The sequence below is a fragment of the Palaemon carinicauda genome, chromosome 7 (assembly GCF_036898095.1).
Source record: "Palaemon carinicauda isolate YSFRI2023 chromosome 7, ASM3689809v2, whole genome shotgun sequence".
Taxonomy (NCBI): Eukaryota; Metazoa; Arthropoda; class Malacostraca; order Decapoda; family Palaemonidae; genus Palaemon; species Palaemon carinicauda.
In genome coordinates, this window is record NC_090731.1 from 162,096,905 (window position 1) to 162,168,993 (window position 72,089).

Here is a 72,089-nt window from a genome sequence, read left to right on the forward strand (position 1 = left end):
CTATCAGAAATACAATGAACTATAAGAATTCTATCTATCTATCTATATACCAAGGCACTTCCCCCAATTTTGGGGGGTAGCCGACACCAACAATGAAACAAAACAAAAAGGGGACCTCTACTCTCTATGTTCCTTCAGCCTAATAAGGGACCCAACCGAGTTCAGCTGGTACTGCTAGGGTGCCACAGCCCAACCTCCCACATTTCCACCACAGATGAAGCTTCATAATGCTGACTCCCCTACTGCTGCTACCTCCGCGGTCATCTAAGGCCCCGGAGGAAGCAGCAGGGCCTACTGGAACTGCGTCACAATCGCTCGCCATTCATTCCTATTTCTAGCACGCTCTCTTGCCTCTCTCACATCTATCCTCCTATCACCCAGAGCTTTCTTCACACCATCCATCCACCCAAACCTTGGCCTTCCTCTTGTACTTCTCCCATCAACTCTTGCATTCATCACCTTCTTTAGCAGACAACCATTTTCCATTCTCTCAACATGGCCAAACCACCTCAACACATTCATATCCACTCTAGCCGCTAACTCATTTCTTACACCCGTTCTCTCCCTCACCACTTCGTTCCTAACCCTATCTACTCGAGATACACCAGCCATACTCCTCAGACACTTCATCTCAAACACATTCAATTTCTGTCTCTCCATCACTTTCATTCCCCACGACTCCGATCCATACATCACAGTTGGTACAATCACTTTCTCATATAGAACTCTCTTTACATTCATGCCCAACCCTCTATTTTTTACTACTCCCTTAACTGCCCCCAACACTTTGCAACCTTCATTCACTCTCTGACGTACATCTGCTTCCACTCCACCATTTGCTGCAACAATAGACCCCAAGTACTTAAACTGATCCACCTCCTCAAGTAACTCTCCATTCAACATGACATTCAACCTTGCACCACCTTCCCTTCTCGTACATCTCATAACCTTACTCTTACCCACATTAACTCTCAACTTCCTTCTCTCACACACCCTTCCAAATTCTGTCACTAGTCGGTCAAGCTTCTCTTCTGTGTCTGCTACCAGTACAGTATCATCCGCAAACAACAACTGATTTATCTCCCATTCATGGTCATTCTCGCCTACCAGTTTTAATCCTCGTCCAAGCACTCGAGCATTCACCTCTCTCACCACTCCATCAACATACAAGTTAAACAACCACAGCGACATCACACATCCCTGTCTCAGCCCCACTCTCACCGGAAACCAATCACTCACTTCATTTCCTATTCTAACACATGCTTTACTACCTTTGTATAAACTTTTCACTGCTTGCAACAACCTTCCACCAACTCCATATAACCTCATCACATCCCACATTGCTTCCCTATCAACTCTATCATATGCTTTCTCCAGATCCATAAACGCAACATACACCTCCTTACCTTTTGCTAAATATTTCTCGTATATCTGCCTAACTGTAAAAATCTGATTCATACAACCCCTACCTCTTCTAAAACCACCCTGTACTTCCAAGATTGCATTCTCTGTTTTATCCTTAATCCTATTAATCAGTACTCTACCATACACTTTTCCAACTACACTCAACAAACTAATACCTCTTGAATTACAACACTCATGCACATCTCCCTTACCCTTATATAGTGGTACAATACATGCACAAACCCAATCTACTGGTACCATTGACAACACAAAACACATATTAAACAATAGGACCTCACCTGATTGAGAATTTGGTCATCAGTTGAACTTTAAGTTACAAAAATATATCAAGTAAAGTTAAGTTCGAATATCTGGACTTGTAATAATAGGCTATACAATTTAAAAAACATAAATTATACCACATAATCAGATTGATGATTTTCTATGACAATCTCGTAAAAAGAAGAAAAAAATGACCTAAAGATACCACATTGATTGTTTGTAAAGAATTGCCATTTGATATTAGTGCCAAAAGCTTTACCTAAATATGTTTTCTGATTTATAAAAGCACTATGATCAAGTGTTTGCATCACTTCCAATGCTATATAGAAATTATAGCATTCAATATCCAGAAGTGCAAATTCAGGTAGCATAAAAACATTATACTAAATATGCCTAGAAGAATGGCAAATATACAATCATTGAGGTCTATTCAAATTAGGATTATGTGGCACACACCTGAAAATCATATAAACCTTTTTCTATAGTCCTGATAAAACAAGATATTACCAAAATTCTTATACCCTGTATAAATAGTAAAGAAATATTCTAAGTAAAATTTTCCATTGGTGACAATACATCAGTGAGACTGAGATATAATAATAAGGATTCTAGTAAAATTAGTATGACCCAAGACAGCAAAAGAATGAGATGGTCAATATTATTCCGTGTTCTTTGTTGCAATTTTCAAAAAAAATATTAAAGTAGCATTTACGATAGTATAGACTTAATCATTATGATGTAAAATGAAAACTGGATGGCAGAGACAGCAACATAGTTTAGGAATTATAGAAAAATATTAGTTTTGCAATTGAATTCTAACAGGTAACTTCAACAGATTAATTAATCAATATCAAAGTCTCACTGTTAACAGATCTACACAAGAATTTTGAAAATTATTAATGCTCCCCACCCCTAAAACCATAGCATGTAATTTCTTTTTCATGAAGTCAGGAGGAACGTAGAGAGTAGAGATCCCCTTTTTTGTTTGTTGATGTCGACTACCCCCCAAAATTGGGGGAAGTGTCTTTGGTATATGTATGATGAAGTATGAAGTCAGAGATCCTTTATTCCCCTTGCATGGTAGAACAGAAGTTTTCTTGTGATTAAAGGACACCATCATTGTGTCTGCCGTCAGTTATTTGTTCATCTCCACTTAGTGACCAACTGCATCCTGAAAAAAAGATCTTATGAATTCCCTACTTCTCTTATAACTTAGGATAAATAAAAGGGATTTTGACGAAGGAAAAATCTATTTCTGGGGAGAGACCTGTGGCGCCCGGCGAAAAGTCCTTCTTGTATACCTTTTCTGATAAAAACCTTCCAATTATACCAGAGAAAGATAAAAGCATGGAATGCTGAGGTTACAACCCTCGCGCGAGCACCTTTTGGGTGTCGTGTATAAAGCAAAGGCGCGTGAAATCCACTATTCACAGGTTGTCTTCCATTTAGTTAATTCCTTCGCCAAAGGGATGGGCCGATACAGAGGCCCTAGACACATCCCCACCGCCGCACCACCCACGCCACGACGCGAGCGCCATCTGAACAACATCCTTCTGTATTGACCATGATGGCTTGGAAAGGAAAGGGTGGGATCGTGTAAAATAAGGGGAAGGGTTTCGCCGGGCGCCACAGGTCTCTCCCCAGAAATAGATTTTTCCTTCGTCAAAATCCCTTTTCTGGGTCGAACCTGTGGCGCCGGGCGAAAATGTACCAGAGAATGCCTTCCAAGCCCAACAATAACTACTAATTTAATAAGGGGAGAGAAACAACACCATGTAAAGAAAATCATATATAATTCAGGTAAGTAGGCATAAAATATAAACTAGCCACAGGGCATAGTGAGAGTAAGGATAAACAAACATGATAACAAGGAAACCTCTGAGTATCAGAGGAAAACATGCAACAAAACTGACATGGCTAAGAATATCCCAACTTAATAACAAGGGAAAACAATAATAGTTACAATCATATTAACCTAATATGTAATACACTTAGGGCTAACGAACCACCAAGGAAGCGGCATCGTGGTGCGAGTGGCGGGTAGGAGGGAAAGAGAAGAGATGGATGAAAGGAAGAACAAAAGATCAATGGGGAGAGATAAGGCTCCCAGCTGCAACCGTTGGATATTTAAGAGCCTGTAAGTTCTTTAGATAGTGGCGTTTGAAGACCATAGGAGATTTCCAACCCGTGTACTTCTTAAGGTTATCAAAGTCCATATTCTGGAAATAGTTGATGGAGGTAGCTATCGATCGGATATCATGAGCATGGGGAAATGATCCCGGATTGGCTTGTTTAATGAAGTATAGGATCTGTTGCCTAATGCCACGTATGGAAATGGTACCTCCTTGTTCTCTGATAAACAAGGGGCCAGACGATCGGGTAGCAGTCCTGGCTAAAAAGGCCCTGAGAGTGGTGACCGGACATAGAGAAGTATCTTGGAGAAGAGGAATAATCTTCCAAGGGGACCACCTATTTTGGGGGTCCTCGTTCTTAGCTAGGAACGCCCCGTCTGGTGAAAGAAGTACCTCACCTGAAGGGAGGAAATCCATGTTCTCTGAGTTTCGTGAGAGAGCTGCTAGTTCTGAGATTCTGGAACCCGAGGCCAAAGCTGTTAGAAATAAAGTCTTCCTAAGAAGAGTGATATAAGAGCAGGATTCGTTGTCCGTGTCGGAGGCCAGTTTGAGGACATCATTTAGAGACCAAGAGACCTTTTGAGGACGGACCGAAGGTCGAAGCCTAGCACATGCTTTTGGAATAGATGAGAAATAAGACTCCGCCAGGTTAATGTTAAACCCAACCAGGAAGACTTTCCTCAGAGCTGACTTAATGGTGGTTATAGTGCTAGCTGCTAGGCCTTTGTCAAAAATGGACCTAAAGAAGGAGATGGCTAAATTAGGAGTCATAACCGAATGGTCTGAAGTCCTTAAGAAATCCGCTAGTTTCTTAACCGCCGAATCATATTGGCGAATCGTTGAGTCCCTTTTGTCTGATTCTATAAAGAGGACATTATCTGGGTCGATGTTTGCGTCCCTACGTGCCGCAAACTTCATGAAATCCACAAAGTTAGGGTTTTGGCTATCCTTGAGGAATCTGACACAGTCCGTGTTTGGACCACCTGGGTCAGTTTGGGGAATGGGATCCGGAAGGGACGGAGTTTCAACTCGAGGAGGAGAGGAAACCAACTGCTCTTTGGCCAGTGAGGTGCCACTAAAGCTACTACCCCGTTGAAGGAGCGGAGTTTGTGCAAGACTTTCAGTAGAAGATTCACTGGAGGGAATAAGAAGATCTTCTGCCAATGGTTCCAATCCAGGGTTAATGCGTCCATGGCATAAGCCTGAGGGTCCAGGTTCGGTGTCACATAACACGGGAGTTTGTGATTGAGTCGGGTCGCGAATAGATCTACCTGGAGACCTGGAACCAGCCTGAGTATCCACCGGAAGGAGTGCATGTCCAGGGACCACTCCGATTCCAGTGGGCTCGTCCTGGATAATGCGTCTGCTATCACATTCTGGACTCCTGCTAGGTGAGTTGCTGACAGGAACCAGTCTTTGTCGGCTGCCAAGGTGAAGATAGTGACCAGGATCTGATTCAGGTTGGGTGATTTGGCCCCCCCCCTGTTGAGGCAGTGGACTACGGCCGTGCTGTCTGAGACTACTCTGATGTGGGTCGACCTCGGAGGGGAGATTCTCTTCAGGGTCAAGAACACCGCCATGGCTTCGAGAACATTGATATGGAACTGTCTCATGGCGGGTGACCAAGAGCCCTGACACATCTGATGTTGGGAGTAACCCCCCCCAACCACTCAGAGACGCGTCGGTATGAATTGTCACTTGTGGAGATGGGAGCTGTAGAGGAACCGACTTGGAGAGGTTCCTCCGATCGGACCATGGTTGTAGTCTCATTTTCAAGACAGAGGGGATCTTCGAGGTCTTGTCTCTTAAAGGTATTGTCGCCCTCTTTCTCCAAACTCGATTGATGTCTTTGAGTTTGGCTTTTAATAGGAGATCGGTCAGTGAGGCAAACTGGAGTAGGCCGAGGACTCGTTCTAAAGCTCTTCTGGACACCTGTTTGTGTTTGAGAAAGTTCCTGACCTTGGAAGCTATCTCCCTCACCTTCTTGGGAGGAAGGGAGAGCTTGTGCTTTGAGAGGTCCCAACGGATGCCTAACCATTCGAAGAGGCTTGATGGTTGTAGGCGGGACTTCCGGAGGTTGACTTGGAAGCCCAGTTTGGCGAGAAAATGGAGTACCTTCGACGTAGCTCTTTTGCATTCCTGGTGCGACTGGGCCCAAATGAGCCAATCGTCCAGATAGGCGACGATTTGTATCCCTTGGTGTCTGAGTTGCTCGAGCACCGTCTCCCCCAGTTTCGTGAATACCCTGGGGGCAATGCTGAGACCGAAGGGCATGACTTTGAATGCGAAGGCTCTCTTGCCGAGACGGAAGCCTAGATAAGGAGAGAAGTTTCGAGCTACTGGGACATGATAATAGGCGTCGGTAAGATCGATAGAGGTGGTGACGGCCCCACGGGGAAGTAGGGTCCGTACCTGAGAGATAGTCAGCATACGGAACTTGTCGCAAAGGATGTAAGAGTTGAGCTTCGACAAGTCCAGAACTACCCTCAACGCCGACGAGTCTTTCTTCGGGACTGTAAACAGGCGGCCTTGGAACTTCAGGGATCGAACCCGCTTGATTGCTCTCTTCTTGAGTAACTCCGCAGTGTACTCTTCCAGGATGGGAGTGGGTCTCTGGAAGAAGGTCACCGGTGGAGGAGGGGATCCCTGTGACCATTTCCAACCCAAGCCCCTTGATATTATGCTGTGAGCCCATGGACTGAAGGTCCAATGATCCCGGAAGTGATAAAGTCTCCCTCCTACCGGCATCACATCATTGGGAGGGAGTGAACTTAGGGCCCCTCCCTCCACGGGAACCCCTTGCTCTGGGCCCGCCGCGTTGGCGGAACTGTCCTCTACCTCTGGAACTCCCTCTTTGGTATCCACGAAAGGAACCGGAGGGTTCGTAGGCAGGGTTGTATGCAGGTGAGGGCATCCAAGAGGGGTTGGGCTGTGTACCAGGGGGAGCAGCGAGGTAGACTACCTGCTGAGGAGGTGCCTGTTGTCGAGAAGTCGAGGCCGCGGAAGGCTGTGGGGACGAGGTACCCCGGGCCGCTTTGTAAGGACTAAACCTCAGCTTCTTCTTGAAGAATGTGTGTCTCTGGGGTTCGAACCTCTTTTTGGCTGAGAGACCCCACCTTACCTGCAAATTCTGGTTTGCCCTCGCTGCGTCCTGAAGAACCTTATCCACCTCGGTCTGAGGGAAGAGGGTCTTACCCCAGCAGGTGGAAGCTATCAGCCTGTTCGGCTCATGCCTGATGGTGGCCTCCGACAGAACGAACTTCCTGCAACTAACCCGTGCTGACCAGAAGTCATGGAGATCTATTTGGTAGGATAGCAGCTGGTTCTTTGTGGCGACTCTGAACAGCGTTTCCTCTGGGTAAAGAGATGCAAGGGACTCCATGGAGGTGATGGATTGGAGGGACCTAGCAAGTCTAGTACGGGTCTCGAACTCAGTTTTGAGAAGACTCTCTATTAATCTGGGAAGCTTCTCAGAGAAAAGAGTAGAGGCACAGTCCGGGTCTAGTTTCCCCACCGTGAAGGTAGAGGCCGCAGCATCCCAGGCTGCCGAGGAACCCGGAATAAGCAAAGAGGTGGGGTCCGTCTCCTTGAGAGCCGGCATGGAAGAGCCTTCTTTGATGGCCTGTATAGTCAGCTCTGTGACTTTGTCTATGAGCGGCAAAGAGATGGAGGCCGCTGTCGTAAAAATAGTGTAGGAACCCTTGTGAGGGGTGAGCTTGGAGTTAATACACCCCCACTCTGATAGTGTTCTGGCCCAGATAGCCTGGGCCTGCTCTTTTGGAAATATGACCGTTTCCTTCGGTACCTTGTCCATACGGACCAATGCATGTTCCTTTAACCGTACAAAACCATTGAACGGGAATGCTAGGCCCGGGGGATAGAACTCCAGGTCCTCTAGAGGGCGGGTGCCCATGCCCTCCAGAGTTAGGGAGCCATCTACGAATGGAGCATGCAAAGCAAACCGCCAAGGATTGTTTTTATCGAAGGGCGGCAGCTTCGATGCGTCTGGGGCCGAAGGGGGAGGGAACTGAGTTCCGGCGCGGATCAGAGTAGCCATCATATCCTTAATCTCTGTTATTGCACCAGAGTGATGTTGAACTTGATCCCTGACCAATCCTTTGATCAGTTGGATGGGGAGGAGATCAGCCCAGGGTACCTGAAAAGGGATTTTGACGAAGGAAAAATCTATTTCTGGGGAGAGACCTGTGGCGCCCGGTGAAAAGAGTCCTTCTTATATACCTTTTCTGATAAAACCTTCCAATTATACCAGAGAAAGATAAAAGCATGGAATGCTGAGGTTACAACCCTCGCGCGAGCACCTTTAGGGTGTCGTGTATAAAGCAAAGGCGCGTGAAATCCACTATTCACAGGTTGTCTTCCATTTAGTTAATTCCTTCGTCAAAGTGATGGGCCGATACAAAGGCCCTTGCCAACCACCAGCGCCACACCACCCACGCCACGACGCGAGCGCCATCTGAACAACATCCTTCTGTATTGGCCACGATGGCTTGGAAAGGAAAGGGTGGGATTGTGTAAAATAAAGGGGAAGGGTTTCACCGGGCGCCACAGGTCTCTCCCCAGAAATAGATTTTTCCTTCGTCAAAATCCCTTTTCTGGGTCGATCTGTGGCGCCGGGTGAAAATGTACCAGAGAATGCCTTCCAAGCCCAACAATAACTAATTTAATGAGGGGAGAGAAACAACACCATGTAAAGAAAACCATAAATAATTAAGGTAAACAAACATGATAACAGGGAAGCCTCCGAGTATCAGAGGAAACATGCTACAAAACTGACATGGCTAAGAATATCCCAACCCTGTAACAACGGTAACCAATAATAGTTACAAACATAACCTAATATGTAATAAACTTAGGGCTAACGAACTACCAAGGAAGCGGCGTCGTGGTGCGAGTGGCGGGTAGGAGGGAGAAGAAAAGAGATGGATGAAAGGAAGAACAAAAGATCACTGGGGAGAGATACGGCTCCCAGCTGCAACTGTTGGGTATTTAAGAGCCTGTAAGTTCATTAGATAGTGGCGTTTGAAGACCATAGGAGATTCCCAACCCGTGAACTTTATAAGGTCATCAAAGTCCATCTTCTGGGGGAAATGATCCCGGATTGGCTTGTCAAACGAAGTATAGGATCTATAGCCTAATACCGCGTAAGGGAATGGTACCTCCTTGTTCCCTGATAAACAAGGGGCCAGACGATCGGGTAGCAGTCGTGGCTAAAAAGGCCCTGAGAGTGGTGACCGGACATAGAAAAGTATCTTGGAGAAGAGGAATAACTTTCCAAGGGGACCACCTATTTTGGGGGTTAACGGCCGAATCATATTGGCGAATTGTCGAGTCCCTTTTGACTGATTCGATGAAGAAATCGTTTTCCGGTTCAATGTTCGAGTCTCTACGAGCTGCCAACTTCCTGTAGTCCACAAAGTTAGGGTTTTGGACATCCTTGAGTAATCCGACACAGTGAGTTTGGAATACTCGGGTCAGTTTGAGGAACGGAATCCGGATGGGACGGAGTTTCTACTCGAGGAGGAGAGGAAACCAACTGTTCTTGGGCAGTGAGGTGGTACTAAAACCACTGCGCCCCGGAAGGAGCGCAGTCGGTGTTAAAGTTTTTAGAAGATTCACTGGGAGAGATAGGGAAATCTTCCTCTAATGGTTCCAATCCCGGGGTAATGCGTCCATGGCATGAGCCCGAGGGTCCAGGATTGGGGTCACATAACAAGGTAGTTTGTGATTGATCTGAGATGTGAATAGATCTACCTGGATGCCTGGAACGAACCTGAGTATCCACCGGAGTGAAATTCTGACTCCAGGGAACTCGTCCTGGATAGTGAGCCCGTTCTCACACCCTGGCCTCCCGCTAGGTGAGGTGCTGACAGGAACCAGTTCTTTTCTGTTGCCCAGGCGAAGAAAGTGACCAGGACCTGATTCAGGTTGGGTGACTTGGATCCTCCCCTGTTTCCGTAGTGTACCTCGTCTGTGCTGTCTGACACTACTCTGATGTGGGTCGACCTCGGAGGAGTCTCTCTCTTCAAGGTCAAGAACACCGCCATGGCTTCGAGAACATTGATATGGGACTGTTTCATGGCTAGTGACCAAGAACCTGAAACATCTGATGTTCGGAGAAATCCCCCCATCCACTTAGAGACACGGCTGAATGGAATGTCACTTGTGGAGGTGGGAATTGTAGAGGAACCGCTTTGGAGAGGTCCTTCGGTTCGGACCATGGGCGTAGTCTCATTTTCCCGACAGAGGGGATCTTCGAGACCTTGTCTTCTTATAGGTACTGTAGCTCTCTTTCTCCAAAATCGATTGATGTCTTGAGTTTGGCTTTTATTAGGAGATCTGTTACTGAAGTGAATTGGGAAAGGCCGAGGATACTTTCTAGGCTCTTTGGACACCTGTTTGTGCTTGAGAAATCCTTGATCTTGGAACCTATTCCTCTTACTTTTGGAAGGGAGAGACAACGTGTGCTTCGAAAGGTCCCACTGAATGGCTAACCATTCTAAGTGGCCTGATGGTTGCAGGCGAGACTTATGGAGATTGACCCGAAATCACAGGTTGTCGAGCGATCGAAGAAATTCCTTCGTAGCTCTGTTACCTTCTATGGCCGGCCGGGCCCAAATGAGCCAACCGGCCAGATAAGCAATGATCTGTATCTCTTGGTTCCTGAGTTGTTCTAACACTGCCTCTCCCAGTTTCGTGAATATCCTGGGATCAATGTTGAGGCCGAAGGGCATGTCTTGAACACAAAGGCTTTCCTGCTTAGGTGGAAACCCAGATAAGAAGAGAAGTTTCGAGCTATAGGCGCAAGCTAATAGCGGTCGGTAAGATCGACAGAGGTGGTGACGGTCCCACGGGGAAGTAAGGTCCATACCTAAGAGGTAGTCGTTTGATTGCTTTTTCTTGAGTAACCCTGTGGTGTACTCTTTCAGGACGGGAGTGTATTTCTGGGAGAAGGTCACTGGCGGAGGAGGAGGACCTTGAGGCCATTTTCATCTCAAACCGTTAGAGACTATGCTATGATCCCACAGACCGAGTCCAATGGTCACGAAAGTGGTAAAGTCTTCCCTCTACCAGGACCACCGCGTTGTGAGGGAGTGAATCTAGGTCCTTCCCTTCTCCGAGCCCCCTTTTTCCTAGGTCCGCTTTGATGTCGGGACTGTCTTCTACTCCTGTAGCTTCCTCTCTGGTGTCCATGAAAGGAGCCTGAGGGTTTGGATCTAGGGCTGCATGCAGGCAAAACATCCCAACGGAGTTGGGCTGTGTACCTGGGGAATCAGTGAGGTAGACCACCTGATGATGGGGGGTCAGATACAAAATCGTCGAACCAGAGGAAGGCTGTGATGACGAGTGGGAAACCGACTATCAATTCCTGTCTGATAGAGGTCTCAGACAGAACGTACTTCCCACAACTGACCCGATCAGACCAACAAACGTGTAGGTCGAACTGGAAGGGCAGAGCCTGGAATTATCGTACCCCCCATCCTGACAACATCCTGGTCCAGACAGATCGGGCCTGCCCTTTAGGAAATAATACCGTTACCTTCGGTACCTTGTCTAATCTAACCAAGGCAATCTCTTTCAATCGAACGAATCCGTTGAATGGGAATTCTAGTACCTGGGAGTAAAATCTAGGTCCCCCAGAGGGAGGACGTCTATGCCCTCCAGATTTATGGTACCACCTATATCCGAGTTCCTGAACGGCACTGACTCACCACCATACCTTAGAGCTCGTCATAGCCCCTTGGATTTCCTTAGTATGTGTTGCTTTTAGCCGTCACCGTTTATGCAGGGTAACATGAACATTAGGATCCTTTAATGGTCCTAGGTCGGTGACGTAGGTAATTGCAAAGCTGAAGGCTCAAAACTCATCCCCACATACCTGCCCGTCCATGGGGTCGTTGTCCAACCTTAGAGAGGACACTCCGAGGAGATAGGGACCTCTAGATGGAGCATTCCTTCCCAACTTCGATACCCAAGGGTGGAGAGCCTCTCTTTGCAGGCCAGAGAGAATCATCATCATCCTGATGGGAACCATGCAGGCGAACCTTCTGTAACACAAAGGGGACATAAGTCTGGATGTTCCTTGAACTTTGGTTAGCGATCCCATTCACAGGCTGGGATCAGCTGTATACTCTTAAAAAGCCATTTTAATGACAAGTTATTTAATGTATTATCTTCTGGGGTATAGTGCGACACTTGTATTCATGAAATGTGACACTGTTGGCGCATTCGCCACTGGGTGGAAATTTATTTCTATATGAACACTATGTTGTATGGATATTTATCCATATCTAGACATAGTTAGAATTGACTATGCATAAATATAGGCATAATTAATGTATTTCTATTTGAACACTATGTTGTATGGATATTTAGCCATATTTAGACAGTTAGGATTGAATATGCATAAATATAGGCATAATTAATTTAATTCTATTTGAACACGATGTTGTATGGATATTTATCCATATTTATACATAGTTAGAATTAAATTCATGCATAAATATAGGCATAATTAATTTAATTCTATTTGAACACGATGTTGTATGGATATTTATCCATATTTATACATAGTTAGAATTAAATACATGCATAAATATAGGCATAATTAATTTAATTCTATTTGAACACGATGTTGTATGGATATTTATCCATATTTATACATAGTTAGAATTAAATACATGCATAAATATAGGCATAGTTACGTTCATAAAAATTTTTTTTTTTTTTTTTTTTTTTTTTTTTTTTTTTTTTTTTTTTTTTTTTTTTTTTTTTTTTTTTTTTTTTTTTTTACAGGTAAAACAAAAGATTGGCCGCCCGTGGTCTGAGTGATCTCCGACAACCATCCCCGGTACAAACAAAGGTCCGTCATAGTGACAACGTGAACCAGAGGAAATCTAATATTAACCACAATGCTGATCGCCTGTACGATATCCGGTTAAGCCGGAGATTCGATGAAAAAGAACCGTAATGACGATATTGTGATAATTCATGAAAAAGGGTTCATACCCTGATTCTGAACGTCTGATTGATCTCAGTTTGTACCGGAGAACCAGTGACAAAGGTCCGGCAACGTGAAAACGTGATCCTCATCGGTACGATAACATTCTCTAAAACTGAATGTCTGTGTTATCTCCAGTGAAGCCGGATATTCGATGAAAAAGGGGCCGTAATAATGAAACTGTGAAATCCTCATCGGTATCACATTGTTAACTCCGGTTCTGGACGTCTGCTTGATCTCTGTTTGTATGGGAGATCCGGTAGCAAAGGCTAGTCCCCGTGAGATCGTGACCGTCACCGGTACGATACCATTAACCTCAATGAATGTTTGAGTTATCTCCAGCGTAGCCGGAGATTCGATGAAAAAAGGGGCCGGAAAGGTGTAATTGAGATCAAACATGACAAAGGTTCGTGTGCAAAAAGGTCTCAGCCGGAGTCTGAGTGCCGGATTTCACCGTTGCACTCCAAATATCTGACTAGTTCTCACCCAATGAGTATCCATTATAGCGGCGTATAACTCAAGGCGGAGCTAAACATAACTCAAGGCGGAGCTAAGGGTGTCGGTATAAATCGAACCCTATGACTTCTTAGGAGTAGTGGTTTTACGAGGAGCAATATGAATATCAGGAGCTGTCGAGGGTCCGGGGACCGGTGACGTTGATACTGGCAAAGCTGAAGTCTTATAAGTTCGAAGTGGCTTCACCTTGGGTCGTACGGAGGCAGAGGGATCCCGAGGAGAAGCCTTAGAGTTATCAAAACCTAGAAAGGAAGAGGTAGAAGAGGGAGTAGGAGAGAAAAGGGTTTCCACCAACTCGGCACCACTTACCTGCTCGTCCCTGGCTTCTACGTCTATATCCAGACCAGCCATGTCCATCGGTACGAGGGTTTCGTCCTCCACGGAAATGGTAGCCCTGACTTCTTCAATTACAGGGGCAGCAAGGTCAGGAGAGACTGCAGCAGTAGTCGAGCCTGGGAAGAGACGGGAGGCCATATCCCCATCGAGGAGATAGGGAGCGCCAGACGGGGCATTCCTGCCAAAGCCCGACACCCACGGTCGAAGAGTAGCCCTTGCTGACCGAAGAGAGACATCATCGGCCTGTAAGATTTGCAGTGATTAGTGATGGAGGAGGGGGTTTGCCCTCTTAAATATACTGTGTATATCATATTCATGTCTATATTAGTGTCTGCCAACGAGAAATAAGGAACAAAGGGAAAACCCACTTACATCATCATTCAGCAGAACTGACGACAACTCGTAACAGAACGAGCACAAATCCGGGAACCACACTGGGTATTGGGCCTGTCCCGGTTCCTGGATAAAGGGAATGGAGCAGTGAGCATGAGACCGGCAGAGGTCATGCCCAACGGGGTCGCTGAACGAGGCAGAGCATCCTTCAGCAGTACAACGGGCCTTCTGTAAAAGAAAGGAGACATGAGTCTGGTGATGCTTGAAACTCTGATAAGGGATAAAAACCTATTATTTTAGAGTTCTGGCACTCACTGAATTACCTAAGCACCCATATTGCATTGACCAAACAACTAACTATTAACTTTAAGTTGATACTGCCCCATACCATTGTTGGCACTTTAAAATTCAATTGTCTGTATATTTGTAATGCACCCAATGTCTGTTAATGACATAAGGATAATAAGCTTAAAGTAATCCGCCGACCTCCAAGGGTCGGAGAAGCAGTGACATGCCCTTAAAATAAATACAAACACCAGCCTTAGCTAAAGGCAAGGCAAATATAAGTGTGAAGTGTATGGGCGACCTCCGGTGAAGCCGGAGCTCCGGTGAGGCCGGATCGTAATGAAATGTCCTGAATAACGGAGCCTTAGCTAATTAGCTAAGGCAACTTTAAGTGTTAAGTGTTTGGGCGACCTCCGGTGACGCCGGAGGATAATGAGATGCCCTGAATAATTCAATTGTGGCTAATAATTCAATTGTGAAAGATAAAAAGCTAAGTCGTAGCTAAAGACTAAAGCTTAGATTATAGTAAAGCGTATTTACGATCTCCGGTGAGGCCGGAGGGAGAAGAAAGGTCCTGAATAATTATTGTGAATAACAACACAGTTGTAATAACAAAGGCTATTGTGGATATGGCCGTGGCCTGAGACCGAAGTAAGGGCCACCGGAGGGTCTTATCTAAACAATATGAAGCCCGTCCCATGTAGTAAACAATATAAATATAACAATAGAACGAAAGTTATTGAGAATCCCTCGTGGCGGAGTATAACTCAAGGCGGAGTGGATAACGTTCATAACTACTCCCGAGCCGTAACGGGGAGAGGACGAAACACGGACCAAAATAACGCTAACAATTGAAAAGTCACGAAAAATAAATAACTCGTAAGTTATCATCCACCCAGAGGGGGAGAGGTGAGGGAGGGAGAACCCGCTGAACGCACAAAACGGAAAACGGGAAATCCGCTCCCCCACCGGAGCTAAGAAAGAAAACGAGAGAAAGGGGTAACTCGTGACTGCGAACAGAAAACGGGGACCCCAATCTCCCGCTCTCTTGGACACAAAAACAGGACTAAAAATCACAAAACACTATTATAAACGTATAAAATAAAAATGTACATCCATATAACACTACGATCGAAGAATAGCATCCGTTAAAACTTAAAATAAATAGCACTGTTCCTTTAACCGAGTCGAGTGACGAACGCCTCGGGCGGTTACTAAACAAAAACAAAGCTAAATCGCTATCTCGATCGTAGGCTGGACTTACTTGCAAAAAGTACCATGAGCATAAATACACAAAAATAAAAATAAAAATAATAACGGTTCTAAAGGCATAAGGCCAGGGACTTAACCAAGAACCTAAGTGACAGAGTACTAAACGGGCAGATAAAGATGAATTCCCAAACAAGTGAACAATGGCCGCCATGAACGGCCAGACGGGAATAATAAAAGACTATACTGGATATAAAACACAAGCCCGGTACAATAAAATACTGTCAAAACAAACTATGGTACTTAACATTGGAATGTGTGAAGATGGAGCTTCGGACATGACAAAATAAATCCACGATAGATAAAAAAGACCGAGAGCACAACGAAACCATTCAACACTTTTGAATTCCAAAAAGAAGGATGTAGTTCAGATGGCGCTCGCGTCGTGGCGTGGGTGGTGCGGCGGTGGGGATGTGTCTAGGGCCTCTGTATCGGCCCATCCCTTTGGCGAAGGAATTAACTAAATGGAAGACAACCTGTGAATAGTGGATTTCACGCGCCTTTGCTTTATACACGACACCCAAAAGGTGCTCGCGCGAGGGTTGTAACCTCAGCATTCCATGCTTTTATCTTTCTCTGGTATAATTGGAAGGTTTTTATCAGAAAAGGTATACAAGAAGGACTTTTCGCCCGGCGCCACAGGTTCGACCCAGAAAATGCTTTCATAAGCAAATTGAAACAAATAACAGATCATATAAAAACTGCTATTAGATGAGATGACATAAAAAAATTGCTTTTCCTAGCTATTCTTGCATGAAAATCAATAGAAACAAGCATGCATGCATTTAATAGATTGGGTTTATAGTAATAAAAATTATTGTGATCTAATTGAATAATTCAGATTTTATATCAACAAAACGCATTTAAATCTTGAGTTTGCTAAAATTAGATTTAGTATTAGTACATGGAAACTAGCTTTAACAAATGGAAATTACGGTATCAATTGGTATGGACAAAATTTTCTGGAAATTATAAGGAACATTTCAAGTAACTAAAGCAGTAACAAATAGAATATTATAAAACTCAAGACTTCTCAATATGCCAGTAATGAATCTATTAATATCAATTAGTTAATCACTATATCTATCATTCTTTTTTTCAAATTGACTAACATGAATTAGTAAAATGTTCAATTTACAAAAGATCTAGGCTATGCAATGTAAAATTTCAAAATCAAACTGATTTGTTTGTGTAACCATTATGTACATAATAAAAGCTTTCAAACTTCAAAATTCCTAATCACTTGCAAGATTTTCATCAAGGTAGATCAACTTTAAACTTTTAAAATTGTACGGAAAGACATTGAGTAAATATATCCCTTATCTAGAATGATTGTTTACTTCTGCTATCAAAACTTTGAAAGAAACTCGTCTACAACCCGTATAAATTTGTTTTATTTCATATATACATCTGATAGCTGAATTACTGAAACCGAAATATGGTGCCTTTATTATATAATCTTGTAAGAGCAACACGGATATGAGAGCAAACTAAAGTAGAGGATATTCTAACAACATGTAAGAAAAATAAATGGACATGGGCATGAGAAAAGCTGATAATAGATGGAAATTAAGAATAACAGAATGGGTCCCTACAAATTCCAAACGAAGCATTGGAAGGAAGAGAGGACAATAGATTGACGAACTAAGAAAATCTGCAGTTATAGACTGGCATAAAGAATATAAACAGACACGAGTGGAAGGATATGTCTTGAGGCCTTTGTCCTGTAGTGGACTAGCAACGGCTGATGATGACAATGATCAATGATATATACTTACAGTACATACATATAATGTGTGTGTATTTCATAGTTTCTCTAAAAATTCCACTTTTGATTTACGCTAGCGATTTTAAACTATTCCTAAACAAAGTTTGCCATTCATTACTCAAAGAGATATTTTCAAAGATTACTAGGTAATACAGGTGATATTCTAGCCATGCTTATGACTGAATCTTCAAAACATTCAGCAACGAAATCCCCAAAAGACCTATAAAACACAGATTTATTAGAAATATAGAATTTTTAACATTAAGGATGATTCTATTTTAAGAAACGCCTCATGTTTATTTCATTCCTTAAGGATGATTTCATTTACTTAACTTGGAATTACAAGCTTAGTTTGGTCTTATCAGTAAAACTGAACTAGAACTCATGCAGTATTTACAAATATGTATCATAAACATCTTATGTCATAATCTCACTGAATGAAAAGAGCCTGTGTAAAATTCAATTTACTGTGCATTAATGTTTATCTGAAACAATTTTATTTAACATACATGATAACTCCCTACTCAAACCAAATACTGTACTAACAAAGCTCTAGTAATAAGACTTAATATAAACATCTTCCCCTAAATATTAGCTATAGGGACCAGTCTTATGAAGTACTGTACTTTTTTTAAACACCTGCCATTGAAAATATTGTAGAAAAATGTAGCAGTCTAAGTCAATTACTATTTGTAATTGATACAGTACATCCATTTTCATTTATGAAGATAATACATAAGTGCTGTATAAAAATGACTGACTCCCTATTAAAATTCTTGAACCCGACTGTTAGAAAATGATTTTGCTAAAAACAACTTCTTGGGATGATTGAGAACTAATTAAGGGATTTTGACGAAGGAAAAATCTATTTCTGGGGAGAGACCTGTGACGCCCGGTGAAAAGGATCCTTCTTTAATTAAGCCTTCTTATCAGAAAAAGAAGCATTGCAAATTTTTCAGTTTAAAGTTATCCTACAACAATATTTGTAACTCTGCCAAGTACCCCCATGTCATTTTTAACAAGATAGCATATTCATGAATGCATGAAGTAGAACTCCATTTTATCCTGGAGATCTAAATAATATTCTTTCTGCAAGAATAAAATTCATGTATGACGGAGGCATGGCATATGGTAAATTTCCCTTATGATTTATATGTTAAAGCTTAAATAAATTTGTACATTTAAAACCTTAACTAAAGACTGAATCCTTTCCATTTAAACCTGTTCTATATAATACAACTTACTGGCAATCAATGTAGCGTAAAATGATACGTTTATGTAAGAAGTCACTTAATAATAATTTGGTAAATTGACTGGTTTGTGTTATTTTCCATTGAATCTGGAAGTTTACTTAATAACTGAAATACTTATACTTTAGTGCTGGAAGGAAAATTGTAATATCAATCAAATATACCCTGTTTTCTAATCAAGCAGCTGGTTTTGCATCAAAACATCAAACATGGAAAGTGATATACTGTACTAGACTTACAATTAATCTATATTACTCTTTTTTTTTTTTGCTAAAACGTTATGAATTTCAAGGCAATATTATAATTATCGGTATTAATTATTCGACCAGTATCATACTCCAAATTTAAGATATATGGCATCCTATGGCTCAAAGGCAGCGTGTTTAGAATCTATGACCCATTAAAGCATACTATCTAATCTTACATTAGCTACTGCAACACTCATGAGACATTGATAATTTACCTTATGAGATATATGAGAAATTCTGTGATACTGGACTTTCGCAGATTGTATATGCTCAATATTATAAGCTCCCTTCAATAGATTATCTATTACCTACTCTGTAATCTGACTGAGGTGTAAACTGCTACTACTGGAGAGAAAAAAAAAAAAAAAAAAAAAAAAAATTAATATTGTAATGAAAATTTTAACTTATCTTTAAACTGATGTCAGTTAAATATTACAGCTTTCATCCTTGTTACCAGCTTTGATTTAGATATGCATAATTTAATCTTGCGCCATCACCGTTCCTTTAGCTTCCATCTCCTTACTATATTATTAGGGAAATCGGGTTGTGCGCCATATAGATTTCTGTTTACTGGCTTCGGCTTTTGGATTTCAAATGTGCAGGTAAATAAACGCATCTGAAAGAAAAGTAAAATATCTTGACTCCATATGTTCTTCACCTTTAAGTCATAAGCTGACTCTTGATAATCAATTTGATACATAGTCACTTTTTAGGATTATCCATTAGAATAACTGGCATATTCAACATCATCTTTTGAGATCAAGATAACAGATGCTTTTGAACCTTAAACTTAACCATGCTGTCATGGAGCTAAGAAAAACATCTGAAGGAAGGACTGCTAATAACCATTGTGTGAAAAAATGACTAATTGGTAGATAATTTGTATTTTTCCTAATGATACAAACCATAGCTATTTATTTAGGGGTATTACTTTGGGCAAAGCTTAAATGAAGAGCCATTAAAATTTAGCGAGGGTCAACTACCCATACAGCTAGTTAGTGGGGGTACGGGGGTTAGCTTGCTACCACTCCCGTTCAAACACCGATGATTTAGCTCACTATGCTTGGAGGTATGACTTCAAGGGGGATAGGGCTGAAGGGTAAGTTTGTATAAATAGCTAAGGTTTGTATCATTAGGAAAAATACAAAATATCTACGAATTTATCATTTGTTCCATAACTGGGAAAAAAACCTACGCTATTCATTTCGGGGTGACTCACCCATTAGGAAGGGTGGATGTCCCTGTCAATCTAGCTTTTGGCTTTACCCGGGGGCTCCTTATCTGAGTATGTTAATATTCAAAATAAGGAGTCCCTGCGCCTCACTAAAACCTTTCTACGCAAGGTTCGCGGCCTACACAAGCTGTGTGTTGAGATATTTAGAAGTGTGTCTGTCCAGGTATAGTTATTCCGAGTCTTTTCGTAGGAAAAACTGTTGTAACCAAGACTTTCCCAATACCACCTCGCCAGGGTATGGGGATGCAACAGTACTGTGTTAGCTTAATACTAGGAACACAAGATGAGCTTGGTTTAGCTGCATTGGTTTGAGGTCAGCTTATACAGAGAACCCAGGATGCTGCTTTCCCCAAGCGGAAGATGAAGAAAAGGATAAGAGCCAGTCAAACCTTTTCATTCACGCAGACTAAAACCGGTAACAGTGCCCTCAACCTTCTGCTACTTGTCCAATAAGGAGCTTGAGGTATACAACCAGCTGTTGTGTAGCCACCATAGGACCGATAGAGATCGTATCGAGTTCCTGTGGGTCACGTCTTGTAGGAGAAATGTTGTGAAAGTCACCTAGAGCATTCACACCCTTGGTTGTAGAACCTGCGTCAGAGAGTAATCTGCTTAGAAGGGCCAGGGGATGGCTATGCCCCTGACATCGTGGGTCGACGTGTTGGATGAGGATCTGGATTCAGAGCATAATTGATGACTCTGCCAGTCCAGCAGAGATGACGTTTTGGTGATCCTCCTCTTGTCTCTCCCTGTGCTAAGGACAAGAGAAGGGACCCGGGTGGGCTGTTGCCATTCTCTTGAGGTAGAGCCTCAAACTTCACCCCAGGGTTCAGTAACAGATGATTTGGAACGTCAGTTACCGAGTGGAGACTTGTTGTCTAGGATCCGTCACCTCTGGAGACTGTCTGGCAACAAACTTGGGGACGAAACTGAACATTGCTTTTCACCCTTCTCATGAATGGGCAATGTAGAAAGAGAGACCAAGATGTTCCTTGACTCGTTTGGCCGCCGTCAAAGTGTGTAGGAACACTGTCTTCTAAACCAGGTGAAAATTTGTTGCCTGGTGAAGTGGAACATAGGGAGGTCTCATTATAGACCGGAGAACTCGAACCATGTTCCGAGAGGGAGGTCTCAATTTCGACTGGGGAAAGGCAAGTTTGTAAGTCCGCATGAGTTAGGAAAAACTTAGCAATGAGGGGATGTCCCGTCCTTTCAGTGTGAAGGTGAGGCTCAAGGTTGAGTGATCGTCTTTACCCACCGAAACTGGAAAAGGGGTCTTTTCCTCCTGCATATACTCAAGGATTCCGCTATTGCTGGAATAGAGGTATCGAGTGGGGAGATAACCTTTCCCATGACACCAACAACAGAAGACGTTATAGTTTGCCTGGTAGACTGATGCTGAGGAATTCTTCAGATATTCAGACAACCTCTTCACAACTTATTGTGAAGAGGGTAGTCTCCAGGCCTACAATCATAGCGAAGCTATAGCTTGTGGTATATGTCGAAGTGTGGTTGTCTGTGACGTGGAGAGGGTTCTCTTGGAGGCTCTATCAGGAGCTGCAGAAGGTTTGGAAACCGTTCTGCGTAATGCTATTGCGGAGCTATGAGAGCCCTTGAGAGGCTGACCGATGTTCTAGCCTTGTTGATTACCCTTCTCTTTAGATAAAAACAGGGACGAGACGTAAACATCGTTGTTGTACCCTCTGTTGTTGGCAAGCTTCTTGCCAGAAAGCCTTGGGGTCTAGGATTAGGGAGCAGCGGAAGCCTAAGGTTCTGGGGTGTTGCGAACAGATCCATAGTTGGAGAACCCCATAAAGTCAGGACTTTGTGGGCTACAAGGTGATCCAAAGACCATTCGGTACACCTTATCTGAGATGCTGTGCTCAGATTGTCGCTGAGTACATTCCTCTAGTCTGGAAAGAAGCGGGCTGGTACTGTACTGGTACCGAGCAGACTTCGGCCCATCTTAGTATTTATACTGTTAGATGGGAAGATGCTGCGAACAAGTTCCTTCATCCTTGTTGATGTGAGGGCCTATGTGGTGTTGTTGCTCATCACGCCACTGAGTGGCCTGTTAGGAACTGATGAGGCTGTTGAAGGACCGGAAAGTTGCCCTTCATCTCTTAAGAGATTTAAGTGAAGGTACTTCCAGACTCTGTCCAGAGGGCTGAGGTCACGTGATGCAGCACTATGATTCCTCCTCCCTTCTTTTGATGTGTCTAAGCACAGCATCAAGTCCGAGGGGTGGGGAAGGATGAGAAGGTTACACCACTACTTAGATTCTCGACTGACACCCATCCCTTGAGGTTCGTCCAAGCTTCTAGTCCCATGGGGATTAGAATGTCCGGGGAACCGAAGGCTTGATTCCAATGGACTCAAGATGCCACTGGAGAGAACGAATCCTGAGGCAGCCGTTGGAAGCTAGACAGGCCAGGGATGATAGGTGTTCGAGGAGAAATAGTCACCCTAGGCTGAGAGTTCTTCTTGTCTTGAGAAAGAATCTTGTGACCTTTCTAAGCCTCATTATCCTGTCTTTAATGAGAAGGTTTCATGGAAATTGGTGTCTAGAATCGTTCCCATACACAGTATACCATACACAGGCAGGTAGGAAGACTTCCAAAGGTTTACCATGATCACCCAATCTTGGTAAAAAGACTTCACAAGGTCCGGTGCTAATGCAAGGTTGTCACCGAGTCTGCTAGGGTCAGTCAGTCGTCCAGAAAACGGAGGAGACAGAAGATGATCCTGTGAGCCCCGGATGAGTGCTGTGGAAAGACCGTAGCACAGTGCCCTGAACTGGTGTTTCTTGTTTGTCTAGACTGAATCTCTGATACTTCCCAGAAGATGGATGGTTTGGGCCCGGAGGTATGCGTCCTTTAGGTCCAGCGTGCACTTGAAGACTTGTGGTCTTACACCTTGTCCTAACTTCCCCGTGGTGTGGATATTGACCCAAAGGTACAGCTCCTTGCAGATCCTTTTGCATGCGAGATTGTTGACACTGGGGTCTTGACTCGTGGAGGAAAGGATGGGACGCAATACACGGTGTAAGGATTCTTCCCTGGGAGAGAACTCCTTTAACTGATAGAAGTGGTTAAGGCAACGCTTGACCCTACCATGCGCCCTGACGGGATTGATGCTATTCCTTAGAACAGCATTGGTCTAGCAAATGTTAACCAATGGTTAACGGCTGGGTATTGTGGCTACTGTGCAGTTGGAGATTGCTCACGAGTAGTCACCTGCTGACAAGTCGCTGAAGGGGGCTGTCGACTGCCTGCTGATTGCTTCAGTGGATTGGTGTGATGGTGAACAGCGAGTAGCAAGAAGTGTGTTATTTGCCTTCCGATCTAGGGAACCATGGGCAGAGGTTGACTAGTAGGTCTGAGTGATGAACTGCTGGTGAACAGTGAAATGTCGATGATCAGTAAATCAGCAATCTGTGAGCAGAAGATGGTAACTGACAGGCAGATAAAGGCTGTCTGGTCAGTCAGCCAAGGAAGTTTGGCGATGAGCTGGCGATTGGCTTGAAGACCCCCGAGAGACAGCAGAATGGTTTATAGATCATCAGTTGGTGATCGGTGAGCCATTGATGATCTGCGCTCGATCGAGAAATAGAGATCGGCGAACTAGAGATCAGCAAGCTGACGATTGGCTGGTCAGAGATCAGCAAGCTTAGGTCGATGATCGAAGAAAGACGAGCTGGCAATCGGCAATCTAGTGATCAGCAAGCTGATGACTGGTTATCAACTAGCAATCGGCGAGCGACACGCTAGAAATCGGAGATTGTTAGCAATTAGCGAGTTTGGAGGTCAATGATCAGAGAAAGATGAGCTAGCAGTTGGCGAACAGCGAGCTAGTGATCAGTCGGTTGATGATTTCTCATTGGTGGAAGATGAGCAAGAAATCGACGATCGGTGGACTAGTGAACGGCGGTAGGGGAGCTAGTGATCGGCGATCTGGCAATTAGAGATTGGCGAGCTAATGGTAGGCAGTTTGCAACATCCAGATCGTGTTTGCTGACAGTGGTACTGTCAGAGACACCTTCAGAAGAGTAAGGGTCCCAGGGTTCCTTGTGAGGAGTCTCGACCGATGGTAGATGCAGTTGATCCGCCTTGGAAGATGGAATCTTCGCGATCAAGAACTCTTCTGTGAAGCCTCTTCTCTCCTTTCCCGGCAGGCGTGCTGTAATGCATTTGTGGGAAGGGGAATAGGGCAATGATGACCTGTCCAAAAGTTTTTCCTTTCGTTCCTTTTGCCTCTAGTGCGAGTGTACAGGAGAGTAATGGAGCTTTGGAGAGCGCTTATGAGCAGGAGAGTGCTGGCACACAGGAAAGCACTGCGCAGGATGATGCTGGAGCGCAGACTCCAGAGAATGCGCAGGATGATGCTGGAGCGCAGACTCCAGAGAATGCGCAGGAAAGCGCTGGCGCGCAGTACGGCAGTGTACAGGAGGATGCTGGTGCGCACTTTCTGGTGAATGCGCAGAAGAGCACTGGCACGCAGGAAAGCACGGTGCAGGAGAGCGCTAGTGAGCAACCAAGCACAAGTGTGCAGGAGAGCGATAGATCTGCGAGAGCAAGTGCGCAGGAGAGCGCAGTAAGGAGCTGTGCAGAGTGTTGCACAGTCTCTCTCGAATGCGCAGGTGCAGGCGCATAGAAGAGCATCGGCGCTCAGTAAGACGTTGCGCAGGAGTGTGGGCGCATAGAAGAGCATCGGCACTCAGTAAGACGTTATGCAGGGTGTTGCACAGTCTCCTTAAAATGCGCAGGAGAGCCCGGGTGCGCAAGAGAGCGCTGGCCCGCAGTTCGGCACTGCGCAGGAGGTTGCTGTAGAGCAGCTACTGGAGAATGCAGATGCGCAGATGAGCACTGGCAACCTGGAGAGCGTCGGCGAGCTGGAGGTTGCTGAAGAGCTGGTGAAAACTTTGGCACTGCAGAGCACTGATGAGCAGTGGAGCGCTGGTGTGCAGGAGAGCCCTGGAGCTACTGCCCCGGAGAGCGCTGCGGCTTGGGAGAGCGCTGTCGTGCAGGAGAGAATTGGCGAGACGAAGATCGAGGTTGCGCAGGAGCGTGCTGTGGTTTTGGTGAGCGCTGTTGCGTCGGGGAGCGCTGACAAGCTCAAGCTGGAGAGCGCTGTTGTGCTGGTGAGAGCTGACAAGCTCGAGCTAGAGAGCGCAGTTGCACTGGCAAGTGTGGGTAGGCTGGTGACCGCTGCTCCCTGAAACGGCGAGGCTGCGCTGGAGAATGCCGGCGTTCGGGAGATCGCTGAGGACGAGCAGAAGACTTTAAGTCAGACAAACGCAGAAGTGTTGAAGAGTGCGGGTGCTCTGTAAAGCGTGAAGGAGCCGGGTGGCGCTGACGAGATGTTGGTGAGCTCTGGTGCGCTGCAAGGCGATTTCGCACTGGAGAGCGTTGGCGCATAGCTGCACGCTTAGGTAGGGCCTCAAGAGGCGGTACTGAAGACAGGAACAGCGACGGCAGGTCGGCTGGTAGGACGATCAGGAACGATACACAGAAGAGTCCTGAACCGAAGTCCGAGGACTAGCTGCAGCGTCGTCAGGAGAAGGTCCAGGAACAGGCCTGAAGACAATGGAAGAGGAGGCTCCTCTGCGGGGGAAGGCTGTGTTGGTGAAGAACCAAAGAAGTGTCTCTTCACTGGAGGTAACGGCATTCTTACAAAGAGAAGGGATGATGCCCTTTGATGACGCCACTGAGGGCCGGTGATCTGCAAGCTGACCTTCAGCGGTAGCAATCCTCCGAAGAGGAGTCTCTATGAGTGGTCACTTCTGCGAACGAGAGAGGTGATCACTTCGCAGGAGAGACTTGCCTAAGACTATGCTCCGCCCACAAAGGAAGAGAGACTCAGCAAGGAGGGGAGCGTAGTCTAGGCGAAGACAGCAACAGCAGTCGGAGTTGATGAAGTGATGAAGAAAATGCAGGGAAGTTCTCCCTCGGAAAGGAGAAACGACCCCACACCTGGGGAGGAATACTCTCCCTTGGAAGGGAAAGTAGTCTAAATCCTGGAGGAGAACCTCCTGGCAGCGCTCTAAGAAGATCTGCCGAGAGCGCTGCCTGAGGATGCATAGCCGGAGCTAGTTCTTCAAAGATGAAATGCTTATCAGGAGCTGCCACAGGCATACTTCTAAGGAGAAGGGATGACGTTCCTGATGACGCTCTCTAGGGGCTGGCAGTGACAGCAGATCCCCCCAGGCATGAACAGAACAGCTCTACTTCGTCAGCTCTCTTAGTCGAATGAAGAACTGCATCTCTAACTGAGGAAAAATAGAATAAATTATGTAACAAAATCCTCCCTCGGGAGGAACACCTTGTCCGCAACGGGAAAGGAGACCACCGAGGGAACAAACATAATATAAAAACTGCGCCCTCCCTTCCCTGGTCGACATCAACGGGAGAAGGAGAGCGGAGAGTAACTGTAATAAAATGACAAATTCGTAGATAATTTGTATTTTTCCTAACTATACAAACCTTAGCTATTTATTAGGGGTTATACTTTTGGCGGAGCTGAAATGACGAGCCATTAAAATTCAGCGAGAGTTAACTACCCACACCGCTAGTTAGCAGGGGTAGGGGGGGGTAGCTTGCTATCACTCCTGTTCACACACCTATGATTTAGTCACTTTGCTTGGAGGTAGGACTTCAAGGGGATAGGGATGGCGGGCAAGTTTGTATAAATAACTAAAGTTTGTATAGTTAGGAAAAATGTTATTTTCCTTAGTAAAATAAATTTTTGAATATACTTACCCGATGATCATGTAGCTGTCAACTCTGTTGCCCGACAGAAATCTAAGGTCGGGATACGCCAGCGATCGCTATACAGGTGGGGGTGTACACAACAGCAGCATCTGTGAGCAGGTACTCAAGTACTTCTTGTCAACAAGAACTCAATTTTCTCCTCGGTCCACTGGTTCTCTATGGGGAGGAAGGGAGGGTCCTTAAATTCATGATCATCGGGTAAGTATATTCAAAAATTTATTTTACTAAGGAAAATAACATTTTTCAATATTAATCTTACCCGATGGTCATGTAGCTGATTCACACCCAGGGTGGTGGGTGGAGACCAGCATACATGTTAACATTAGAAGCTAAGTATCCCGTATTTCATTTTAGCAGTTATTCAAAATAACAAGCATAAAATAAATAAGTACCTGGTAAGGAAGACGACTTGAACAATTACTCTGCCTTTTTAAGTACGTCTTCCTTACTGAGCCTCGCGATCCTCATAGGATGCTGAGCGACTCCTAGGAGCTGAAGTATGAAGGGTTGCAACCCATACTAAAGGTCCTCATCAAAACCTCTAATCTAGGCGCTTCTCAAGAAATGATTTTGACCACCCGCCAAATCAAGTAGGATGCGAAAGGCTTCTTAGCCTTCCGGACAACCCAAAAATATTTCAAGAGAAAGATTAAAAAGGTTCTGGAATTAGGGAATTGTAGTGGTGGAGCCCCCACCACTACTGCACTCGTTGCTACGAATGGTCCCAGAGTGTAGCAGTTCTCGTAAAGAGACTGGACATTCTTAAGATAAAAGACGCGAACACTGATTTGCTTTTCCAATAGGTTGCGTCGAATATATGTTGCAGAGATCTATTTTGGTTAAAGGTCACGAAAGTTGTGACAGTTCTAACTTCGTGTGTCCTTACCTTCAGCCAAGCTTGGTCTTCCTCATTCAGAAGGGAATGAGCTTCTCGTATTGACAGTCTGATAAAAATAGGATAAAGAATTCTCTGACATAGGCAAAGATGAATTCTTAAATGAACACCATAAAGCTTCAGACGGGCCTCGCAAAGGTTTTAAAGTAGAACTTAAGAGCTCTTACAGGACATAATACTCTTTCTAGTTCATTTCCAACCATACGATAAGTTTGGAATATCGAACGATATTGGTCAAGGCCGAGAAGGCAGGTCGTGTTTGGCTAGAAAACCAAGATGTAGAACATGTAGCCGTTTCGGATGAGAATCCGATGTTCTTGCTGAAGGCATGAATCTCACTGACTCTTTTAGCTGTGGTTAAGCATATCAGGAAAAGAGTCTTAAAGGTGAGATCTTTCAGGGAGGCTGATTGAAGTGGTTCGAACCTGTCTAACATAAGGAATCTTAGAACCACGTCTAAATTCCAACCAGGTGTAACCAAACGACGCTCCTTCGTGGTCTCAAAAGACTTAAGGAGGTCCTGTAGATCTTTATTGTTGGAAAGATCTAAGCCTCTGTGACGGAAGACTGATGCCAACATGCTTCTGTAACCCTTGATAGTGGGAGCTGAAAGAGATCGCTCTTTCCTCAGATATAAGAGGAAGTCAGCTATTTGAGTTACAGAGGTACTGGTCGAGGATACGGATACTGACTTGCACCAGTTTCGGAAGATTTCCCACTTCGATTGGTAGACTCTAAGGGTGGATGTTCTCCTTGCTCTAGCAATCGCTCTGGTTGCCTCCTTCGAAAAACCTCTAGTTCTCGAGAGTCTTTCGATACTCTGAAGGCAGTGAGACGAAGAGCGTGGAGGCCTTGGAGTACCTTCTTACGCGTGGCAGACGTAGCAGGTCCACCCTTAGGGGAAGAGTTCTGGGTACGTCAACTAGCCATCGAAGTACCTCGGTAAGTTATTCTCTCGCGGGCCAGAGGGAAGCAACTAGTGTCAACTTTGTCCCTTCGTGAGAGGCGAACTTCTGCAGTACCTTGTTGACAATCTAGAACGGAGGGAATGCATATAGATCTAGATGAGACCAATCTAGTATAAAGGCATCTAAAAGAACTACTGCTGGGTCCGGGATAGGTGAGCAAAGTATAGAGAGCCTCTTGGACATAGAGGTTGCGAAGAGATCTATGGTTGGCTGGCCCCAGGTGACCCAAAGTCTCTTGCATACATCCTTGTGGAGGGTCCAATATGTTGGAATTATTGTCGCTTCCTACTGAGACAATCTGCTAAGACATTCAAGTTGCCTTGGAAGAAACTTGTTACTAGCGAAAAGTCTAGACCTGTTGAACAGGATAGGAGGTCACTTGCGAACTCGTACCATGTCAGAGAGTAGGTCCCTCCTTGCTAGGAGATGTACATCAAAGCAGGGAGTTGTCCGTGTTCACCTCCACTACTTTGCCTTGAAGGAGAGACCTGAAGCTTTTCCAGGTCAGACGTACTGCCAGAAGCTTCTTGCAGGTGAAATGCATTGTCCTTTGACTCGAGTTCCATAATCCCGAGCATTCCCTACCGCCTAAGGTCGCACCCCAGCCTACGTCCGATGCGTCTGAGAAGAGAACGTGGTTGGGAGTCTGAACAGTCAGGGGAAAACCCTATTAAAGGTTGATAAAGTCCTTTCATCAAGTCAGACCAGACTTATCTTCCGGAAACCGGGATCGAGACCGCTTCTAGCGTCTTGTCCTTTTCCAGTGAAGAGCTAGATGAAACCGAAGAGGACGGAGGTGTAGTCTTCCAAGTGATACCAATTGAACCACGGATGACAGTGTCCTAACCAGACTCATCCACAGCCTGACAGGGCCGTGTTCCTTCTTCAGCATCTTCTGGATGGATAGCAGGGCTGGGGATGATCGTCTTGTTCAGCCATGTCCTCATCAGAGGGTTCCTCATCCGAAACTGATGAGGAAACGGCAACGGAGTGGGCAACGTCTGACTCGCTGAATCCGGTCTCACTGGTGGATGCGTGACGGAGCCGGACACAAGATCATGGTACTGCTGCACAGTCTGTGAACTGTCAACCATGGGGAAGCGAGGAAGTACAGCGACAACCCGAAACTGTCTAGACTGTCTGGGTTGTGCAGACAACCCCTTAACGGGTTGCTGAGGTTGCCGCACTGCGTCACAACAAGTCACCTCTGCAGGTTGTTGAACGTCTTCCCAGTGACACACTGAACGTCCACAACCACCTCCGAGAGTCGCATAACGTCAACGTGCGACTGGCAACCGACACTGGGTCGCACCGGTGGAGGAACCATCTCAACTGGCGGACGTGAGTAGGCTACCTCAGCGTCAACAGGGCGTACAACCAACCGGTAGGAAGGTTGTTGGCAAGAAGGTTCTTCTCCGTAAAAAATCCTCTATCAAGGACTAAGCTTGGACTGCATGTCTTGCAACAAAGCCCAAGGTCAATGGGAGCAGGTGTGGCAACAGACGGGGTTAGCGACTGAAGCGGAACCATTTACCCTCCCTGGAAGCATGTTATGCTTTAATTAAAGTCCATATGAGGCTAAGCAGCTTAAGGCTCCTCTCCAAATGACAGAGTCCTCAAGGGAATATCAGAAGGAGGGAGAACAGCACTTTCTCATCTACAGGAACCATGTCCGAGAAAAGCTAGGTTATCTCAGTGAGGGTTTCACTGGTGCATAAGCAGCAGACCAGAAGGCAACGTTATGAAACTGCTTGACAGTCTGTGAACTGTCAAAAACTGAACTGTCAACCCCAACAGGTGCGTGAGGACATACAGCACTGGTGTATTAGTAGCACACCAGAAGGCAACGTCATGTAACTGTTTGACAGTCTGTGAGTTGGCAACAACCAAAGCTGTGTGGGGAAGCCTCAACTCCTGACTGACAAGTTTGCTGCGGGCGAGTGGCGGTAACCACAGAGTGTTGCGGAGGCTGACACACCGTGTCAAAACACGGCAGCTTGTGGTAGCTCACGCACGGCAACGGAGTGCTCCGTGTGTCTGTGGGAGTCAGCATGCGTCTGGCAGAGTCGACTGCGCATGGGTGGAGGAGCTCTCACAACAAGAGTGTGGGAGCAGGCAGTCATGCCGGGCGCACAACCGTGGCAGGTTGTAGGCCAACGGGTGCATAGTCAACCTTCTCCGCAGCAGAGTTGCCAAATTAGCGATTTGTGCTAATTCATTGCCTTTTAACAGTATTCTATTTTAGCTACTTTCTTAGAGAAATTCCATATGACTTTAGCTACTTTCTAGCTACTTTTGCAAGCCTATCTAGTGACATTTGAAAATTTGAGTTGGCAACCCTGCTCCGCAGTCGGAGTGTGGGAGCTGGCAACAACAAAAGCGGAGTGCTGGTGCGTGGGAGGGACTGCCGTGGGTTGCGGATCATGCCGCATGCGGCAAAACACGGCAGCTTGACAGCACCTTCCCACTGCTGATGCGGTAGCTCATGCATGTCAACGGAGGGTGCAGCATGAACATGCGTCTGGCAGGGTCGACTGCGCATCGGTGGTGGAGCTCTCACAGGTGGAGTGTGGGAGCAGGCAGCCGCAGTATCTGCTGAGCACACAACCGTGGCAGGTTGTAGGTTAACAGGTGCAGTGTCAACCTTCTCAGCACGATACTCCTGCATGAAGGAAGCAAGCTGAGACTGCATAACTGCAGCATGGACCACTAGGGTCTATAAAAGACGGCAACAAACGGAGCTACTGTCCGTTGTGACTGAGGGTCTAAAACAGCTGGTGCGGCAACAGACGGAGTTACTGCCTGTTGCGGTACCACCTTGCCTCTCTCGGAAGGTGTGCAGTCGTCGGATGACTGCAGCGAGTCCGAACTGACCCAGTGGCTACACCTAGGCCGTTGGACTTGCGCGGAAGGGACCGACTTGCATTTAAAAAGCTGCAAGATTTGGTCCATGGTTTCTGCGAGAAACCTCTTCCGCAGACGAGGAATAAATGGGCTCTCTCATCTTTGTGTGGGTGGGGTGATCACGTCGGCAACGTGTGTAGATACACCCGAAACCACGGAGGGAAACGTCTGTTCGTCGATCAAGGCCTGTGGAACCCAAAAGTCCTTCGACATTACTTCTCCCCTGGGCTTGGGAGCTTGTAAGAGGTATCGGACTAGGTGAACAACTGGCACGAACAGACGAACCCTCGAACGTAACACTGTAACACTTTGCGCATATCACTTTATCACTTTTGATTTTCTGTTTGCACTTATTTCACTGAAATCGAAACTTTAACTGATTTCCACCTGAAACACGCAATCCTATCCTTCATTAAAAGGTAGTAATTGCGAAAACAGTTTACAATGCAACAGAAAAACATAATTAAAGATAAAGAATTCAGTGGCTGGAAAAGAGACTAAACACTAGATCAAATAAACTACGTTTAAAATCTCTCACCGCATAAAGCCTGGGAACAAGAATAAAACTCTAGAAACGTTTTACCTTCTTCCCCTACAGCGACAAGGGAGAAGAGTAAAAAACGAGAACAACGTTACCCGCTTGAACGAAACGTTTATTCTCCTCTCTCTCCCTCCGTCTCTATCCTTCTCTCTCTTCTCTCTTGACTTAGAACCAAAGAGAAGAGCCCAATTATATATCGTTAAAACATATTATTTGCTAAAGGAAAAAACTGAAAGGTTTCCCAAATAAAAAGTTCCTTTATTAAGAATTTAAACCATTTAAGCTAAGAAAGAATGAACGAAACACTAGAATCGGTTTACTCTTACTGCAACGTGAAACCGTGAAATACTCTCTCTCTATCGTAACGATAGAGCGCATGTTGAAAGTTCTGAACGTCAACAACTGCGGAGACAAAACTAAACGTTAGTTCATCTTTGAAAACAGTACGAGACTATCAAAGAAATTCTTTCAAAAACATAAAATTAAAAAAGGGTATAAATTCTTAAAAGGTAAATACGATATGACGGGCTCAAAGTTAATTAACTTCGGTTCCAAGTAAGGACCGCCTACTATTAGGAAAGGTCGCAAATAAACAAATATAAAAATTAATTTTTATAAGTTTATAATAAATGGAAAGTTAATCGAAGAGGCCTTAAAGGCGGAGAGATATAAAATAAATAGAACTATAACTTGTTAAGCAAAATTACCAAAACCTAAACACACTTCCGTCTAAGGGAAGGGTCGGCCATTTAAAAGTGAAAGAGAGTCCATACTCTCTTCGAGTCATAATTAAATCTATCCAAAACGAGTTCAAGTTTTGAAATGAAGATAAAACCCCTGCATAGCGAAAGCTCAAAACTGGAATAGTGTACTTCACCAAATCAATGTGAAAACAAATCCAGTTAGGGACGGCGTATTTAGTAGGTCTTACCTGTGGCACGACAGAGGAAAAATTGAGTTCTTGTTGACAAGAAGTACTTGAGTACCTGCTCACAGATGGCGCTGTTGTGTACACCCCCACCTGTATAGCGATCGCTGGCGTATCCCGACCTTAGATTTCTGTCGGGCAACAGAGTTGACAGCTACATGATCATCGGGTAAGATTAATATTGAAAAATACAAATTATCTACGAATTTGTCATTTGTTCCGTAACTGGAATACAAACCACGCTATTTATTAGGGGTGACTCACCCATTAGGAGCGGTGGACGTCCCTGCCAATCTGGCTTTTGGCTTTGCCTGGGGACGGGCTCCTTATCTGAGTACATTAGTACTCAAAAATAAGGCGTCCCTGCCCTCGCGGTCCACGGCCTACGCAAGCTGTGTGTTGAGACATGCAGAAGTGTGACTGTCTAGGTAAAGTTATTCCGAGTCTATTTAGGAAAAACCTGATGTAACCAAGACTTTCCCAATACCACCTCGCCAGGGTATGAGGACGCAACAGTATTAGCTTAATACTAGGTACACAAGGGTGCATGGGTTACCTGCAGTGCTTTGAGGCCAGCTTATGCAGAGAACCCAGGATGCTGCTTTCCCCACGAGAGGGTAGGATGAAGAAAAGAATAAGAGCCAGTCAAATCTTTTCATTCACACAGACTAAAACCAGGTAACAGTGCCCTCAACCTTCTGCTACTTGTCCAATAAGGAGCTTAAGGTATACAACCAGCTCTTGTGCAGCCACCACCGGACCGATAGAGATCGTATCAAGTTCCTGTGGGTCACGTCTTGCAGGAGAAAGATTGTGAAAGTCACCTTGAGCATCCACACCCTTTCTTGTAAAACCTACTTCACAGAGTAATCTGCTAAGAAGGACCAGGGACATAGCTATGCCCCTGACACTGTGAGTTGTCATGCCGAGACGATGTTTCGGTGATCCTCCTCTAGTCTCTCCCAGTGCAGATGACAAGAGAAGGGACCCGGGTGGGCTGTTGCAGTTTTCTTTAGGTAAAGTCTCATACCTTACCCTGGGTACAGTAACGGATGATCTGGATCGTCCGATAGCGAGTGGAGACTTGTGTAGGATCCGTCACCTCTGGAGACTGTGTCTGGCGACATACTCAGGGACGAAACTGAACTTTGTCTTTCACCCTTCTCAATAATGGGCGATGTCGAAAGAGAGACCATGAAGTTCCTTGACTTGTATGGTTGCAGTCCGAGTGTGTAGGAACATTGTGTTCTTAAATCAGGAGAAAATTTGTTGCCTGGTGAAGTGGAACATAAGGAGGTCTCTTTAGAGATCGGAGAATTTGAACCATGTTCCGAGAGGAAGGTCTCAATTTTGATTCTGGGAAAGGCAAGTTGTAAGTCCGTATGAATTAGTTAAAGTCTATCGATGAGAGGGTGTCCCTTTCTTTCAGTATGAAGGTGAAGGATCAAGGTTGAGTGATCATCTTTACCTGTCGAAACTGAATAGGGGGTCTTTTCCTCTTGTATATACTCAAGGATTCCGCTATTGCTGGAAACGAGGTATCGAGTGGAGAGACACTTTCACATGACACCAACCACACAAGACATTATACTGCCTGGTAGACTGATGCTGAGGAATTCCTCAGATATCTAGACAACCTTTTTGCAAAAGAGGTATTGGGTAGTCTCCAGGCATACAATCATAGCACAGCTATAGCTTGTGGTAGGTGTCGAAGTGGGTTGTCTGTGATGTGGAGAGGGTTCTCTTGGAGAGACTATCAGGAGCTGCAAAAGGTTTGGAAACCGTTTTTCATAATGCCATAGCGGAGCTAGAAGAGTCCTTGAGAGGTTGACCGATGTTCTAGCCTTCTTGAGTGTCCTTCTCCAGATAAAACGTCATTGTTGTACCCACCGTTGTTGCCAAAGAGCCTTGGGGTCTAGGGCTGGGGAGCAACGGCGGCCTGAGATTCAGGAGCGTTGCGAACAGAATCCTAGTTGAAGGACCCCGTAAAGTCGGGACTTTGTCGGCTGTAAGGCAATCCAAAGACCATTCGGTATACCTTATCTGAGATGCTGTGCACAGATTGTCGGCGAGTACGTTCTTCTAGTCTGGAATGAAGCGGGCTGGTAGTGGTACTGAACTGACTTTGGCCCATCTTAGTGTTTATACTGTTAGATGGGAAGAGGCTACAAGCAAGTTCCTTCTTGCTTGTCGATGTGAGTCTCTGTGTGGTGTATCGTCCATCACATCACTGAGTGGTCTGTTAGGAACTGATGAGCCTGCTGAAGGATAGGAAAGTTGGCCTTCATCTCTAAAGAGATTCATCTCTAAAGGGATTCAAGTGAAAGTACTTTCGGACTCTGTCCAGAGGGCTGAGGTCGTGTGGTGCAGCACTATGGTCCCTCCTCTCTTCTTTTGATGTGTTCTAAGCACAACCTCAAGTCCGAGGATGAGAAGGTTATGCCGCTCTGTAGATTCTCAACTGGCACCCATCCCTTGAGGTTTGTCCAAACTTCTGGTCCCATGGGGGTCAGAATGTTTGGGGGATCGAGGGTCTGATTCCAGTACGACTCAAGTCCCTTTGGAATGGGAGTTGTTCTCGTTTCGAGATGGTTTGAGGAGATTGGTGTCTAGAATCATTCCTAGATATAATCTATTTTTGGGTGAGATGGCCATGACGTCCTAATGGAAGGTTCCTTTAGTAGCTTCCGAAGGGTATATATGACTACCCTACAGTGATATTCCCAGAGAATCAAACCAAAGGTTTCACAGAATTCTAACTTCTGGCGCGAGTACTTTTAAGATTACTCTCAAGGGTATCGTATATCATCAGGGGACGTATTCTTGACACGCCACATTGCAATCTGCACCCCGAATAGCCTTTACGCCTCTAGGCTCTAGGGGGAAAACGTGGCAGAATAGAAGGGTAACCGCAACAAAGATTACCCTGGTTCCCCTACTACAATCGTATCAAAACCGCGCCAACTCCCTCTGGCGGTCATTCCTTGTAGCGTTGAGCAAGGTGCTACAGATACAGTAGATCAGGGGGGGAACCGAGAAGATCTTTTCATAGAAAAGAAGGGTGGGTCCATTAGGACGTCATAGCCATCTCACCCAAAAATGATATTTTGATTATAAAATAAATTTTTGAATATACTTACCCGGTGAATATATAATAGCTGACGTCTCCAACGGCTCGACAGATTCCAAAAACTCGCGAGCGATCGCCGTGAAGGTTGCGGGTGTGCCCACCAGCGCCAACTATCGGCCAGATACCGCATATACTTGTCAATTTCTCCAGTTCTTCTCAGTCCGCTGGGTCTCTATCGGGGAGGAAGGGAGGGCCTTTAATTTATATATTCACCGGGTAAGTATATTCAAAAATTTATTTTATAATCAAAATATCATTTTTAAATATTAAACTTAGCCGGTGAATATATAATAGCTGATTCACACCCATGGTGGTGGGTAGAGACCAGTATTAATACAATAAAGGCGTATATGCTCAAGAGTTTTTTGACAATTATTCCATAAAAAACCAACTTAAGTATAGGTACCTGGTAAGGAAGCTGACTCTGATGATTACTTTGCCTCATTAGTCCGCTTTCCTCACGAAGCCCAGCCATCCTCTCAGGATGCTGAAAGACTCCCAGGAGCTGTTATATCCAGGGCGAACACCCCTATAACAGGACCTCATCAATACCCTTAATCTGGGCGCTCTCAAGAAACAACATTTTGACCACCCGCCAAATCAAAAAGATTGCGAAAGACTCCTTAGTCTCCCGTACAACTCAAAATAAGATTAAAAATTTCAAGAGTAGATTAAAAGGATATTGGGATTAAGGAATGTAGTGGTAGAGCCTTCACCCACTACTGCACTCGCTGCTACGAATGGTCCCAGTGTGTAGCAGTCCTCATGAAGAGTCTGGACATCTTTCAAGTAATATGAAGCGAATACTGACTTGCCTCTCCAAAAGGTCGCGTCCATAATACTTTTAATGGATCTATTTTGCTTAAACGCTACTGAAGTCGCTATCGCTCTGACTTCATGAGCCTTGACTTTAAGTAAATTACGATCCTTCTCACTTAAATGAGAGTGTGCCTCCCGAATCAAAAGTCTAATAAAATAAGACCACGCATTCTTAGACATGGGCAAAGAGGGCTTTTTAACGGAGCACCATAAAGCCTCTGAACAACCTCGTAGCGGTTTAGCTCTGGATAAATAAAATTTAAGAGCTCTAACGGGGCACAGCACTCTATCAACTTCATTCCCCACAATCTCAGAAAGACTGGGGATATCAAATGATTTAGGCCAAGGACGAGACGGAAGTCCATTCTTGGCCAAAAAACCAAGTTGAAGAGCGCATACTGCTTTATTAGTGGAGAAGCCGATGTTCTTGCTAAAAGCATGTATCTCACTAACCCTTTTAGCCGAAGCCAAGCAGACCAAAAAAAAAGTGTCTTGAGGGTAAGATCCTTTAGGGAGGCTGAATTTAATGGTTCAAACCTGTCTGACATAAGAAACCGTAGGACCACGTCTAAGTTCCAAGCAGGAGTCGAAATATGACGCTCCTTGGAAGTCTCGAAAGACTTAAGCAGGTCTTGGAGGTCTTTGTTATTAGAAAGATCCCAACCCCTATGCCTGAAAACAGAAGCTAACATGCTTCTGTAGCCTTTAATGGTGGATGCAGAGAGGGAGCGACCGTTTCTCAGATAAAGCAGAAAATCCGCAATCTGCGCTACAGAGGCACTTGGAAGAGGAAATAGAGGAGGACTTGCACCAGTCTCTAAATACCTCCCATTTCGACTGATAGATCCTGATGGTAGAGGATCTTCTAGCCCTCGTGATCGCTCTAGCTGCCTCCTTCGAAAACCCTCGAGCTCAAGAGTCTTTCGATAGTCTGAAGGCAGTTAGACGAAGCGTGGGGAGGCTTTGATGAAATCTCTTTACGTGAGGCTGTCGCAAGAGGTCCATCAGCAACGGCAGAGTTCTTGGAACGTCTACCAGCCATAGAAGTACCTCTGAACCACTCTCTCGCGGGCCAGCGTGGAGCAACCAACGTCAACCTGGTCCCTTCGTGAGAGGTGAACTTCTGCAGCACCTTGTTTAGGATCTTGAAAGGTGGAAAGGCATAAACGTCCAGGTGAGACCAGTCCAGCAGGAAAGCGTCTATGTGGGCTGCCTCTGGATCTGGAACTGGAAAGCAGTAAGTCGAGAGCCTCTTTGTCAGTGAAGTCGCAAAAAGATCTATGGTGGGTTGACCCAATGTCATCCATAGCTTCTCGCACACAGTCTTGTGCAACGTCCACTCCATGGAGATGACTTGTCCTCTTCTGCTGAGGCAGTCCGCCAAGACATTCATTTTTCCTTGCACAAATCTCGCCAAAGGAGGGATGCTACTTGCCTTAAATGGAGTTCCTTCTGATCCGTGGACCAAAGACCCGAGCATTCCAGACTGTCCAGTGGAGCTCCCTAACCCAAATCCGATGCATCTGAATACAACACATGGTTTGGGTTCTTGATCGCAAGAGAAAGACCTTCTTGAAGTCTGATGTTGCTGTCCCACCAAGTCAGACATGTCTAGACTGAGTTGGAGATTGGGAAAGAGATACTCTCTAAGCCCTTCTCCTTGTTCCAATGGTTTAGGTGAAATTGGAGAGGGCAAAGGTTGAGTCTCCCCAGAGAGATAAACTACTCCAGCGATGAAAGAGTTCCCACGAGGCTAGTTCAAACCCTTACAGAGCAACTGTTTTTCTCTTGCAAGTGAAAGACTTTTAACAGAGCTTGTTCCATTCTTGTGGGAGACGAAAAGGCCCGAAAAATCCGACACTGTATCTCCATTCCCAAATAAAGAATAGTCTGGGATGGGGTACTGTAAGTTACGACTTCTCTACGTTCACTATGAGACCTAGCTCCTTGGTTAGGTCTAATGTCCATTAGAGGCTCTCCAGACAGCGATTTAATGACGATGCCCTGATTAGCCAGTCGTCAAAATAAAAGGAGGCTCTGAATCCTCAAAAAATGTAGAAAGCTTGCTACATTTTGCAAGGGCCTTGTAAAAACAAGAGGAGCAGGAATGAGGCCGAAGCACAGTGCTCGAAATTGGTACATTACTTTCCTGTCCACAAACCTCAGATGTTGTTGAAAGTTTGGATGACTCGGGATGTGGAAGTATGCATCCTGAAGGTCGAGAGAGACCATCCAGTCGCCTTCCCTTACTGCTGCCAAGACAGATTTGGTAGTCTTCATCATGAAGTTTGTCTTGACAATGAACACATTGAGCGCACTTACATCTTAAGTACTCCTGCAGTGAACGTGGCTGCCAGATCATTGGAGCCATCCCTGATAGCCTTGTTCCTGCAGTGAACGTGGCTGCCAGATCATTGGAGCCATCCCTGATAGCCTTGTTCATGCATGACATAATTGTACAGCAATACATTGACAGCTGGAGAGACCTTCTTAGTTAAGGCTCCCAGGGACCAATCCAACAAATAAAAACTTCAAACGCTCAAAAAAACTCCTAACAGGAGATGGTCTAGCTCTGAAGCAGACCATAAAATCTTGGAGCGTCTCATGACTAGACGACGAGGAGAGTCCACAAGGCTTAAGAAGTCTCCCTGGGCAGAGGCAGGTACTCCCAAGCCGAGAACTTCTCCTCGAGCTTCTCCTGTGTCACACCAGACGCCCGAGCGAGAAGCTAATTAAGAAGGAGGAAAAGCAAAAGCAGACTTTCCTAAACTTCTCCTGGATTCCAACCAGTCTCCCAGTAAGAGCATGGCCCTCTTGGAAGAACAAGAGAGAACTGACTTCGTAAAAGTAGGAGTCGAAGAAAGTCATGCCAAGAGTAAACTCAGACGGCGGAGCAGCCGTTACAAAACGAGTAGGACAAAATTTCACTAAAGAAATTCATAATTAAAATACAAGGGATTGTTGGACCACCCTAGGTTACTCCTCTTCTGAATGACTCCCCAAAGGTACATTAGTTGAAAGGGGGTCATCAACTTCTTCAGAAGGCACATCATCTGATAAATCTAAAGTCTTGCGAGAAGGAGATTTATATTCAGAATGACGTGAAGGAAAAGCCTGACAGGCTACATCAACTTGTATATGAACAGAAATTAAAGTTGGAGGGTCGATGTCACGTTGTGACTGCAGAGAATGTTATTCTACTACACGTCGTGACAGAAGTAACTGACGTTCAAACGTCCCGTAGTAACAGCGGTGACTGCTGTTCGATGCTATATCGTGACTACGATGACTGACCCTCGACGTCACGTCATGTCTACGGTGTCTACCGCTCAACGTCATGTCGTGTCTGCGGTGTCTGCAGCTCAACGTCACGTCGTGTCTGCGGTGTCTGCAGCTCAACGTCACGTCGTGTCTGCGGTGTCTGCAGCTCAACGTCACGCTGTGACTGCGGTGGCTGACGTTCAAAGCGATCAAAGTTACATCGAGATTTATGCTCCGCATCTCGCTTAACAGCAAAGCTGTCACTAGAGATAACGTCAGCGTGGCGTAACAAAGCTCGTCTAGAAGGTTGAAGACCCGAATCACGTATCCCAGAACCGTGACGTACAAAAAGCAAAGGATCCTTTCGCACAGGAACAGGATCGAAAGCTTCTATTGAAGAAGAAAGCTTTAACAGCATATCTTGCAAAACACTTAACTTCGGATCAACCTGTGACTGCGGTGGCTGACGTTCAAACGTCACGTAGTAAACAAGTGACTGCTGATCGATGCTATATCGAGACTACGGTGACTGACACTCGACGTCACGTTGTGTCTACAGTGTCTACCGCTCAACGTCACGTCGAGTCTGTGGCAGAAACGTCTGTACATGAACGTCATCGCTATGAACGGGACTCTTATTATGACTACAGCTAGGACGTTGAACTTGTTCTGAAGGAACTAATAAACGTTTCAACCGTCTCGAAACTTTACGCCCAGGCTTTTAAAGAGACGAATCATCGGAAGACGAGGAGAAACTTCGTCTCTCCTGTCTTATGGCAAGGACGTGCTTGCCGAGCAACGTCTGATACCTTTGAGGGAACGTCTGTTCGTTGGTTTACACTCCTCACTCCCTTAGGTCCTACGACATTCCTTCTCCCTGGTGCAGGGGAGCCTGAAAGAGGTCTCGGACTAGGCAAGTGACAAGCACGAACAAACGAACCCTCCACAACACAGAACATGTTTTTTTGCACTTACTGCACTGATATCGCATTTTTTAATAATTTCACATTAGACATGAATAAAACTGATTTCTACCTGAAGCACGCAATTCTCCCTTAAATCAAAAGGTTAGAATTGCGAAATGAGTAGTATAATGTAAGCACATTAGTACAAAATGAAACACACATGCAAACATCCAAAAACATATACATATATATCGAATAAAACGGAAATATATAAAGTTAAAAAGATCAGTGACTGGGGAGGAGACTAAACACTAGTTCACTAAGGACTACGTTTCACTGAGGGAAGGGTTGGCCATCTTTTCTCTATGGAAAAACCAGAGATGAAAAAAAAAAAGCAAGGGCAAAAAACTTTTCCTCTCCTTTCAAAAGCATTTCTTTTGAAGACAGTATTGAATAATCCAACACGGTGAAAGCAATAAAACCAAAACCAAGTACTTCACCAATTCGGTCGAAAACTCGAGGTCATAAAGCGAGCGGAACCAACTTGTCGACAAGACCGACAGAGAAGAACTGGAGAAATTGACAAGTATATGCGGTATCTGGCCGATAGTTGGCGCTGGTGGGCACACCCGCAACCTTCACGGTGATCGCTCGCGAGTTTTTGGAATCTGTCGAGCCGTCGGAGACGTCAGCTATTATATATTCACCGGCTAAGTTTAATATTTAAAAATAGATTTTTCGCTTCGCTCAAAATCCGTTTTTTGGGCTCAAGCCATGACGTCCTAATGGAAGCATACCAGAGAATTAGTGTATCTGTGGTTTTGTGTTAGTGCCTAAACCTTGGGGCAATATTTCCACGGCCAAAAGGGCCAATTGAGACAAAGGACGTTACCGTTATCCGTCATCATCACTAAGCAAAACAATGTTAGTGCTTCCTGCCCCCTGCAGGGAAGTGTCATTTTTAGACGTAGGAAAAGGGCCTCAAGGTAGCATATATTGTAAGAACAAACATAAGTATACACTGAGAATACAAACAGTCTCAAGGATTGTATATATTGCGGAACCAATATCAGTGTCCCCATCCATTGATTGTAAGCATACAATGATATGAGAAATACTTACATGAGTAAGTTAAGGAACTCTGGTATTTAAAAACATGCAATTGTTGGGCGAATTAGGACGCAACTGCATTTTAATAGACATTTATTCCTAATAAATGACTACATGCTAAATGAATGTAGCATGATAAGGAAATTATACGAGAGACATACACAGAAATTAATGTTCCCCTTTTTGAAAGGGGGAAATGATGAGTGCCACTCTCAAACTGAAGAAAAGTCCTTTTAACAAGACTTTTCTTTATAATTTCTGTACATGAAATAGTCTAACAACACTGTGTACTATGTACACACGGCACTAGTGGTATCCATATAATTTCACACCTGAGATTCTGAACAGATTTAATGTTACCTTGGCAACACTTATTCAAAGGGAGGTCACACGAAAATTGCTGACCCCTTCTCCTTTTAATTGATAGTCCCAATCAATTTACTGTTCATCGCAGAGCTAGACGACAGGGTCCAAATAGCACCTGCCGCCACCACATAATGCTTCAATCCATAGATTTTCTTAGTATAGTGTCTGTAAGACGCATTGGACAACCTCCGATCAGTAGGTGAACGAAGAGGCTGAAGTCCACACACTGAAAGGTTTAGTGATGAAGCAACTTTCCTCGGATCTTTTATCTGCAAGAGTACTGTCAGGATCCGCACCGCGAAAAAGGTAGGTGAGCTTCGCCCTCAGTTGTAGGGATAGTTTGATCCAAAGTTTTCTCCTGTAAAGAGCTGTTCCTCCTGAAGTCTGAAGTTCTATGAAGATAGACCTTAGATGCTCTAGCAGACCTAGAGAGACATCTTCCTTCAGAGGGCAGATTCTCCAGGAGCCCCACCTCTTAGTAGGTAGGACGTCTTTAATGAAAAAGGTTAGATCAGAAAGAGATGCAGATCTCCCACTTAATGTGGCCCTCAGGATAGGACCGCTATTTCACTAACTCTAGTCCCAGAGGCTATAGCGAACCGAAAAATTAACCTTTTAGGTTAGATGGTTGAGGGAACAATCCTCATTGTTCACAGGTGAGGCATAACGTAGGACCTTGTCCAAAGACCATTAGACGGGCTTTAGTGGCGTTGCGAGCCTAAGCCTGCACATGTTATCGGAAATTTATTAAAGATTCCAATCGTTAGATCCATTTAAAGGGCATATAGAAGAGGTCTAGTCAGGGCTGACTTGCACAGAGATAATGGTCCATGGATCCAAAGATCCCATTAAGTGACCTCTCTCGCAAAGTCGGCCATACCCTTGGTGCTTACTCAAGGGTTTATATGGAGACAAGGCCGAAGAACTAGCGTTCTCATAGTATTCAAGGATACACTGCCTCCTTCCTCAAAGGCCAACGTGCTGTCGGCCGCCAGACCCTGAATATAGGGGTGGACAGAGAAGTACAGGCAGAAGATCATGAGATTGTTTTTGGGCCTTTTTGCTTTACAAAACAATTTACTTTCCCAAGAAGACTCGTATTGTCTTCTCGTTGACTAGACTTGTATTCTTCTAGGAATTCTATTTTGCCTTTAAGATCCCAGTCTTTTTCCTAACCGTTAAGGGCAAGGAATTCGTAAAATGAAGGGATCAGGTGTACTGTGATAAATCGAAGGCAGTAAACTTCTGAACCTCCTGGATAATCCTAGGTGCATAACTAGGACTAGCCTCAGCCTCAGTTCCTTCATTACAGGGAACGGGATGTTCTTGGGCTTTCTGGGAGCCAATAGAGCCCCTCTTCCTTGGAAGGGTCTCAGCATGTAGAGGGCCTTCTGGAAGAAATTTTGATGGCTGAATAGGAATTCTAAGTCCATCACTTGTAATGTAGAGACATGATGTCTGTTACCTCCATTAGAGGGTCCTCGTATGGGACTAAATAACGAGATAGTATCTTGATAACGCTCATGATGAAGAGAACGAACTGCAGCTCGGGGACTTGTCTCTTTCTGGGAGGGAATGGGACTGCGTCCGTGTACCATTCCAACTCTATTGGGTGGAACCCGAGAAAAGCATCCGCTGTCACCTTGCAGATCATATATAACCGAGCTGCTGATAGGCGCCATTCCCTTAAGGAAGGGATGGCTAGCATTCCCTAATGAAATGAGACGTCCCTTATCCTCGACAGTTTCGACGCCTCATTATTGCTTCGATGCCCCAGATCAACCTGAGGAGGTCCGATCTGTGTGGAGAGAGTTTATCCACCCATTACTGGGCTAAAATGGCCTACGGGTCCGTGGCCCTTGGTCATTGTAGGGTAAGCGGAGAGGGAATGACCATCATTGATCCTATTAGATCTCTTCGAGCGTTTGATGCGTACCTTCTCCAGCCTCTTAGCGCATCTTATAGTTGTGCACGTAGCACTGGGACTGTCATCATCGTGAACTGGAGAGAGTTCGAAACTCCTCCCTGTTAGCATTATGGAATCCTGACTGATTACCATAGTCTCTTGACAGACCTTGCGATCTCCTTTTACATCCCCAGGGGAAAAGGGGGCGTTAGGGTGACTACAGGTTTCAATGGTTTTTTAAAACCTTGAAGCCCCTGAGCTGGAGAGAATCGAGATTCTATTATTTGCATCCTCAATGTTCCAGGGCCGGATCATCTCCATGGATGCTCATAGACAGTCATTTCGGGTGCTGCCCACCCCAGCCTGTCGTCCAGGGCCACCGTTGCCTGAACTCTTTCTAGGCTTGGTTTCGCTTGACTGTGTCTGCTAATTCCGTAAGGATCCTAGGACTGAAACTAGTCCGACGAGAATCTTGTACAGGATAAATGTTATCTTCTGTAACTTGGATCCTAGGTAGGAGGGGAGGGGGTGACTGACTGGAAGTTGCTGATAGACATCTTCCAGGGCTGGCTAGATTGTCAACACCCCTTACTGAATAGGGTCCTTATGTTCAGAAGGATTATCATTCTGAACTTGCTGTTCTATTGGAACTTGTTGCGTGGCGCCAAGTCCAGAATGACTCAGAGATTTCTCGAGTCTTTCATGTGAACACTAAACTGCCTTCATTGGAAATCGATGGACTCAACTTTCCTCACCGCTAGTATGCTCTAGAGCTTTAAGGTATACTCTTCTAGGGGGAATTTGAATATAAGAAGAGTTGAGGAAAGGATGGTGGAGGTATGTCCATTTCCATTCTAGTCTCATCTTGGTCAGGCCTTGGACTCCAGTGATCGAAGGTCCGGCGATCCAGGAGGAACTTCCCTCCTACCAGAAGCGTCTGTTTGCTTCACTTGATCCGAAGGTGTATAAATCAGACTATCTGTGGAACAACGGTCATTGTAACTGTGGGATGCTGTTTAACATCCTAGGGAGAACTAAGAAACCCTTCCGTTCTCCTTTCAGGCCATACCTGACTGTTTGCCTATATCAGCTTTTCAGTGTTTCACTGTAATAGAAGATTCCTTTCTATTGTATAAAGCTTAGGATAAGTACGCTGGAAAAGAGGAGAGACACAGACGTGTAAATCCTTCCAGCCAACTGCTGCGGTTTTCCTAATTATTGATTCTAGGGCATCCCCTTTCAAGAAGAGGCCGATGGAAGATTCTAGTCCATAAGACTAGAGTAGCGCCCTACATCCGGGGAATTAATAATGAGAATCAAGAGGCTGATGAAACATCAGCGTAAGGAAAAAAAGGGGGGGGAGTGGATCCCCCAAATCAGGTAGGTCTCAGCAAGGGGTTGTGCTTAGAAGCACAACGTACTGGAAAACAATTCTATTGTATGGTTATGTACCAAGGATTTCTGTCTGCGATATGGTCCTAAACTGCAGGTGTACAGGGTATTGTATACCCCTATACAACTGGCATGTTACCATCAAGGCTAGTGCTTGGGGGTAAGTTAACTGGCACAGTACTTCAGTACCGATATGGCTAGCAGGTCTTCGACATATCAGTGACTTGTCGGCTGTCAGCGGGTCGCTGACAGACGTCACACCATCCTAGCCAGTATTCAATGTGACTGGGTAGTGGTGAAAACTATACGCATAGTCAGCGGATCTCTGAACCAGAGGAGACTCCTCGGGCTGTCGGCAGACCGCCGGTAATTGGCGGGCTATCGATTGAAGGTATACCAACTCAGCTATTGACTGGGTGGTGACCAAGGGCACACACTGCCAGCTCTTGGCGGCGGAGTCAGATGTGACAGTGAAACAATGACTGCTGTCGTTGATTTCACTACAAGGTGTGGCTTGAATGTGGAGTCTCTGCCCGGTGTTTGTCAGTCGGGGGTTCGAGTCCCGCTCAGACTTACCAATGCCGTTAGTGTCTGCAACCTCAACTTGAGAGGCAGGGTTGGGGGGTGGGGTTTAGACCTTAAAAACCTTTAAAAGGAGCACTAAATAGGCATTTTTAGTAATGAGAAAGTGAATTTTTCGGTCTAATTCCCGTAGAGTTTTCGCATTTTACGAGTTCGCAGTTGAACCGCATTTAAGAGATAACTTTCGAAACGAAACCAACCACAGTTCGACAGCTCTAGACTGCCGTCTTGTAGATTGGGGATTTTGGAAATAATATTGCTGGGGGAACCTGCATATATTATGTCCGTGAAAATACTCATCTTTATAACTGCAGAAGACTGCAATGCATCATCTGGTGTCCCTCCTGTAAGGAAGGGAGAACAGAAAGGAGTATTCAATTGATTATCGCATCGATAAGCAATTTGCAAAATTGTCTTTTGACAAAATAGCTTAGGACAGAAAGCTAAAAGAGATAGTGGGAGACACATAGCCATGTATCCCCTGTGAGCCAATGCTGTTACTTCTCCTCAGTCTTAAGGAAATTCCTCCAACCAGGGAATTCCCTGAAGAAAAGGGGGCTCGAACACCTAGGTGTAAGGAAGTGTACATGCACTGTCCCCTTCTATGCTTAACGCTGTGAGGTAAGGAGGATTGATACACAATCAGAGTATCGAAGGAATGTCATTCTTTCGAAATAGGAGCGGTAACAGCAGAAGCTCGCATCCAAGATATGTTGATTAGAAATTAAAAGACATATATTTGTGTATCCCAACCCATCTATTCGCTGCAACCTCCCTTACAATATTAAATCAGGAAGTTTCATGAACAGGGAAACTCAGGGATAAGGGCTCTCCCCTTTAGGGGTTAGAGGCGTCACACCACCGGCCCTTTACGAAATTTAATATTGCAGGGTAAATAGAAACTGATTTCAAATCAGAATGTTGATGAAATATTATTCCATCAATATAGAATTGGGTCCAGCAAATATCTAGACAGGGACACCCAATATATATTGGAAATAACTACTAGTATAATCTATACGTTAGTTATCCATCTGCCATATTTACTATACCGCAAATATACAGACTACCTGTATAGACCTATACCGTAGTTCAGCCGGCAGAAAATAAAAGACATATACTTATGCATCCCAACCAATCTATTTGCTGTGACCTCCCGTACAATATTAAATCAGGGAGTTTCTTGATCAGGGAAACTCAGGGATAAGGGCTCTCCCCTATAGGGGTTAGAGGTGTCACACCACCAGCCCTTTACGAAATTCAATATTGCAGGGTAAATGGAAACTGATTTCAAATCAGAATATTGATGAAATATTAATCCATCAATATAAAATTGGGTTCAGCAAATATCTGGGCAGGGATACCCAAGATATATTGGAAATAACTACTAGTATAATATATACAATAGTTATTCATCTGCTGTATATACTATACTGCAATTATACTGATTACCTGTATATACATATACTGTAGTTCAGCCGGCATATTGCTGGATTAGCTAGCTATTGTCGGAGCATCTAGCAAGCTAGAAAAGAGAGAGAGAGAGAGAGAGAGAGAGAGAGAAAGCATGGAGTGAAGGCTATCTATTACTGTATATGTATACAGTAATAAAAGATGTAAAAGTTTAATTTTACTGCCTTTCTCCGAAAAGAAGGTTCACTTCCATTTAGCCATAGTACTATTGCCGGCTTACTTCTGTAGGCCAGCCTCCGACAGCACGAGTACAGTCGGCATGCTACCTACTGAGTCAGTATCTATCTGTGTAGGCCTACTGCCGGCCAGAACAATACGCTGACAACAACTGTGGCTAGCAGTTCAAGGGAGAACTGGAGAACCTTGGTGACAAAAGGGGCTTCCCATCCACAGCCGCCAAAGCCGCTGGAAGGCGGCAGTCGTCGACAGCTGCCATGGCCGTTGGCAGTCGGCAGTCGCCGACAGCTGACGGCTGAGGATGGGGAGGGGGGGGTCTGGGCGGCTCCGGCAACCCACCTGCAATGGTAAGGTTGCAGGACTCCAGCACAGGAAAGACAATGGCTCGGCCATCGTAAAAGAACAGAGAGGGGAGGGGAAAGGGTCCTATATGAGGTATAGGAGGGACCAGCAATGTTGCCGGATCTACACACCTGGAAGAAACTCTGTTTCAGTACCGGCACGACCACAAGCGGCAGGAGAATCATTTATTCTCCAGCTTAGGAGGTGCTAATACAGTTAAGGGGACGGCAGCTCATGCCGTTCCTCTCAACAAGGGAGAAACAGAGTTCCAATGCCGGCGCCATCCTAGGCCACAAGAGTATACTACTCTATAGCCTAGGGTCGGCGAGCATAGGACTAGTCTACTAGACCACAGGGAGAAGGTGGCGGTAACATTCGACCACTTCAGGTGTAGTCTAGGGAGGGCTAGCCTCCTATGCCGGTAGTTCCGACGGCAAGGGAATGCAATCAACCCGCCGACCGACTGCCGACAAAGACTAAATACTCTGAGGTTCTGATCGAATCCCAAAACTTGCCGACAGCCGTTAAGGGATGAGACAGAAAACTCTAGGCTAGTCATGCCTGAATTCGAAATTCAAAGCCGACGCAGGGAGTTTTAGCCTAAGGCTACTCTCAGAGGGAAGAGAGATTACCCCTAAATCTCTAGTGAGATTGATGATGGTTAATATAATTCCAGGAGATATCGATCTCTAGGAATGATAACCAATACACAAGGGTAACTGAGGAAATGACGAAAGTATATGTTGTCTAGGTTATGATACCCAGACAAGACGAGATTTCGGTTACCTAAATCACCAAAACTCTGACATACACGATCGCCACGGAAAGGGAAAAATATGCTCATAGATATCTTTACAATATATAATGCCTAAATAGCTTTCATAACAATGAATAAGCTATTTACACCGGAATGTCGTTCTGCTAACTAAATAGCACATGTACAAAGAACGACAGCGCCATGGCGACACCAGCGATCGGCGAAGATACGCACACAAGAAATACACAATTTCATTGCGAGGCTAGAACTAAATTACATATTGTAAAGAATCAATACTCAACTTTCTAGATGGAGAAAGAAGCCGTAGAAGCATAAATATTCCCAGAAATCGATCGGAAATGTTGGATCGACAGGGAACACCACCGAAGCGAGTCGCTACAGATAAAGGAATGGCTGCCAGAGGGAGTTGGCGCGGTTTTGATACAATTGTAGTAGGGGAACCAGGGTAATCTTTGTTGCGGTTACCCTTCTATTCTGCCACGTTTTCCCCCTAGAGCCTATAGGCGTAAAGGCTATTCGGGGTGCAGATTACCATGTGGCGTGTCAAGAATACGTCCCCTGATGATATACGATACCCTTGAGAGTAATCTTAAAGGTACTCGTGCCAGAAGTTAGAAATCTGTGAAACCTTTGGTTTGATTCTCTGTGAATATCACTGTAGTCATATATACCCTTCGGAAGCTACTAAAGGAACCTTCCATTAGGACGTCATGGCTTGAGCCCAAAAACACCAGTCTTCTGGGAGGGAAGTAGGGAAGACTTCCGCAGGTTTACCCTGATCACTGGATCTTGGTAAAAAGACTTCGGAAGTTCCGGTGTTAATGCAAGGTTGCCACTGAGTCTGCTAAGATCAGTTAGTTGTCCCGAAACGGAGGAGACAGAGGCCGATCCTGTGAGACCAGGATGGGTGTAGTGGAAATACCGAAGCACAGTGCCCCGAACTGGTGTTTCTTCTTTGTCTAAACTGAATCTTCCATCCTTCCTAGATGGATGGTTTGGAACTGGTATTAAGTGTCCTTTAGGTCCAGTGTGCAAATGAAGACCTGAGGTCTTAGCCCTTGTTCAAACTCAAACATGGTGTGGACATCGACCCAAAGGGACAGCTCCTTGCGGATCCTTTTGCATGGAAGATTGTCAACGCTGGAGTCTTTGACTCGTGTCGTAAAGGATCAGACGCGATACCCAGTGTAAGAATTCTTCTCTGAGAGAGAATTTCTTTAACTAACAGAAGGAAGGCAACGCTTAGCCTTACCATGCGACTGATGGGATTGATGCTAGGGTATTCCTTAGAATAGAATCAATCTGGCAAATGTTAATCAATGGTTAACAGTTGGGTATCGTGGTTACTGTGCAGTTGGAGCGTGCTCGCAAGTAGTTCCCTGTCGACACGCCGTTGATGAGGGTTGTCGAACGTTTGCCGATCACTTTAGTGTGATGGCGAATGGCCAGTAGCGTGAAGTATGTTGTATATCTTCTGATCTAGGAAACTACGGGAAGAGGTTGACTAGTAAGTTCGAGTCACGAACTGCTGGCGAATTGCCGATGATCGGTGAATCGGTGGTCTGTGAGCCGATGGCGAGTTACAGATCAGCAAGCTGATTAAGGTCCCCCTGGTTGGTTAGAGATGAGCAAGCTGAAGATGGGCTGGTCAGAGATCAGCGAGCCGAGTTCAATGATTGAAGAAAGATGAGCTGCCCATCAGTGATCTAGTGATCAGCAGGCTGATGACTGGTCATTGACTAGCAATCGGTGATTGGAACGCTAGAAATCGGAGATTGTTAGTCATTGGAGGGACTAGAGGTCAAAGATCAGCGTTGAGCTAGCAATTGGCGATCTGGTGATCGGCGACATAGCGATCAGTAAACCATGAACTAGCCATCAGCAACAATGATCTAGAGATCAAACTGTTGATGCTTTCCTGTCTGCTGACGGTGGTCTGTCAAGGAAAAAGGAAACTTTAGAAGAGACAGGGATCAAGGATTCCCCATTTCAATTCCCCTTGTAAGATGGTATCTTTGGGATCTTGAATCCTTCTGTGAAGCCTTTTTTCTCTTTCCCCGGTGGCAATGTTATGTGTTTGCGGGGAGGAATGGGGCAATGGTGACCTGTCCAAAAAGTTTTAATCCTATTTACTGCCTATTGCGCAAGTGTGTAGGAGAGTACTGGAGTGATGGCACACAGGATGATGCTGGTGCTCAATTTCTGCCTGGAGAGCAGGCAAGCGCTGGCTCTTAGGCAAGAGCTGACGCATTGGATCTGTGAGCACTGACTCTTTGGTAAGAGCTGGCACATTGATTTGAGACCGCAACAGTGCAGGAGGGTGCAGGAAAGTGCAGAAGAGCGCTGGCGCGCAGTAAGACACTGTGTAGTTTTGTGCATTCTCCCTAGAATGCGCCAAAGCGTGTGACTGGTTGCGCAAGGGCGGGTGCATTGGCGCATGCGTGAGAGTACTATGTGGAGACCGCTGACGCGCGCGTTATGAGTACTACGTGGAGACTTGGCGCGTGTGTACGGAAGACCATTGGCGCGGGAGACCATCGGCGGACTGTCGCTGGGCGCGCATGCGGAAGACTGTCGCGCGGGAGACCGTCGGCGCCAGCGCACGGGAGACTGTTGACGCCAGCGCGTGGAAGACCGTCGGTGGGCGCGCGCGGAAGACTGTGGCCGCGGGCGGAAGACTGTTGGCGCGCGCGCGGAAGACTGTTGGCGCGTGCACGCAAGTCTATTGGCCCGCAAGAGCATTGGCCCTCGCACGCGCGCGGAAGGCTCTAGTCGCGCGCGCGAAGGTAGCGCTAGTAGGTCGGCAGGTCAGCTGGCAGGACAAACAGAAGCTGGGATGAGCCCTTTGGAAGGGCAAACATCCATGATGGAGACCGTAAAGGTCCACGGATGAGTCCAAGGACTAACAGCGACGTAAAGTTGTGTTGGTAGATCGGTAGGTCAGCTGGCAGCGAGCATCCACCGATGGGGACCGTAAAAAAGTCCGCGTTAGAGTCCAGGACCGAAGTCCAAAGGACTACCAGCGGCGTAAGGATGCGTTGGTAGATCGGCAGGTCAGCTGGTAGGACGATCAAGAACTGGGATGTGCCCTTTGGAAGGGCGAACATCCACCGAAGGCAACCATGAAAGGTTCATAGAAGAGTCCAGGACCGAAGTCCATGGATTAAGTTGCAGCGCAAGGTTGCGCTGGTAGGTCTGCTGGCGCTGGCAGGATAATCAGGAACTGATGAGCAGCGTGATGCTCCGAAGAGGTGTCTCTATGGGTGGCCTCTCTCACAAACTAGAGAGGTGAACACTTCGTAGAAGAGACTTGAAGACGCCCATGAGGGCCGGTGAATCAGCAAGCTGACCTTTAACAGTAGCGTTCCTCCGAAGAGGAGCCTCTATGAGTGGCCTGGTGAACACTTCGTAGAAGAGACTTGAAGACACCCATGAGGGCTGGTGGATCAGCAAGCTAACCTTTAACAGTAGCGATCCTCCAAAGAGGAGTCTCTATGAGTGGCCTCTCTCGCGAACGAGAGAGGTAAGCACTTCGTAGAAGAGACTTGCCAAGACCGTGCTCCGCCCCTGAAGGAAGAGAAACTCAGCAAGGGGGGACAGAAGTATAGACGAAAGCAGCAACAGCAGTAAGGGACGATGAATTTATTAAGATATGGGAAGTTCTCCCTTGGAAGGGAGAAACAGCCTCACATCTGGGGAGGAAACTTTCCCTCGGAAGGGAAGTTGTCCAACCCCTGGAGGTGATCCTCCATTAGCGTTTTAAGATGATCTGAAGTGCTGGTCATGTTGTCAGGGGAGTACTTCTTAGAGAAGGGATGACGCCCATGACGACGTTCTCTGAGGGATGGCAGTGACAGCAGATTCCCCAGGCATGAACAGAACAGCTCTGCTTCCTCGGCACTCTTAGTCGAACGATGGAAAATGACAAATTCGTAGATAATTTGTATTTTTCCCAACTATACAAACCTTAGCTATTTAATAGGGGTATTACTTTCGGCGTAGCTGAAATGACGAGCCATTAATTTTTAACGAGGGTTTACTACCCACACCGCTAGTTAGCGGGGGGTAGGGGAGGGTAGCTTGCTATCCCCCGCCTCTCACACATCTGTGCTTGAGCTCACTTTGCTTAGAGGTAAGACTTCAAGGGGGATAGGGCTGGCAGGCAAGTTTGGTTAAATAGCTAAGGTTTGTATAGCTAGGAAAAATACAAATTATCTACGTATTTGTCATTTGTTCCGTAACTGGAATACAAACCATGCTATTTAATAGGGGTGACTCACCCATTAGGAGGGGTGTACGTCCCAGCCAGTCTGGCTTTTGGCTTTGCCAGGGGACTCCTTATTTGAGTGTGTAAGCATCCAAGAAATAAGGAGTCCCTGTACCTCGCTAGAACCTTGCTACGTAAGGTCTGCGGCCTACGAAAGCTGTGTGTGAAGGTATGAAGAAGTGTGACTCGTCCTAGAAAGTTGTTCTGAAGTTCTTTAGATGGAAACTTCTAGACTAGGACTTTCCCAATACCACCTCGTCAGGGTATGGAGACGTAACAGTATTAATCTTAATACTAGGAACACAAGGGAGCATGGTTTACCTGCAGTGGTTTGAAGTCAGCTATGCAGAGAACCCAGGATGCTGCTTTCCCCAAGAGAGGGGATGATGAAGAAAAGAATAAGGGCCAGTCCAACCTTTTCATTCATGCAGACTAAAAACCGGGTAACAATGCCCTCAACCTTCTGCTACTTGTCCAATAAGGAGCTTGAGGTTTTAAACCAGCTGTTGTGCAGCCACCACAGGACTGATAGAGAACGTATCAAGTCTCCTGTGGGTCACGTCTTGCAGGTAGTGGGATGAGAACGTTGTTTGACGTTTCCACACCCCAGCTTGAAGAACCTGCGTCACTGAAAAATTTCTTTTGAAGGCCAGGGATGTAGCTATGCCCCTGACATCATGTGGTCTGGGGCGATGTGACAGAGGAGGGTCTGGATTCAGAGCCAGGTCAATGACCCTGTGAATCCATGCAGAGATGGTGTTCTTGGTGACCCTCCTCTTAGTCCTTCCTGTGCTGACAAATAGTGCTGGCACACGAGGACAGGCTGTGGCTGTTCTTTTGAGGTACAGCCTCAAGCTCCTTACTGAGCATAGTAAGAGATGGTCTGGGTCATCTGTTACAGTACAGAGACTAGAAATCCGGAAGGAGTCGAATCGAGGATCCGCTACTCCTGGATTCTGAGTCTTAGCAATAAACTCAGGGACGAAGCTAAACGTTACCTCCCCCCATCCCCTTGAATGGGCAATGTCATACAAGAGACCATGAAGTTCGCTGACTCGCTTGGCCGAGGCCAAAGCTAGCAGGAATACCGTCTTCCAGGTTAGGTGGCAATCTGATGCCTGGCGTAATGGTTCATAGGGAGGTCTCTTAAGAGACCTGAGAACTCGAACCACGTTCCATGGGGGAAGTCTCACTTCCGACTGAGGGCAGGTAAGTTCATAACTACGTATGAGTAGAGAAAGTTCTAGCGATGAGGAAATGTCCTTTTCTTTCAGCCTGAAGGCAAGACTTAAGGCTGAGCGATAGCCTTTCACTGGCGAGACTGAAAGGCGCATTTCTTCACGCAAATACACGAGGAACTACGCTATTATTGGAATAGTGGCATCGAGTGGAGAGATACCCCTTCCACGACACCAACCACAGAAGACTTTCCACTTTGCCTGGTAGACTGCTGCTGAAGACTTTCGCAGGTGTCCAGACATCCTGATCGCAACTTGTTGCGAAAATCCTCTCTTAGAGAGGAGATGCTGGATAGTCTCCAGGCGTGAAGCCGTAGTGATCCTACGGCTTTGTGGAAGATGTTGGCATGTGGTTGTTTGAGTAGATTGTGTCGTGGAGGGAGTTCTCTTGGTGGCTCCGTTAGGAGTTGCAGAAGGTCCGGGAACCATTCTGCGTGATGCCATAGCAGAGCTATGAGGGTCATTGAAAGATTGACCGATGTTCTGGTCTTGAGTACCCTCCTCATCAGTAAGAACGGGGGAAAGGCGTAAACATCGATGTTGTCCCACCGTTGTTGGAAAGCATCTTGCGAGAGAGCCTTGGGGTCTGGGACTGGGGAACAGTACAGCGGGAGCCTGAAGTTCAGGGCCGTTGCAAGGAGGTCCACAGTCGGAGAACCCCACAAAGTCAGGACTTTGTTGGCTACTAGATGATCCAAAGACCACTCGGTACTCACCGAGATGCTCTGATCAGGTTGCCGGCGAGCATATTCCTTTTGCCCGGAATGAAGCGTGCCGATAGTGGTATTGAGTGGATTTCGGCGCATCATTGTATCTCTACTGCTAGATGGGATAGTTGCTGCGAAAAAGTACCTCCTTGTTTGTTGATGAAGGCCACTACAGTGGTGTTGTCGCTCATCAACACCACAGAGTGACTTGCCAGGTACTGTTGGAACTGTTGAAGGGCCAGAAAGACGGCCTTCATCTCTAGGAGATTTATGTGGAGGTACTTTTCTCACTCTGACCAGAGGCCTGAGGTCGTGTGGTGCAGCACGTGGGCCCCCCAACCTTTTTTGGAAGCGTCCGAAAACAGCATCAAATCCGGGGGATGACGAGAAGATCCACTCCTTTTCGTAGGTTCTCGTCTACCACCCACCACTGGAGATCCGTCAGTTCCGCAGGTCCCATGGGGATCTGGATGTCCGGGGAGTCGTACGCATGATTCCACCGGGACTTGAGTCGCCACTGGAGGGATCTCATCCTGAGGCGACCATTGGGAACTAGACGGGCCAGCGATGAAAGGTGACCGAGGAGACGTAACCACGATTGGGCTGGAAGTTCTTCTCGTCTGAGAAAAGGTCTTGCGACCTCCCTCAACCTTGCTTTCCTGTCGTCTGATGGGAAGGCTTTGTGGAGAGTGGTGTCTATAATCATGCCTAGGTATACCAGTCATTGAGTGGGAAGCAGTGAAGACTTCTTGAGATTTACCATGATCCCCAGGTCTTGGCAAAGTCTCAGAAGTTTGTCTCAGTGTTGAAGAAGGGTTGACACCGAGTCTGCTAGGATTAACCAGACGTACAGAAACGGCGGAGACGGATGCCAATCCTGTGTGCCCAAGATGATACTAGGGTGAACACTCTGGTGAAGACTTGTGGTGCTGTGGAGAGACTGAAGCACAGCACCTTAAACTGGTACTTTCTGTTGTCTAAGGTGAATCTTGAGTACTTCCTTGAAGACGGATAGACTGGGATCTGGAAGTACGCGTCCTTTAGGTCCAGTGCGCACATGAAGTCTTGCGGTCATGTTCCTTTCAATCCCCGACTGAGTAGACCCCTCGGCGCGAGGAGAGGTTTCCCCCATTGGTGCGATGGGGGAGAGTCTCTCTTCGTGTGATTCCCTTGGGGATGTGAAATCTTCATCCGAAAGGGGAGAGGCAGTCTGACGAAAGGAAGGAATCTGCCTCGAAGGTCTGCGTGGAGTTAGTTTTGCCCTTGGGGAAGTGACCGTGTCTGGAACTCCTCTTTTTCTCTTCAAAGGGGTAGAAGAAGCCATGGTTCTGTGTCCCAATTCAGAAAAGACAAGCTTGAAAGCCTGCGTTACGGCTCTGATCAGTGCATCGAACCAGGGCCGTTGGCTGACAGATGCCCTGTCAGACATAACCCTTGAAGGGGTAGGGATTGAAGGATCCCTGGGAGGAGTCCCCATGATTGGTGGGTTCGCCTGTGGTGGCTTTGGGATCCTGGACCCCTCTAGATGTTTCCCTTCTCCCACAATGCGCGGTAGTATGCGCTTGCGGGGGAGGGGAATGAGGCGATGGCGACCTTGCCATGCGTAGTTAAGTAATCTCGCGCGCGGGAGAATATCGCGCGAGGGAGAATATCGGGGCGCACGCGAGGGAGAATATCGGGGCTAACGCGAGGGAGAATATTGGGGCGCACGCGCGGGAGACTGTTGGCGCGCAAGCACGCGTGCACGGGCGTGAGGGAGTATTCGCGCGCGTGCAGGATCAATACGTTGAGTGTGCGGGCGCGCGGGAGAGAGTTCGCGCACACCTGTAACAGCCGTATGGCGCGCGCGCAGGAGAAAGATCCCTAGCGCGCGGGCACGCAGTTGAATCATGTGAGGCACGTGGGAGCGCGAGAGAATGTTGGCGTGCATCCTTTGGAGAGGATGGACGAGCGTGCGCAGGGCGCATGCACGTATCCTCACGGATGTGTGCGGAAGAAGGCTAGCGCGATGGTACTGGTTGGCGCGAGGGAGAAGCCAGCTTTGCCGACTTCACAGCAGCCCTACGTTCAGTAGATTGTTGGCGCGCAGGAGAGTTGGATGTTGGGTGCGTAAGCGTGCGGGCAGGAGAGCGCTGGCGCGCAGGAGATTAATGGCGCGCAGGTGAGTGTTGGCACGCAGCTGGGCGTGGGCAAGTAGGAGAATGTTGGCGCGTATGCGCAGGCAAGACCTGGCGCGTAGGAGAACGTGGGCGCGAATGCACATGAGGGCGCGCGTAGCGCGTGATGGAGTTATTCTCCTGTTGGGGCGTATGCGCGTGTTGGCGCGTACGCCCTTGATGCACTAAGGAGCGTTCGTCAGGTTTTGTTGGCGCGTAGCGCGTATCTGGTTGGCGCGCCTTAGCGTGCTTAGGTGAAGCTTATTAGGCCCATGTAGAAATGATGACGGCAGGTCTGTCGGATGGAAGGTCGACGTGTCCATTAAACAGACTACCTTCCACCGAAGGCGATTGCGAATGATCTGCAGAAAGGTCCAGGACCAGTGCAGGAGCAATGATAGATGATTGGTCTCGAGGCTCCTCTGAGGTAGACTGCATCGAAAGTGTTGAACCAAAGAGGCGCCTCCTCACCGCAGGTGAAGGAAGGCCTCTATGGCAAAGAGGAAGGCGAGCTGACCTTCTGCAGTCCTCCGAAGAGGAGTCTCTGTAAGTGAACTCCCCCGAGGGGAAGAAACACTAGCAGGAGAGACTGACAATGGACTTAAGTTTCTCCCTCGTAGGTTGAACAGCAACGGGAGAAACTAAGCCGTCAGCTACCGTAGAGTTTGGAGAGGCAGAGGTGATGGGTGATACAGCATTGGATACCTCTGACATCACAACGTCGACAAGAGACAGAGGATCAACCTCTGACGGTGACAGCGATTGCTTGACAGCGGCACTCAATCGGATGTAGTTAAGCAAAACCTCCTTGGAGGGCGAACCCGTAAGCCCCAAGGAGGACCAAAGCTGAAATAAGGTTAGTGACATATCCTCCCCCAGGGGGAGAGGTGGAGCTGCTTCACTAGGGGAAGCAACGTCATCTCTCAAGCCCCGAGGTTGGTAAACAGTACATCGGTCTACGCTACCACTCGACGGTCTCTCGAAAGAGACTGACCGAGTGGGAGCTTCGGAGGAGGTTTGGGCAACGGAAGAAAAGGCCTTGGGTTTTTCTCCATTCAAAGAAACTTTCGAAAGAGAAATATCCCGTTTGGACTTCTAACGTCGTCGCGAAAACCTCTCCCACAGGAAGGTAGAACACTCCCTACACTCACTACACCTGTTGTTGCTATCACACCGTTTGCCCCTACAAGAAGGACAAAGGGCGTGAGGATCAGTCTCGACTGCCGACACGAATGTTCCACAGGGGTGGTCGGGAAACCCAGGGCAGGTGCGCATGATTGCAGAGGCCAACTTCACATATACAGAACTAGAAAAAAGAAAAGACAAAAGCAATTAAATAGCTGCCAAATGATGGCGAGGATGAGAGCAGACACGTCCGACCACCATCCGAGCCGAGAGCAAAGTGAGCCCAAGCACAGGTGTGTGAGAGGGGGGGGGGGGTAGCAAGCTACCCTCCCCTACCCCTGCTAACTACCGGTGTGGGTAGTAAACCCTCGTTAAAAATTAATGGCTCGTCATTTCAGCTACGCCGTGGTTTGTATTCCAGTTACGGAACAAACTGCATAGTTAACTGGGAAAAAATAAAAAATTAATTATTTAACAGAAATTCCCTATGGAGGAACTTCGAAGAGGAACCCCAAGGGAACAACATAAAAATAATTATTGCCCCCTTCCTTCCCCAGTCGACATACACGAGAGAAGGGGGGAGCGGAGTAACTGTAATAAAAACAGAATTACAATTATTTAAATCAGGTAAGAATATTCACTAATAGTAAGAACCACTGATCCTCCGAAGGGAAGTGTTCCCCACGGAGAAAAGCTTTAAAGTTAAAATTACAATTATAATTTTACTAAAAAAAATTGACACAAACAATCGGAAGAGCACCCTAACCCGCGCACGGGAAAGGAGTTAAAAGACAAAAATTAATGGCAGTCCAGAATAGGCGAAGAGGGAGAGAAGAAACAACCGCTCTCCATCCGAGCCAAAAGTAAAGTGACTAAATCACAGGTGTGTGAACGGGAGTGGTAGCAAGCTAACCCCCTTCCCCCGCTAACTAGCGTTGTGGGTAGTTAACCCTCGCTAAATTTTAATGGCTCGTCATCTCAGCTCTGCCAAAAGTATAACCCCTAATAAATAGTGTGGTTTGTATTCCAGTTACGGAACAAACAAGAATTAAAATTATTTGTATCGGCTAAAAATATTCACTAATAGGAAGAACCACTGATCCTCCGAAGGGAAGCGTTCCCACGGAAAAGAAGCTCAGAAGTTGAATTACAAACAATTATAAATTCATTTAAATAATCTAGAAAAACAATCGGATGCGCATCCTAACCCACGATCGGGAGAGGTGCTCCCCCTGTTAGTATACTGTCAGAAGCCCATGAAAGGTGAACGGCCTTGAGAAGAGAAAGACCGAAGTCAAGCTCTGAAAGGCCACACTCCCTTCCCTCAGTAATCCATATGTTCCCCGTGGAAGAGGGAAAGGCGAAGACAACAGTTGAACGAGGAGGGTCCAAATGAAGACGATTGCCCTATGGCTGCAGCCGAGTCACATGGAAGGCTATACGCCAACAGGATGACCGATGTCCAAGGGGGAAAGGTAGGGAGGAAGGGGTCTCAGTCCTTGAGAATCTGCCATACTACGCTATCACACAAACAGCAAAATTCACTCTAAAGAAAGCTTACAACATATATTAAAATGATATTTTCATAATAAAATAAATTTTTGAATATACTTACCCGCTGGTTATATAATGGCCAAGTCCCTGGACGCCTCGGCAGGAAATTCAAAATCTCTTGCGCAACTAGCGCAGATATGCCAGGTGTACCCCAGCGCCCTCGCGGTACCACAGGTAGAACTATACCCAACCAATTCAGATTTTCCATGCCCCATGGTCTCTAGAGGGGAGGAGGGTGGGTCTAAAACTTATATAACCAGCGGGTAAGTATATTCAAATATTTATTTTATTATGAAAATATCATTTTCAAATATAAAACTTACCCGCTGGTTATATAATGGCTGATTGACACCCATTGGTGGCAGGTCAGAGACAGCTGCATAAACAACTTAAGCAGTTCTAACCTGATAAGGAAACTGACAGCAATGCTCTGCCTCATTTTGTCTGTTATCATTAGGAGATCCAGTGATCCACTCGGGGCTGATGATCTCTAGGAGTTGTCAAACGGTACAACCACCTATAACATGACAGGACCTCAACTAATACCCTTGTTCCGGGCGCTCTCTAGGAACAAAATGACCACCTGACTAGGTCAAAGATTGCGGAAGATTGCCGAACAATCTTCACGTACAATCATGAAAATATATTTAACAGTTCCAAGAGAAGAACAGGGGTACTAGGAATTTAGGGAAATGTAGTGGAGAATGTTTCACCTACTACTGCACTCGTTGTTGCAAGTGATCCCAGAACGTAGATGTCTTCATAAAGAGGCTGGACACGGTAAAAGTAATGCAAGGCGAATACAGGATTACCCCTTCACAAGGCTGTATTATGCGATGCTCTGCAGAGAACAGTTTAGTTTAAAAGTTACCGAAGCTTCTACAGCTCTAACTCTGTGAGTCTTAACTCTTTCAACATCTTATGATCTGTCACCCAACCGTGTGGAAAAACCTATGTAACCAAAGTCTGTACGAGATGATAGAATGTTTAAGACATGGAGAGTGCAGGCTTCTTGACCGTGCACCCAAGAGTTATGAATAGACTCTTAACCTCTTTGTTCTTGTCCCAATAAAACTTCATCGTTCTAATCGGGCAAAAAAAAAAACCTCTTCTCAGCCCATCCCAAACCAAATTCGAGAGAATTGAGATCCCGAAAGATTTAGGCTATGGAGGAGAAAGATGTTTGTTAATGACCAAGAATCCAGGTTGCAAGGTACCTATGGCTTAACCAATGTGAAGTCCGTGTTCTTGCTAAAAGAGTGAACTTCACTGACTCTCAACTATGGTAGACTTACTCAGAAAATCTCCAAGTTAGGCCTTAAAAAGAAACCAAGGGTAAAGGGACGAATCTGTCACTACCGCGAAACTCCAGAAACGAACCCTAAATTTCAGGCTGGCGCATCTTGCTGATGCCTCCAAGTCCTCTCAAATGATCTGAGAAGACCTATAAGGTCTCTATTTGATAGATCCAATCTTCTGCGTCTGAGGACAGATGCCCGCATACTCCTGCACCCTTTGATGGCCGAGGAGGAAATAAAATGTGTTTTCTTCTAAGGTCTAAGAAAAAATATACCACTTGTGTTAGAGTTACCTAATGAAGAGCCAGCTCTAGCTCTACACCACTCCATAAAACACACTAATTGGGTAGGAAAACCTTGAGGCAAATGTCCTTTGTACAAGCGAAAGCCTCAGTTGTCACCTTCAAACAACCCTCTAGATCTTAGGGGTTTTCCAAAATACTGGAGGCAGCTAGGCCTAAAGCTTGAAGGTTTAACATAAAACGTTCGTGATCCTGACACGGGGAAAAGGACTAAAGACATGCTTCCAGCATGCACCCAGCATGGTCCCAGCATGAGTCCAGTATGGTTCCAGCATGCTGCCTACACCCAACATGCCGTGAGAGAGAAGAGGGATCTAGAACCGCCTCCCAAAACTTGTCCATATCGGTCGCAAGAAACCGATATTAAAGCTAGGCTTGTTGAAAAGCAGCATCAACAACGTGAACCTCATGCTGTGAGGTTAAGACCTGATCGTGCGTAATCAGCGAGTGTTCAACAAACTTAAAGCCAAAGCTTGACACGAGGGAGCGTTAGCTGCGAAGCCAGAGAGATGCGAAGGAGAGACAATAGTCTGTTTATACTGCTGTGAGAAAAAGACTTGACTGTATGCGTCTAGCATGCGACCATAATGTCGCATGTGCTTGCATTGCCGTAAGGTGTCAGCGTGCCGTATGCGTTCACCTTGTCGTGTGGAAACAGCGCTGTGTGTGAGCCCCGCTTGCTGTAAATCTACAGCGTGCTGCGTGGAGGCGACAGCATCTCGACCGGTCATTGACGGAAAGACGGAACTGATTGCCGAGAGTTGTCCCGTGTAGGATGCGTCCGCATAAGTGAGAGTCACGCGTCCCGCAGACCGCGAAAATGGGACAACTCGTTGAAAGGATCAACTTTGACTGTCAGCATCCAACATACGACCAGACTGGCATCTGAGTCTGTGACTGCGTGAGGGAGAGACCAGAACTTGCGTCTGTGTCTGCGTGACGTCTGCCGTAAGAGAAAACCAGACTTCTACAAGCACCCGCTCTAACGCTTCTCGTAACACGAGCATATCTCTGCGAGGAAGCGTTACTAAGCATAGGAGAACTATGCCTTCTGACACTGGTCGGAAAACCATTTCTTTGATCTCTGGTAGTCCTTAGACTCTATAGGAGAAAATTTTCTCCCCTCGTGAATCGTAAACGCTAAACACAGATGAAATAGACCTCTTTTAGCTCAGACCAAATCTACACTCGCGGGGTAGCGAGTGCGCCAACCCAAGCATGGGCGAAGGCCGGGAGAGAACATCAAACGCAGTCCTGAGAGCGACCTGGGAGAGTCCCTATGACATTTCAAGCGCGCCTTGTGCGCGAACTGAACGAATCCAAAGCTGTGAGATACCGTCAACGGTAGTTGCTAGACCTCAGAAGAAAGTAATAGAGCTTTCCCCAAACTGGTGGAGGGAAAGAAGTGTGAACAGAAGCAGACTGAGCACCTTTTCCCCCCGAAAAACTGTGTGAACAGAAGCAGACTGAGCACCTTTTCCCCCTGAAAAACTGTCTCTTACACGATTCTGGTGCCGACACGTCTCCTTCTTCCGAAAAGAAAAAACTTCCGGCGAACGTTAGATACTGCAGGATAAGAAAACATATGACTCCTGAAAGGTCTAGGACAAATAGATTGGTGACTACCAAGTCTAGGTTTTGCAACCTTCGATGAGGGCAAAGCCTTTCCTCCCTGAAAGTGAGTCAGAATCCAGAGGAAGAGCTAGGATTGTATGTGACTTGTCTGACTTCCGCTTCTATCGCGGAAGCAAAAACACACTCGACTTCTTCCTGTTTAAGCATCAAATACGTTTGCTGCGAAGGAAAATTCTGTTCTCGTGCATACATAACGAGTAACTTCCTAGTCTGGAAGACAGGGAAAACGTAGACAGTCATTCTCGTCAGTGAACTGCATTCTAATTTCCAGAAAAACAGTTACAAGATCCATGATACCATAGCGATGACGAACTGATTGCTTCAGACATTCCAACTTCGTCATTCCAAAGTGGAGAAAGAACGTCTTGGACTGCATCAACAATATCGCTCGGCGGAACAGACGTTTAATGCACAAGGTCCGCGAAGAACCTCAGCCTACCAACCTTCCTTCTCCCAAGGGTTGGAACATAAGGAAGAGATATAGGACTAGGGGTAAGGTGAACATGAACAAACACCTCCTCAAGAGCACTGCGCTGTTTACGAGTCACTAACAAGAGCGGTTTAAAAGCATAATACCTTAAATCATAAAAGATCTGCCCGTGATGGGAGATATACTTTTACGTACTATTCTCATAAAAGGCCTTAATGCCCTTTCTGTTGTTGCAGCTGCAAGCACTGTATCAATCTCTATAGTAAGGTTTGTTATTTTCCTGAGAATGATTTAATGTTAATTTATTCATTTATTTTCCCATTAATTTACTAGGCCAACGTTCCCTAAAGGAGCCCTTTGGGTTAAAGCATCTTGCTTTCCCAACTAGGGTTGTAGCTGGCTTGTAAACAATAAAATAAAATAATTAGAGACACCATCAACTCAACTAGCGAAAACTCTGAAGTCGGAACGAGGAGCAGCAGGTAAAAAATATGAGGGAAACTCTTTAGAAAAATTCTCATGAGTTTCTGAAAGTTAATCCCTTCCTTTTACAATCTCTATCCTAGGAAGAAAAGTCTTGATTCTTAGGAATCGACTCCTTATGATTCTGAATTCAGACCTCAATATTTAGAGGTTTAAAATCTAGTTCTCACAACCAAGAGTAAGAGCCGGCCTTGGTCCGAGAATATAAAATCTTTCTAGTTAAGATTTATTTCTTAATATAGCGCCTGGAGCAACAATAACTTAACACTAGACGTTCATGGTCAGGTAGACATCAAAGTCTATTGTCATAGGTAGCGAAGCGTCCACCCCGATGCTGAAGCGCCCACACAGATGCTGAAGCGCCCACACTAGCGCTGAAGCGTCCACACAGCCGCTGAAGCGTCCACACTGGCGCTGAAGCGTCCACACTGGCGCTGAAGCGTCCATACTGACGTTGAAGTGTTCATATTGACACTGAAAGCGTCCACACTGACACTGAAGCGTCCACACTGACGCTGAAGCGTCCACACTGATGTGGCGCTTCGCTCCATTCCGTCGACATTCCGTTTCCGTTGCTGCACCATTCCGATGACGCTATGCCGGCTCTGCTGACTGGCGAACGTCGGCGCGTCTGTATAGACTGATACTAGGTGCTATGAGCAGTAGGTTTGCGTTGAGCAGGTAATCGAAGTAAAGCATCCACTTTCCCCCACCATTGAACATTGCGGTTGGTAGCCCGCCTGTGCGACAACAAGTCCTCACCGTTAAAGACACGACGCCTGTGCGACCGTGTCAAAGACCGGAATCCAGACATCCAACCGCACTGTTAACGGCCGGCCGAAAAGACTGCATAAACGAAGATAGATGCTGTTTCATGCCTAACAACAAAGATCAAGGATCAACCTTAGGCGAAACGTATTCAGCATTAACTGCGTCGAACCATAGCGCTTGCCACTGTCAAGTGACGACACCCATCAGGTGGCGGTGGCAGCACTGCATCTGCGCCGCATGAAACGTAACACACGCAGAACGAATCTAATTTTGTTTACAGCTTAGCGCCTTTGAAAACACTAATACCTTGTTTCATCTATCGCGAGGGTGAGCATTCTGGTGATCAACAGAAAATGCTCGAGAGGACTTCAGTTTAGGTCTTAAAAGACTGTAACGCCTGGTTACCCTCTCGATTCCTTTCGCCGTTTGACTTAACTTCTCCCCTGGGTCCGGGAACTCGACAGAGGTCTAAGGCTAGGATAACGACAGGTCCGAATAGAAGCACTATCCACTAAATAAAAATCACTGCACAATTTATCACTAAAAAATTTGCACTTTACTCTTTGGCACAAAGATAGTTTCATAATTACCTGAAAACCAAAGAATACACTCTCTCAAAGGAAACGAACTCCGTAGGGAGAGACTGATAATTCTGTTACTGGACAATTGTTTGAATGGGAATAAAAAGTACCGAATCCCATATAAATGTAACAAAATATTAAATATCAAATATTAAATATTACCTTAATAGGTATAACATTTATAAAATAAAATAAACCCTTAAATTAAGGAATTCCAATAAGAGATGAATCATCACTCGTATTATTTGGAACGTTTACACTTAATATAAAAACGATCTTAGTATTCCACTACGGAAACAACGATACATAGAATCGTGCACTACATCGATTCGTATAAACATTAAGTGAAATTTAACTTCCTTTAATTTCTGACTAAGGACAAATACTGACAGGAACAATTAATTTCAAAATAAAAGTTCCTTTTATATAGTACAACTAAAAAACTTGAGAAGTAAGAAGAATGTACTATTCATAAAAATCTCTACAAAATATCGTAATATTGTAACAATACTGATAACTGCGTAACAACTGAACGCTAGTTAATCTTAGCAAACAGATTGAAGATTACCTCAAGAAAACTATTAAAAGGATAAAATTTTCTTAGATAAATAATCCTTTAATTAAATTTATAACTTAATATTTCAAATGAAAGTATTCACTTATAATTCTTTGTAAAAGCAAGTCGGACTTATAGCCTACGACATAAGGCTGTGACGTCATCAATGGACGAGAAGTTTACCTTTCGTCCTATGCTTTCGTGAAGTTTAAAATAGGTCGATAAACCTTTTAATCTTACCTTTTAAGCTATAAATACGTGATCACATTAAAATCAAAGAAAAAAGGCGAAAGCCTAAACTAAAAAAAAGTTAATACATCATCAAATAATGTCCAAACAGAGTAAAAAGCGAGAAAGAATTTCCAAAAGAACCGACGGCTATGCCGGCAGGGAAAATCTGAATTGGTTGGGTATAGTTCTACATGTGGTACCGCGAGGGCGCTGGGGTACACCTGGCATATCTGCGCTAGTTGCGCAAGAGATTTTGAATTTCCTGCCGAGGCGTCCAGGGACTTGGCCATTATATAACCAGCGGGTAAGTTTTATATTTAAAAATAATTAATTGTGTTTTCATATACAGAAGAAAACCCTAAGTTAAAAGACAATGATTAATGGCAGTCCAAATTAGGCAAGGAGGAAAAGCGGCAACAACCGCTCTCACTCCGAGCCTAGAGTAAAGGGAAGCACAGTCACAGGTGTGTGAGTGAGAGGGGTAACTGGCTACCCGCCTAGCCGCCCACCCCAATAACTAGCAGGATGGGTCGCTAACCCTCACTAAAATTCTAATGGCTCGTCATTTCAGCTTCGCCGAAAGTAATACTCCTATAAACAGCGTTGGTTTGTATTCCAGTTACGGAACAAACGGACTTAGGTACCATAACCACACTCATCACCTATCCTAGGATCTATCATTTCAGATCTTTCTCTTTACTTACCAATGTGTTTCAACTACCTTGAATAGCCTCTCCAATCACAAAACTGTTTCACATACAAACCTATAATTAAAACATTGATCCATATAACAAATTTGAATTGTTTCTTACCCAAGTCTAGGAGGTCAAAGACCGAGGTCTTTCTGTAGCAACGGAGACTTATAATTGAAGTCCACTTTCTACTGTTCGGTGAAAGTATTATTTAGTCGCTTCCAGCATGAGGTTGTAGAGCTGCTCATGCCTCATGTTCTGTTGAATTAATATATTAGTAGCCTATAACTATAATGATCAAGCACGAAAAAAAAATTTGGTATAAAAATTTACATAAAAGATATGCCTACTCTTACTTGGTGAATGAACATATAAAGATAGGGTATTAGTTAAAAAAATGATTTCTTAATCCACCACAAAGAACATATCCCCATATCTAATCATAGCCTCTCAATGTTCTAGGTATATTTTGAATTATCCACTCCAGCTCAATACAATGTTTTTTCTTGGGCCCAAGAGTATTAATATTCCTTAATTAACCCCAAAACAGAATCATTAAGAAGTTTTTGGTCTCCTGCTCTATACCCCATACATCAACACACCAGACAAAGGTCTTCCTCTATTATATTTTACCTTCAAAACTTTGATTCATTCACTTGAATGTCCATGATGGGCCGGAGCTGACAAGATCTGCTTAGTCTTGGCAATAATTTTCTGTAACTTCCAGCAATGCGACTACATTTATTCGTTTGTTTTATCTAGTGAAGGTTATGGGTAATACAGTCTTGCCTAAATGAAATGTGAAAGCAATGATTCACTAAGCCCTTTTTTCCTCACCTCTATATAAACCCTTACCATGAAAAATCTTTTAATAGTTGCCTTCATTATATATGTATAACCCCACTGATTAACTTGAAAGTCTAAATACTCATGAATTTCATCTAGTCAGCCATAACATAACTTGTATGGATCAGAATATTTGGCAAAACTTAAATGTTACATCACACTCTTTTGGGGAACAAATTTGGCATAATACTGACATAGTAGAACTTAAGACAATGTTGTAAAAAATGATATTTTAATTATAAAATAAATTTTTGAATATACTTACCCGGTGAATATATAGCTGCAACTCTGTTGCTCGACAGACAAAAAACTGTACAAAAAAAACTCGCCAGCGATCGCTGTACAGGTTGCGGGTGTGCCCATCAGCGCCAGCTGTCGGCCAGATACCAAGCTCCATGTAAACAAAGACTCAATTTTCTCCTCGTCCCACTGCGTCTCTATTGGGGAGGAAGGGAGGGTCATTTAATTTATATATTCACCCGGGTAAGTATATTCAAAAATTTATTTTATAATTAAAATATCATTTTTAAATATTTAACTTAGCCGGTGAATATATAGCTGATTCACACCCAGGATGGTGGGTAGAGACCAGTAAAATATGTTTACATTTTATGAGCTAAGAGTTTTTATTTCATTTTAGAAGTTATCAAAATAACAAAAACAAAATAAATAGGTACCTGGTAAGGAAGTCGACTTGTACGATTACTCTGCCTTATAAGTACGTCTTCCTTACGGAGCCTCGCGATCCTCTTAGGATGCTGATAGACCCCTAGGAGCTGAAGTATCAAGGGCTGCAACCCATACAACAGGACCTCATCAAACCCCTAATCTGGGCGCTCTCCAGAAATGACTTTGACCACCCTCCAAATCAACCAGGATGCGAAAGGCTTCTTAGCCTTCCGGACAACCCATAAAAACAACATTAAAAACATTTCAAGAGACAGATTAAAAGGATATGAAATTAGGGAATTGTAGTGGTTGAGCCCTCACCCACTACTGCACTCGCTGCTACGAATGGTCCCAGTGTGTAGCAGTTCTCGTAAAGAGACTGAACATCTTTCAAGTAAAATGACGCGAACACTGACTTGCTTCTCCAATAGGTTGCGTCCATTATACTTTGCAGAGCTATATTTTGCTTAAAGGCCACGGAAGTTGCTACAGCTCTAACTTTGTGCGTCTTCACCTTAAGCAAAGCTTGGTCTTCCTCACTCAGATGTGAATGAGCTTCTCGTATTAACAATCTGATAAAGTATGATAAAGCAATCTTTGACATAGGCAAAGATGGTTTCTTAACTGAACACCATAAAGCTTCAGATTGGCCTCGTAAAGGTTTGGTATGCTTTAAATAGAACTTAAGAGCTCTAACAGGGCATAAGACTCTTTCTAGTTCATTACCTACGATCTCCGATAAGCTGGGAATATCGAAAGATTTAGGCCAAGGCCGAGAAGGCAGCTCATTTTTGGCTAGAAAACCAAGTTGCAGCGAACAGGTGGCTTTTTCTGACGAAAATCCGATGTTCTTGCTGAAGGCATGAATCTCACTGACTCTTTTAGCCGAGGCTAAGCATACCAGGAAAAGAGTCTTTAGAGTGAGATCTTTCAGGGAGGCTGATTGTAACGGCTCAAACCTGTCTGACATGAGGAATCTTAGCACCACGTCTAAATTCCATCCAGGGGTAGCCAAACGACGCTCCTTGGTGGTCTCAAAAGACTTAAGGAGGTCTTGAAGATCTTTACTGTTGGAAAGATCTAAGCCTCTATGCCGGAAGACTGATGCCAACATGCTTCTGTAGCCCTTGATAGTGGGAGCTGAAAGGGATCGTCCTTTTCTCAGGTATAAGAGAAAATCAGCTATTTGAGCTACAGAGGTACTGGTCGAGGATACAGAAACTGACTTGCACCAGTCTCGGAAGACTTCCCACTACGACTGGTAAACTCTAATGGTGGACGCTCTCCTTGCTCTAGCAATCGCACTGGCTGCCTCCTTCGAAAAGCCTCTAGCTCTCGAGAGTCTTTCGATAGTCTGAAGGCAGTCAGACGAAGAGCGAGGAGGCTTTGGTGTACCTTCTTTACGTGAGACTGACGTAGAAGGTCCACACTTAGAGGAAGACTTCTGGGAACGTCTACTAGCCATCGAAGTACCTCGGTGAACCATTCTCTCGCGGGCCAGAGGGGAGCAACTAACGTCAACCTTGTCCCTTCGTGAGAGGCGAACTTCTGCAGTACCTTGTTGACAATCTTGAACGGTGGGAATGCGTAGAGATCCAGATGTGACCAATCTAGGAGGAAGGCATCTATATGTATTGCTGCTGGGTCCGGGACTGGGGAGCAATAGATTGGAAGCCTCTTGGTCAGCGAGGTTGCAAAGAGATCTATGGTTGGTTGGCCCCAAGTGGCCCAAAGTCTCTTGCACACATCCTTGTGGAGGGTCCATTCTGTTGGAATTACTTGCCCTTTCCGACTGAGACAATCTGCTATGACATTCAAGTTGCCTTGGATGAACCTCGTTACTAGGGAGATGTCTTGACCTTTTGACCAGATGAGCAGGTCCCTTGCGATCTCGTACAACGTCAGTGAGTGGGTACCTCCTTGTTTGGAGATGTACGCCAAGGCCGTGGTGTTGTCCGAGTTTACTTCCACCACTGTGCCTCGAAGGAGATACTCGAAGCTTTTCAAGGCCAGATGAACTGCCAACAGCTCCTTGCAGTTGATATGCATGCTCCTCTGACTCGAGTTCCACAGACCTGAGCATTCCCGACCGTCCAGTGTCGCGCCCCAGCCCAAGTCCGATGCGTCCGAGAAGAGAACGTGGTGGGGAGTCTGAACAGCCAGGGGAAGACCCTCTCTTAGGTTGATATTGTCCTTCCACCAAGTCAGACAAGACTTTATCTTTCCGGAAATCGGGATCGAGACCGCTTCTAGCGTCTTGTCCTTTTTCCAGTGAAAAGCCAGATGGTATGAAGAGGACGGAGGTGTAGTCTTCCTAGTGATACAAACTGTTCCAGGGATGACAGCGTCCCCACCAGACTCCTCCACAGCCTGACTGAGCAGCGTTCCTTCTTCAGCATCTTCTGGATGGATAGCAGGGCTTGATCTATTCTGGGGGCTGATCGTCTTGTTGTTCAGCAACGTCCTCATCAGATAGTTCCTCATCCGAAAACTGATGAGGAAACGGCAACGGAGTGGGCAACGTCTGGCTCGCTGAGTCCGGTCGCACTGGTGCATGCGTGACGGAGCCGGACGCAACGTCATGGAACTGCTGCACAGTCTGTGAACTGTCAACAACCATGGGTGCGCGAGGAAGCACAGCGTCCACCCGAGACTGTCTAGACCGTCTGGGTTGTGCAGTCAACACCATACCAGGTTGCTGAGGCTGACGCACCGCGTCACAACAAGTCACCTCTGCTGGTTGTTGAACGTCCTGAACGTCAACAACCACCTCCGAGCGTCGCTTAACGTCAACGTGCGGCTGGCAACCCACACTGGGTCGCATCGGTGGAGGAACCACCCCAACTGGTAGACGCGAGAAGGTTACCTCAGCGTCAACAGGATGCACAACCGACCGGTTGGAAGGTTGTTGGCCAGAAGGTTCGGCAGCAACCTTCTCCGCATTAAAGTCCTCTATCAAGGACGCAAGCTTGGACTGCATGTCTTGCAGCAAAGCCCATTTAGGGTCTACGGGAGCAGGTGCGGCAACAGACGGGGTTAGCGACTGAGGCGGTACCGCTTTCCATCCCTGAAAGCCTTGTTTATGCATGACATAATTGTACAGCAAAACTTCAAAGGCTCGAAAACAGCTGTGAAGTTGACCTGTAAAAAAACTTGGAGCGTCTCCTGGCCAGGCGCCAGGGAGAGTCTACGAGATTTGAGAAGTCTATCTGGGCAGAGGCATGA